Here is a 72,089-nt window from a genome sequence, read left to right on the forward strand (position 1 = left end):
GATATGTTTCAGTATCTTGGCTGTTGTGAATAATCTACAGTGAACATGGGAGTGTAGGAATCTAGAGATTCTGATTTGATTTCCTTTGTATAAATACTCAGAAGTGGAATTGCAGAGTCATATGGTAGTTCTATTTTTAATTTTTTGAGGAACCTCCATAGTGTATTTTATAATGGCTGGAAATTATTCCATAAATTACATTCCCACCAATAGTGAACCAGTGTTCCCTTTTCTCCACATTCTTGCCAACACTTCTTACCTTTTGGCTTTTTTGATGGTAATAAAAATCCTAACAGGTTTGAGTTGATTTCTCACTGTGGTTTTGATTTTTATTTCTCTAATGATTAGTTGTGCTGAGCACATTTTCACGTATCTGTTGGCCATTTGTATGTCATCTTCAGAGAAATGTCTGTTTGATACTTTGCCTATTGTGAAATTGAATTATGATTATTATTTTTTTGCTATTGAATTTTAGGAGTAACTTATATATTTTGAATATTAACCTCTTATCAGATATGTTTGCAACTATTTTCTCTCACTCCATTAGTTGCCTTTTCTTTTATTGATTGTGTCCTTTGCTATGCAGAAGCTTTTTAGTTGGATGTACTCACACTTTATTACTTTTGCTTTTGTTTCTTGTATTTTTGATGTAGCATCCAAAAAATCATTGCCAACACCAACGTCAAGGAGCCTTTCCCCTATGTTTCCTCCTAGAAGATTTATGGTTTCAATCTTATTTTTACATTTTCAATTCATTTTGAGTTTATTTTTGCATGTGATGTGAGATATGAATCCAGGTTCATTCTTTCACATGTGGCTATCCAGTTTTCAGAGCACCATTTATTGGAGAGACTATCCTTTGCCCATTATTTATGCTTGTTACTCTTTTGAAGATCAGTTGACCATATATATCTGGGTGTAATTCAGAGCTCTTTATTCTGTTCTATTGGTCTATGTGTCTGGTTTTGTGTGTGTGTGTGTGTGTGTGTGTGTACCATACTGTTTTGATTACTATAATACATTTTAAGAAGAGTGATGCCTCCGGTTTTGTTTTTCTTTGTCAATATGTTTTGGGCTATTAGGGTTCTTTTTGTTTACCTATGAATTTTAGGAGTGTTTTTTCTATTTCTGTAAAGAATTCCATTGGAATTTTGATAGATATTACTTTATATTTGTAGATTACTTTGGGTAGTATGGATATTTTTACAATATTCTTCCAGTGTTTGAACATGGGATATGTTTACATTTATGTGTATCTTCTTCAAGTTCTTTCAGCAGTGTTTTATACTTTTCAGTATACCTCCTTGGTTAAATTTAACCTCCTTAATTAAATTTATTCCTAAGTATTTTATTGTTTTTGATGCTTTTGTGAATTGGATTGCTTTCTTAATTTCTTTTTCAAATATGTCATTGCTAGTTTACAGAAAAACAACTGATTTTTGTATGTTGATTTTGTATCCTGTAACCTTACTGAATGCATTTACTAGTTCTAACTATATTTTTGGTGGCGTCTTTTGGGTTTTATATACAGTAATATCATACACTTGCAAACAGAGATAATTTTACTTCTTCTTTTCCAGTCTGATGCTTTCTAAACTTTTCTTGACTAATTGCTTTGGTTAAGACCTCCACTACTTTGTTGAATAGAAGTGGTGAGAATGATTGACTTTGTCTTGTACCTGATCTTAGAGGAAAAGCTTTTAGCTATTCACCATTGAGTATGATGTTAGCTATGGTCTTGTGATATATTTCCTTTATTATGTTGAGGTGCGTTCCTTCTATACCTAATTCTTTGAAAGTTTTTAATCTTAAATGGATGTAGAATTTTATCAAATATATTTTCCATCTATTGAGATGATCATATGATTTTTGTTCTTCATTCTGTTAATGTGGTTATCACATTTATTGATTTGTGTGTGTCCTTGTATCCCAGGGATAAATCTTATTTGACTATGCTGTATGATTTTTTTAATGTGCTTGTTAATTTGATTTGCTAGTATTCTGTTGAGGATTCTTTCATCTATGTTCATTAGGGATATTATATTGTAATTTTTTTTTTTTTTTTTTTTTGTAATATAACTCTCTGGTTTTGGTATCAGGGTAATGCTGTCATGACTACATTTAACTATCTTCCAAAAAAGTGAATAGAGAAAAAGTGAAAAAGGACCCCATTAAGAATCAGTAAGCCCAAACAGTATTATAGGAATTTCACAGTAAAAAATGTCCTAGTTTCTCCAGCACATTGATGGTATGAGATACAATAGCAGGAAGAGAAGACTATTACTTTAAAAAAAAAGATACCCAAGAGAAATAAAAATTTTAAAAAATGACATTCTTTGGAACCTGATTTAAATGCACTATGAAAATTATTTTGAGGTATTTGGGGAAATATAACTATTAAGATTTTTTTAAAGATTTTATTAAATGACATTGAGGAATTACTTTAATTTTGGTAGATAGTAATGTATTATGGTCATTACTATATATACAGTAATATATAGGACTTTTATATTATCCATGATGAAGTATCTATGGGTGATACGATGTCTAGGATTTTTTCAAAATAATTGTGATAAAATGTTGTAGATGGATAGATGAATTAGATCAATGAAAAACTGCTTACATTTGAAGTTGAGTGATGAGTAATTAGACATTATATCATTCTCTCTGTGTTTTGTTTCTGAAAATTTCCATATTCACAAATTAAAAACAACATTATAAAAATGTTTCTTTTTATCTTCCTTAGAAATAATCAAACTGTGATAATACAAGTAATCTGAGCACTGAATATTAAAAAGCAATAGTTTTCCCAATTAGGGTTAGTATTTTTAATAGGCTTATTACTCTTGTCAGTTTGCTCACTATTTTTTCTTTATCTTCTCCAATTTTTTTTAAAAGAAGCAATCCTGCTTTAGAATTTTTTTTCTTCATTTTATAAAATCTATTTATTCTGACTAGCCTTTTAACTTTTGTAAATATCCTACCACCAGCTATCTCTTCAGTAATGAAGTTGCCATTCTTAGGTTTCATGAGTCTTTAATAAAACATTAAGTACTAACCTTTCTTTTTGCAGAAAATAAAAGGATTTCTTAGTATTTCTTTGAGAGTCACCTGTAATTTTGCCTCATGAAAAGTCTGTCAGACTTCCCTGCCACTGTGTCTTCTGCCTTCATTTCTAATTATTGACTGGCTCTGGACCACTGATCACAGCTTTCCTTTGCCTTTGCCACAGGTGAGGAACGCGTCCTTTCTGTCTATGCATTCTTGCTTTCTAAAATGTATAGCAGAATTTTAATTACTCGTAGTACTCCTGAGATAAAGTTGTAAAATTTTATAGGATTTAATGGAACCCTTAGGAAGAACAGATCTAAATTAATTACATAACACAGAGTAACTTAAACCTACTACTAGATGTGAATATTGTACAGCCTTCTGGTCCAGACCTGTACTCAGGAACTCTGAGAATGCATTACGTTCTTGTTTCTGACCTCCCTGCGTATAATAGGTCCCAGATATCCTGCATCATCAGAAGTGAGCAGAGCATGCCTAGATATTTCATAGTTCAATTTGCTATAATTTCCAAAGATGCTGACAGTTACCTCTATACACCATTTTGGAGCAAAACATCTATCCCTGGAGCCTGAAACATAGCTGAGGATGGGAAGGCAAATGCAGTATGAGTGACAGTAAGCCCTGGGCCTGACATATACTTTCTAAGTGGTGCTTTTAGAGTCACACATGGATATGATGGTCTTTAAGAGTATGAAAATAAAAATTCAAGTGCCAGCCTTTCAAAACAAGATCATGAAACCTTGAGGGAAGTAAGTCAAAGATGGCATCTACTTTTTTTTCTGCATGTAAGCCCCTTACTTAGCTGTTATCTAGCAAAAGCCCGTCTCACTAGTTCAGATTTTAGAAGTTGGTTAAGTCTAGGTATTATTCCTTCCTAGAATTGGTGATCATCATGTTTTTCAGAGGTGGGTTTGGACTTGAGAGAATTCTTCTGAGCCCATAATATTCACCAGATTGATCTTCCTAAACTCCCCTGGGGAAATCCTGGAGCACAGTGGTCCACTATTAGCTTATTTTTCAAAGTTTTCAAACAAAGTAAGTATCAATAATGCCACGTTATTCTTGTTTAGGCTGAGCTAGGTAAAGCCCAGTCTCTTTGTATATTGACAGGGTCCTCCAAAGCGAGGTGAAGTTTATAATGGCATATTTTTCCTGTATTTGTTCCAGACCTGTAACTGGAGAGGAACAGTAGGTTTGACTTGAAACTCAGGAGTATAACATTTTTAAATAAGTAACTTCAAGGGATTGTGTATGTATTTAAGGTCGTATCTTCCTCCTTGATTTCTCTGAACTCTCTTTGCCCTGAACTCAAGCTCTTCCTTGCCTTCCAGGAGCAACCTTGGCACCTGAGAAGGATGCACTCAGTGCAAAGAGCAGAATTCTCCCAGTCCTGAAGTTTTTTAATTTATTTTTTTTGAGGGATATGAGGCAATCTCTTCCATCCATTTCTACTTCTTTTCCTCACTTCCATCCACACATCCCCAAATACTAGGCATTCCTTTCCATTGTTTTTTGAAGCAAATTTAAGTGTTGCTTGACCTTCTGTAAAGTAGGTTAAGATAAACTTAATGATAAGGATCTTTTCTTTTGGAGAAATTCGTTTCCTATAAGCAACTGCTTATAAAAAATGTATACATCTCTTCATGGAAACATATAGTTTACAGAGAGAGTGCACTGAAGTCATATAGGAAATATCACCACAGAACCCTACACCAACTGAATCATCACAAACAGGACCATCAATAACACAAAATGCAGCAACAACCACAAATATTTTGCTTTGTATCAAAAGTAGCTGTAATAGACATCAGTGAACCTAACACTTAGTACTTCTGACTTCATTCAAATTACTGAATCTTCATTCAAATGACTGTGCTTTTCTCTGAGAACATTGGACTACTACTTGATTTATTTTTTGTGTTCAGTTTTTGTTTTCAGTATTTTCTCTCGATTGTTTAGATTGGATAATTTCAATTGATCTGTCTTCTAGTTCACTGATTATATCCTTTCTCATGTCTCATCTAATATTGAGCTAATCCAGTGAAACTTTTATTTGGGTTATCGTATTTTTCAGTTCTGTAATTTTCCTCTGGCTCTTTTTTATTATGTCTTCTGTTTATTTGCTAACGTCTTCAATTTTTCATTTGTTTTAAGAATATTTGTATTTACTCATTGAGGCATTTTTATGATTAATGCTTAAAATCCTTTTCAGGTAATTATAACATCTGAGTCATCTCAGTGTTACAGTCTGTTGGTTGTCTTTTCTCATTCAAGTTGTGATTGTTCTTCTTGGCAAGGCAAAAGGTTTTCAACTGTGTTATATTATGAGACTCTGTGTCTAACATGGGTCCTAGTTTGCTGTCTTCTCCAGTATAGAATGTGTGGAAAGCAAAAAGAAATCTCAGGGAACCCACTGCTGTATCATCCCTCCAGTCCAATGTCCCTAGGCAGTTCTATTTCTTCTTCCCACCTTTCAGAATCTTTCTATGCTTGTTTGTTGCGTTATGTCAGTGATTTTCAGTTGTAATAGAGAGGAGTATGAAGGAATGGAGTAACCTTACCTTGGCCAGCAGTTTTATTTTAATAAAAGTGTGCATCTCTAATCTATCTTTAAGCTCATCATCATTGGTATAAATTTCCTCTGAATACATTTTAATTGGATATCTATTGCTCCAACAATGTTGCTTATCAATAATTCTAAAACAAAGCTTTAAAACAATAACAGTTTATTATTACTATGAATATACAGTGCAGCTTGGTGGTTCTGATGTTCTAGGCTGACCTTGACTAGGCTTGTGCGTACGTATATGGCCACCTGGTGGATAAGTGAAGAAGCTGGTTGGTCTGTGATGGTTTCAGTTGGGCTGACTCATATCTGCTCCACATGGTCTGTCACAGTGGATATAGCTCTCTAAGATCGTTCTTATGGCAGAGGAACTCTGCCATAAGGAGGATGAGGGTGTAGGTATAGTAGGTTGTTGGCAAAGATGGCCACAGTGACTACTGCCATGCCCCTTTGAAATGTGATTTTGCTGCTCTGCCCATCAAGAGGTGATATCTATTTTCATCTCTCTTTGAATCAATGCGTTTTTGGCTAATAGAATACAGAAGAAGTATAGCACTGTGCCATTTTGGGGACCCAGGCATTAGGAAACTGGACCTCTTACTTTGTGCCTCTAGAATGCTCACTCTTGGATGTTTGAGCTGCCACATAAGACATCCTACTACCCTGCTAGAGAGACTAAATGGGATAGACCTCAGACTACATGAGAAGGAGAACAGCTTAGTTGAGCCCAGTCCTACAGTCATCCTTACCAAGTCAGTAGATAAGTGACTGAAATTATCTTAGACTTTCAACACTAGACCAGCCACTAGCTGAATTCCACTGAATAACCCCAGTTGATGGCAAGTGAAGCAGAAGTATCTCACAGCTGAGTCAAATCTCTCAAATCTCTAAACAAAATTTTATGAGAATAATAAAATCATTTTTGTTGTAAGCCTCTATGTTTGGAGTTATTTTCTATATAATCATAGATAACTAGAAAAATAGTTGTATTTCAAGCTTTCTTCCTTTTAAATATGGATTCAGAGTTATTTCCTTTTATATTCTCTTTAACTGCATCTCACAAATGTTGTATTTTTATTTGTTGTCAGTCCAAAATATATTTTTATTTTGATTTCTTATTTGATATTTAAAATGTATTATTTAATTTCCAAACTGTATTATTTAATTTCTAAAATTTTGAGAATTTTCTGTTTATCTTTCTCTAATTGATTTTTAGTTCAGTTCTACTGTGGTCAGAAAATACTCTGTATGATTTCAAATATTTGAACTTCTTGGACTTGATTTACACAGTAGCATATAGCAAAGTCTGGTAAATGTTTGAGGTGTACTATAAAAGAATATGTATTCTGTTGTCTTTGGGTGCAATAGTCTCTATTATTTAAGTCAAGTCTATGTTATTTAAGTCAAGGATCTTAGTATGTTCAATTCTTGTGTCATATTACTGATTTTTATTTGCTTGTTCTTAAAGTTACTGGCTCGGTATGTTAAAATCTTCAAGTATTTTTGTAAGTGGATCTATTTCTCCTTTTCATCGTGTCAAATTTTCTTAATTTACATCAAAACTATGTTATTTATTGCATGCAAGTTTAGGATAGTATGTTTGTTCCTTTCAAATTGATTACTTAATAATTCTCTTTTTTTGAATCTAATAATAATTATTACCTTAAAATATAATTTGTTATTAACATAGCTTCAAGGGTCTTATTTTTGTAAGCATTCACATTTTATATACATTTTTGTCCATTTATTTTAAAACTTTCTGTATTGTATTTTTCATAGTATCATAAATTTTGTTAAAATTTCTGGATTATACTGTTTATATTTAACAGAACTATAGATACATATCTATTTACATCAATTTTGCTCTTTGATTTCTATTTGTTTCTTATTTATTTTTCTGCTGTCTTTGGATTAGTCATATGTTTATATTAACCATATTTTTACTATTTTATATATGTCAAATTTTATATCTTTTATGGATTTATATACATTTTTTATATTTATATAATACATACAAATAATTATTATTTTAAGGTCCTTGTCTACTAGATCCAAAATATGAGCCATCTGTGACTTTGTTTCTAATGTCTTCTTTTTTCTATTGGTTTTAAGTCATTGGTTTTGTTTTTATCTTGAAGATTATGGAAACTCTAAATAAAAACTTCTTTTAAATAGGGATTTTCTTTTGGCTTGAAGGGTAATAGACTTTAGACTTCTACTCCTCCTGGGATGTCCCATCTGGGAATGGGCACCCGATGGAAATACCTTCCTACAGTGGGCCCATTTGTATGCCTGACAAAGAAATCAGTCCAGCTGTTGAGTAGGTGGGCAGTTGTCCCTCTCTAGGAGTGCCATGATGGGTATCACCACTCTAGGGTGGATTGGAAGGCCTGAATGCAGTACGTTAAGGAAGAAGAAGCTAGAGCTAGTGCACTTAATTCATCTGATATCACCAACCCTGGTCCAGAGATCTGGCCTGTGGCCACACTCTTAGTAACACTAGGCATGGGTATTCTTTTCCTGTCAATCAAACGGCACAGGCAACCATCAAACTGCTGACCAGAAGGATCCTGGGATGCTTTATGTGGCTCACACAAGTTTATGGACATTTGAGCAACCAGACACCTCTTCTTTGGGAACAGAAAAATTATTCTAAACAGAGCTAATTCAGTTGTACTGGGAATATGGGAAGGATATCACTGGAACTATCACCCTAAAAGATAGCAACTGGTTTTGCAGTGATTCATTGTGCCACTCAGGTATTTATTGGATTGACCTGAATGGGACCCAAAGGCTGTGTGGCACAAATCTTTGGCTATAGCTTCCACCTGGGAGGTTAGGCTGCTGCATTCTGGTTTTTTCCTGGGTACAGGGAGAATCTACCCCACAGTAAGAAAAATTGCCAACCTCCCTCTCCACAAGGCCAGATGGCACGTTCTGTTTTCCATTGGTACCATCATTTTGCTGCCCTCTTTGTTACCCCCATTGGCCTGGAGGACATTAGCAAACATAAAAGCCCTGACTAAATTCACCCACCAAGCCTTAAATGATAGCTGGCCAAGCCTGTCTGTACTGAACACTGAAATATCTGTAATGAGAAAGCTGTCCTCCAAAATAGGATGGCCTTGGACATTCTTACCGCTTTGCAAGGAGGCTCCTGAGCCATTATCCAAACAGAATGTTGTGTGTTCATACCAGATAAGTCTGCTAATGGGTCGTCTTTATTAAATCACATCAGGGCACAAATGAACACCTTTGAGTGATCCAACCTCCAGTTTAGGGGAATTAACAAATCGATGATTTGGATCATGGGGCTCTTAATGGAAAAAAAAATTATTACTTATTTTGGGAATTATTGTCTTCATCTGTGTTTTTTCTTGCACAAGCCTCTATTATTGCTGTGACATCTGTTCCAAGGCAGACAGATAGCCACCAAATGAACAACCCCCATGCTAATGAAACCCCTTGCTGACCTCTCCGGCACATTGCAGAAGAGGGGGGCATGTGAGATTGGCAGAGTCGGTCCTGAAGGGTGGAGTGTTGGGGGAGGTCATTGAGAGAACATGACTGATGGTTGACCTGAGAGCTGACCTTGGGCGGTCAGAGAGTCCTCATCCTCCCCTGTCCTTGGAATGTACATTCTACCCACTGTTCCCATGGTGGGAGCCTTTTTCAAGGACACAGCCTTGAGAGAGCAGTGTGTTGTTGAGACCATCGGCATGGTATTCGAGACAGAACCCAGTTGAGGCCTCTATAAGTGTTTACGATTCTGGTGGGCAGATGGGAAGATCTATTCTTTGCCTTGCAGTCACCCAAGACAAGGAATTACCAAGCTCAGAAATTTAAATAGAGTATTTCAAGGAAACACCTGTTGGCTGAGCTAGTCATCTTATTTCTGGTGTTTCTGCATTTGCTCTAAAATTAGAATAGGTGTTTGTGTTGTTCAGTGACCTTTGGTATTTGCAGGTTGTGAAATGAGTATGTATATGTGTTTATAGTGTGTATGTGTCTGTTTCCCTCCTGTGTTCTCTATGTATATCCCACTGGTGTTCATGGTTGTATATATTGGGTTGGCCAATCCTTTTATCAAAAGGATTACAAAAATCCTTTTGAAAAAATTACACCTATACACACTATTTGTAACTATAATTGGAGAATCAGACCAATGATTAGAAACACATTCTTATGATTCAAAATCAAGTTTGAAACTACTAATTTAAGGCCAGGGAAGAAATTATTTCTTTAAAAAAAATTACTTTCTAACAAAATGAGTGTTGGTATAAACTGTTTAGTATTTGTGGCAATAAAGTGAAGTTACTTTTTCATTGTGCACCATGATTTAAAGAGGTTTTATTTTTAAAATCTCATTCTAAGAAATTAAACTTGTCTAGTTAATTGAATTTGTACTGTGACAAACTCTGAAATATTCTATCAGTCTCTAAATTACATCCACCACTTTCTGCTAAGAATGAAGAATTTTTACATTAATCAATATTGTAGTACTCTTTCTACTTTCAGTAAAATCTTTTTATCTTCTCTGATTGATAGGACCCTGCTTAATAAGACATAGATAATCAGGCTATTTAGAATTGACACAGCCTTAACACTAGCAGTAGAAGTGCTTAATATAAAACTTAATTTAACTTAAAAGAGAAGAAAGAAAATAAAAACAATATTTTCCTTAACCTAACTAGAATACATGATTATCCTGGTATTATAAAATTAAAAGTTGTTAAAACATATAAAACACAAATAAATAAAAGGTGATGCTTTAAGCAGGATATCCTTCTACCCTTTACATGGAGTGTGCTCTAAATGGGGCTGGGGAAGTTTTAATAGCCTGACTGTCCATTCACTTTTTGTTTATGAGGTTCATTCTTGAACACAGCCAAAGGCTGTATATCCTGCAGAAATAGTTGATTCATCAATAGTTGATTCATCAACTCCCTGAAATCAGGGAGTTTTTCCTTCCTTTCACAGCACTTTTAGTCAGTATATAAAATAATTCCTGTCCTTAAATGGCAGCTGTAGACATGGTTTCCCTAACTGAATTAGGGCTTAAATAAGATCTGCTTTTAAATACTTGATTTTGTGTGTGTTTTATGTAAAGTTCTTAGATAAGTTTGATTTAAAGAAATAATATTTTTCTATTCAATAATGAGATAATTGATTTGTAAATATTGGGTTACAAACTCTCTTCCAGATTTCTCAGTAATTCTTATTCTCATTCTGATGATATTCAAGTGTCATTATGACGCTAGAACTACAGTTACATAGACGTTTTCAAATAGAGTGAGATAATTGTATTATCTTAGTTGACTCAAGGTAGCCAACGCATAAAACTCAAATTCATCCAGACATAATTTTCTGATCCAAGACCTGCTGCTTTAGTTGTGTGACTTAGGGTCAATATTTTAGTTTATTAGGTTCAGAGTCCTCTTTAAAAACTGGGATTGAGTGTTTCTAATTCTCCTTCCACTTTTAAAATTCTATGTCAATAAATAGTGGTGAAACTGATCACCTTGAAGAATTCTAGGAAGGCTTGATGGTAGAAACTCTCAGAGGTAGAACTTAGAAAGTTAGTATGGACGAGCTATCTAGAATTGGAACTTGTTAAGGGTAGTAACTTACATAAACTGATAAAAATAGTTTTTTAGAAGTAAAAAGCCTGGCTTTAGGAGAGCAAATCTGTTGATCAAGAAGGTAGTGAACAATAAGTAAGTCCATAAATAAACAATAAATAAGGTCATAGTATTGGCTAGTTCAAAAAAAATGTGTGTGTATGTATATATATACATATACATACATATTCATATATATATGTATACATACACACCTTATCCTCATTGAATAGGAGATTTTTTTTTCTTTATGTCTGTGGAACATTTATGTTAACTGGCTTTATAATTAGCCACCAAATGAACCTTAATAAATTTTAAACAGTAGAGATTTTATAAGACATTCTCTGAATAAAATCCAATAAAAATAGGAATAAATAATTTTAAAGTGACCAAAATCTTATTTATTTTGAAATTTAAAAACAATATTTATAGATAATTTTTGTGTTAAAGGGGAAATAAAAAAATTTCAAACAATCTAGAAAGCAACTAAAAGAACATTTCTCATCAAAACCTATGGGACTCAGTGAAAGTTCTACTCTTTGGAAAAGGTGTAGTCTTAAATGCTTTAACTATTAAAGAATAAAAATATAAAACCTTGATCTTAAGAAATGAGAAGACAAAGAAATACAAATACAGTGAAGATAAGTAAATTTGAGAGGAGATTCTAAAAAAAAGAAGGTGGTGAACATCAGTTTCATTAGTTTGTCAGAATAATGACGTATTCTGCCTTAACAGTTGAGACAGTTACAGTGTAAGACAATCATTTACACTGATTTGATAAACATCTTAACTGTATTATTTTTTACAACGTTGGAGCTCAGATGATGTAATTCCATGCCTACTCTGGGTAAATTAAATGAGAACTGGGATAGACTATTTATTGTCTTTTAGGGTCCCATATCATCATTTGAAATATTGTTTCTTTCAAAACCTAAATGTTACCTTGAAATCCCAGAAACCATCCTCTGTCCCACAAGTGTTATTGCTATCCTCACAGCATATTTCCTTCTGACGCCCTTGACTTATTTATTTTTTCTAAAAGAGTAATATAATCTTATTAAATGGTTAGCCACTGGGAATGAAAAGATTTTATTTAATCAAAATTACTTTATCAATGAGAAAGTTAAAGAATTAAAGCCATTTTTTTCTCTCAACATCTAATAGGAATAGCACATATTTATATGTCTTAGAATGTTTTGATGTATAATATTTTTGACATGTTAGATTTTATTATAAGTACTGCCCTATGGTCTAAATATTAACATATTTCATTGATTAATGATGTGATATGTGGAGACTGAAGTCCACATTCTGATCTATTAATTGGCTTGGAGAGTCTTTCTTCATGAGAGAAAATTGTATGTATTTGACAAATAATGTGTATTTGCTAAAATGTTAAAGATATTTTTTTCATGCAGATACTATAGTCCTGAGGTTAGAAAGCTTTTACTGAAAGCTCAGCTGGAGAGTAGAAAACTTCCTCTAACATTTGCCACTCTTCCTACTATATTCTCACTCTTTTAAAACATTTCTTACTTTCTGATATTGTGACATGTCACATCATATATTTCAAATTTCTAAGCCTCAAAACAGCCATGAAAGTTGTTCTGTTTTTGAGAATATAACATACAACTCTTTGCTTCTTTTTAAATTATGTTTTTTTAAACTTTCAACCTTGCCATTTTAAATTAGGATAAACTCCCCAATACTACGTTAAAACTGTACAGAAATGTGTATTTTGCTGATTTCTAAGAAAACATCTGTGTTGGCCACCCACATCAGTAAATGGAACATTACACACACCTCACAGTCCGATTACTCATCTCCTTATTCCTAACCCACAAAGTACACTACCAGGCCTTTTTTTTTTTCCTGTATGGAAATTCTTTACTCAGTTTTCTCTATAGTTTTTTTTTTTTTCATTTAAGTATGAATTCCTAAACACTATCATTTAGTTTGGAATAACTTTGAATTGTGTATAAATGGAAATATAGGGTAAATACTATGTAAAGCCTGTAGTTTTATTCAACTTTTTTTGTGTGTGATTCACCTGTGTTGTTGCCTGTATCTGTAATATGCTTTCATAGTACTTGACTTTGTGAATACAGCACAATTTAGTTATTCATTCATTTCTCATTGGAAGTAACCTACATCCATATTTTGACCACTGCAAAAATGTCTCTTGTTGCATATGTGTTGCTCTTAGATAGGTAGTTCAGTTTTGGTAGTTCAGCAGCTATTAGATTTTCCATCTCAGAACTCCTTTACATTCTTAAAAATTATCGAAAAACCAAAGACCTTCTATTTATGTGGATTATTTCTATTGTTTTTGGTATTGAATTTGATATTGATAGTTACTGTATTAGAAATTAAAATGAGAATATGTATATTTTATTTATTCCTTTAAAAACAATAACACTAAACTAATTATAGGTAAACACAAATAGTATATTATAATGAAAATTTTATATATTTTCTAAAGAAATAAAATACTGAGCAAATGGCATGGTTTTACATTTTTGCAAATCCCATTAATGTCCTGCTCTTATGTCTGATGAAGACAAGTGGATTCTCACATCTGCTTCTACATTTAGTCCGTTGAAATATCATACATTATGGAGATTCTGGAAAACTTTACTGTATATCCCTGAGTACAGAAAGTGGAAAAGAAAATCATGTCTTAGCTTTATGAAAACACTGTTTACCTCAAAGACCTTAAAAAAGGTCTCAGGAACCCCCAGTGATCTCAGGACCATTCTTTGAGATTTGTAGAGGAGTTGTACTCTCATTAACAGTACGTGAGCCTGCCCATTGTTCCACATCCTTTCCAACAGATTTTTTGTTTTATCTGTCTTGTAAATTTTAGACAATCTGGTGCATGTAGAGTGATTATTTTACTGTGGATTTATGTTTCATTTTCCTGATTATAAGTGAAGGTCAGAAGTTTTTTCATATGCTTCTAATTAGGATATGTTCTTTAGAAAGTATTAGTCCAAGTCTATTAGTCATTTTTCTCTAGGACTATGTGTCTTTGCCATATGGATTTGTTGGAGCTGATTGCTTTGAAGCCCTTTGGGGTTTATGGATACATTTAAATTTCCAATTTTAGGTATTTCGTAAGTTTTGAAAAATTCTCAGGCATTATTTTTTTTTCAAATATTGCTTCTGATGCAGCCCTACCTTCATCTAAGATTTCAATTATATATTTAAGTTTTTTTATAACTTAAAAAATATGAGTTTAACACTCTAAATTTCTCTCTAAACATGGCTTTAACTTCATCTTAAATTTCTAATATGTTTCTTATTATCATTCAGTTTCTTGTTCTTATCCTATTTAGTCATTAACTTCATTTATTATAATTTCATTTCTATACTTTTGACTTTTTATTTTGTGTGTTCTGCCTTGTGTCTGCTACCTTATACATATTATTTAGTTTATATTTGATAAATTTACTATCTAGGGTTCTTGTAAGTTTATTCATATTTTTCTTTTTCTTTTTTATCATTCCTGTTGTTATCCACACATTTCTGATTATTTTTATTGTTTGACAGATACTGCATTTGAAAAATTGTCTGTATAAATGTCGAGGCCCGAGATTATATTATTTTCCTTCTGAAATCTGAAAGTAGTTGTGTTTGTTTCTACCAGATGCCTAGGGTCACTGGCAAAGGGACCACAACTCAGTGCCTGACATTGGCCTGTGTGCTTCAGGTTTACCGATATTATAATTTTCATCTCTTTCTTTGTATAGTTTCTAATCTTCGTTTTGAATTATCTACCTTATCTATTCTGCCTTAGACATATTATTTTAGGAGTAGAATAGCCACAGGATCCTGGTCACTCTTCCCTACTTAAAACACCTTTTTCCCTTGGGCTTCACAACACTTCAGTTCCTCCCACATCAGTATCTTCTTGCCATCAGTCTTTTTATTAGTTCATCTCTCTGAGTTTCAACATTGGAGTGACCCTGGACCCAGTCATTGACTCTTCTGTTCTTTATCTATATTCACATCTTTGGCGGTTTAATCCTAACTCTTGGACTGAAAAACTATTTATCCCTGAAGACTTCTCAATGTATACCTTCAACTCTCACTTCTCTCCTGAATTTCAGATGCATGTATCTTGCACGACATCTCCACTCAGATGCTTAATACGCATCTCAAACCTAACCCGTCCAAAAACAAATTTTGATTTATTCACCCTCCTGCCAAAACAAATTTTTCCATTTAATTTTTTTTTCTATGTCATAAATGGAAACTTCACTCCTCCAATCTTTCAATCACCTTTGACTTTTTTTTCTTTCTTTTACACCTTATATCTAGTTCTTCAGGGGATGCCATCTCTAACTCCTTCAAGATATATCCAGGTTATGACTGCTTTCTGGCAATCTTTCCTTTACAAATCTTGTCTAAGTCATCAGCACATGTTTCCCGAATTGCACGTTCAATGTGGTAGAAATGGCTCTGTCATTCCTGGGCCACTCACCTAAGGACTATTATGTAAAAAGCAAACTTTTGTCTACTTTTAGCTATTTTATTTTTGAGGATTTTTTTTCTAATACTTATGCTTAGCGTGTAACCCTACATAATGCAAAAGTATAAATACCTTCTCTTATGAATGTTTAGCAAATTAGCTTTTATGGAAATGATGAGAGGCATATGTTAGAACTTTGCTTCTCAAATTCCAGTGTGTGTAGAATAGCTTGGTGATCTTCTTAAGATACAGATTCCAGATTAGGGCATCTAGATTTCTGCCTGAGATTCCACATTTCTAAAAGCGCCCAGGTGATACTGATACTCCTGGTCCAGATACCACATTTTGAGTGTCAACTTGCTAGAAGAAAATATATCAATTTGCCCATCATTATGGATAGCATTAACAGCTACTTACCTAGTTTCATTATTTTATTTAAAAAAATGAGTTTTAAGAATAGGTTTTTCAGAATTAACCTATTCAAAAGCATATTTGCTTCAAATTTTTGAACACCTCTTACCTCTACATTTATTAATGGACTGACAGATCTAAGCCAGTTGGGGACTTTTTCGGAAGGAGTTTGACAGCTGAAATAAGCCTTTCTTCCACTTACCTGGATGAGGAAGGTAACAGTAGCTGGCTTTGCTCTCTGTAATCAGTGTGCTAGGATACACTCATCAGTTACCCAAAAGGAGAGAGCAACAGACTTTCCTCTTGAGGAGCCATAAGTACAATTAACTATTAGAATTAAGGCCCAATAATAATGAGCCCAGGAAATTTCCTGCTACTGCCACAAAATCTCAACACCTGCTTTGTGGGGCTGGCTAAGTGTGAATCTGGAACATCTAGAAATTTCAATGAGAGAAAACAATTAGTTTAAATGAGGTTTTCAATAAAATCTAAACACCTGGCAGTAGTAAAACTAGTGTTTTTCTGTCTCAAGATAATAAGAAAATTAAGGTTGTCATTGGGAAAAGCAACAGGGAAGAGTTTAATTTGCTGTGAATCTCTTTCCTTTCCCCCTTGTATTTGAGAATTAAATAGTTCTACTACAAGATCACACTCAGTCTTTCTCTGCATTTTTAGAAAGAATTTAAGGGAGAATGAGGCAGTTATGGCATTTACCATTTTGGAGGATACGTCAAAGTTCACATTGCTAGGAAATGTGGAACTCACTTGAGGATCTTCTTTTCTATTCAATACTATCTCTCTCCCACCTCAACTCTTTTTCTCCCTTTGTTAAAAAAAAAAATGAGCGTCATTCTGTATTTCAAGATGATGATGCAATGGATGTTGTCTTAGAGACCATTAGTTCAGGAGGAAATGTTGGCATAAAGATCCTCCTCTAGAAAGTTGATACCTTGGGTCATACATTGAAGAGGAAGTTAAGACATTTGAAAATATATGAGCCTGGTTCTATCTACCCATAGCATCGTTAGTCTAATGGAAGCAACTGTAGACTATATGAGCGATTAATCAAACTTTAAAATGTACAGATCCTTATATCTCCCAGTCTCCTGTTGCATGAGTTATCTATTGCTGCATAACAAATTACTTCAAATTTAGTGGCTTAACTCACAAGTACTTTACCTATGATTCTAGGGGTCAGCAATTTGCACTGGGCTCTGCTGGGTTGTTTTCTATTAGTCTCACCTGGAGTCACTTGTGTGACTGTAATCATCTGGCAGCTCCACTGAGAATGCATAATCTAAGAGGCTTCATTCCCATGTCTAGTAGTTCATGATGGCTGTTTGCTGCATCAGCTACTCTCAGTGAGTTAGGTTGGGTTTCATAGCAGCATTTCAAGATAATAAGGCCCAGTGTGCCATTTACTTTCAAGCTCTTGATTACATTGTCTTTGCTAATGCCCCATTGGCCAAAGTAAGTCACATGACCAGGCACAGATTGACTGTAAGGAGAGGGGCTATGTAAGTGCATGGTGAATCCCTGCGGAGGGGTGATTCATTGGGGGCTGTTGTATTAAAGATTTTTTTGATGTGAACCATTGTTAAAGTCTTTATTGAATTTGTTATAATATGGCTTCTGTTTTATGTTTTGGTTTTCTGGCTGCAAGGCATATGGGATCTTAGCTCCCTGACCAGGGATCGAACCCGCACCCCCCTGCATTGGAAGGTGAAGTCTTAACCACTGGACCACCAGGGAAGTCCTGGGGGGCTATTGTTTTAAAAATCTACCATGCCTCTGTGAATGAAGAGGCCAAATCCAATTTCACTCCAGGATTCATAAAATTAAAGATTAACACAGTATAATTTAACCATAAAGTCATAATTATTCCACCATATTTATTCTTTTGTGACCTTATGTTACCAAACCAAACTTGGGTCTGCTTGCCCACGCACAATAAAGCCGAGCTACTGCCAGTGGGTTGTGGTGAAGGAAAGTACATACAAGGAGTCCAGGGCAGCTAGTGCTCAAAAAAGCCTGAACTCCCCAGTGGTTTCAGGAAAGCATTTTTAAAGGCCAGGTGAGGAACAGGTGTCCTAGGGTATGTGATCAGCTCATGCACAGTTCTCTCATTGGTTGATGGTGAGGTAACAGGGTGGTGTCACAGGGGTTAACATCATCAATCCTTAGGCTCCAGGAAGCCCAGGGACTACGTGCTCAGGGTAATCAAGTAGTTAACGTCTTCCATTGGGTGGGGTTTTAGCATCTTTAAAACAACTCAGGAAATGTGCATCAGATACCGTTATCTGAATACTTCAGAGAGGAGCTAAAGCAGAGGTATGGGGGAGGTGTCTGTCCAAGGAGGGCCCCAGAGGGTCCTACTTGGTTAGGTTACACTTAGTGGAGGGTCCTTCAGAAACCAAGTGTCATTGAAAATATTATTAGAGTTGCCATTAAGAGTCTTACAAATTTCTGTGGTGTGCTCCTTTTCAGAACTGCATGGATAATTTATGAATAATTTAAATGTGTATTATATTATACTTCTTAGTAGCCTAGTTTCTTAATAGTTTGGGTATATTCCATTTGATGTTTTGAAATATGAATATGGCTGTTCTGCCTTGAACCCTGGCTCTTCTCTTTGAAGAATCAAAAACATCTACAAATTTAATTCCAAAATTCTTGAGGAATAATGTTGATTTTAACTATAATGTACTCTTGTCAGTGAGGCTTACTTTGACCCTCTATTTTAAGTTGCTTTCCCCAACTTGATACTTACTGCAATTTAAAACAGATTATATTTTACTTTTTAAAATGTGTTTATGGTCTGTCTCCATCCTCCAGAACATAAGCTCCAAGAAAGCAAAGACATTTCTGTTTCTGACCTGCTTTATTCTAAGAACCAGAATAATAGCTGTCATATTATAGTTGCTCAATAAATATTGATAGTTTTGCTTGAATGAATGAATGTATGCTTGAATTAATAAAAAGTTACCTCAAACAGACAGTTTAAGGGTTTTAAATCAGCATACCACAAAGGCAACATCCTAAAACCGTTAACCACCAAAAGCTTTCAAATATATTGGCAAATGATGTAAAGTTTTATTGATGTGATCTAGTCAAGCATAGGGCCATTTTAATTAAGTTGCCAAGGAAGGGGTCTTTAAGGAGATACATTTAAAATTAGACCAATAGTACAAGAGAAGTCACACTTTCAAGTTTCACTCCAGGCAGAAGTCACAATAAATGGAACTTCCTTTAGTGTGACTGAGAAACATGTAAGTGAGTATATCTTGTCCCAAATGGCATAGATGAGACTAAAGTTTACTAATTCTGTAAATTTTTATGGAGCAACAACTCTGTCAGGAATTGTGCATGGAACAGAAAACAAGGCGTGTCATGCTCTCATAGAATCTAGTGGATATTTTAGTAGGAAAGAGAAGCAGAAACCACGTCATCTGAGGCCTTGGGCACAGTAGGAGGACTGAATTTTATTGTTATGATTAGAGCTTTTTAAGCAGGAGATTGATATAATTTGATTTATCTTTAAAAAAGAAGTCACTCTGATCGATGCATAGAAAATGGAATATAGAGAGGCCAGGTGGAGGCAGAATGAGGCGAATGTACAGTAGGTGTGACTTGGACAGTGCTGGGGGAATGGAGAGGAGTGGTCCCCTTCAGGTGATGAGCTGGTATCCACAGGACTGACTGTGCATTCTTGTGCACTGTGGACAGAGAGTAGGCAGGCATGATTGAGTTTTGTTTCTTATTAACAGCTCTGTGGTCATTTAGCTCCTTTATGCTGTACTATTTTGAGGATACTTCCATTTTGAGGGCACTACAGTTATGAATATCTAATCTTGGAATGTTTTTACTAGTATGTCCCAGAGGTCTAGCAGTAGAATTGGTTAAAAGAGTACATTTACTTTACATGTTGGTGGATGTTATTAAATTGACTTGACAAGAGTTTGAACTCATTTTTGAAATCACATCAGGATTTCATGAGAGAGGACTCTATTGTAGGCATGATAAAATATCTTCTTTAATCCAACAGCTGAAAAACGGTTTGCCATTGTTATTTTGGTCTGCATCTCTTTCATTATGAACCTAAAGCTCCTTTTATCTCTTTCATTATGAACCTAAAGCTCCTTTTATATACTGTTCATTTATGTATTTTTCTGTGTATGTCATGCCTATTGTCCATTTTGTTAGGTTATTGTTCTTTTCTCATAAATGATGCTAACGGCTTTTTTTATATCTTGGAATTAGTTTTTCCAGTTTATTTTTTGTTTGGGGACATTTTGAACTTCTAGTTATCATTGATTTGTTTAAATTTTTTTAAATATTCCATAAAACATTGCCTACTACATATTACAAATATAAAATTAAGTAAAGCCAAAAAAATAAATAAATAAAGGTTAGACTTTTTTCCTAGTACTTATACAGCTTTTCTGTGTATACTGGTATATTTGATATTTATTTTGTTTTAAGGGCTGATTATTGATAAATCTTCTTTCTTCCCTTCCTCCCTTCTCCCTTCCTTCCTTCCTTCCTTCTTTTCTTCCAAATGACCACTAACTTGTCAAAGCATCATTTGTCTCTAACAAGAAAAGCCACTTTCACATATCATAAATTTGCATATGCATTTTGATCTATATCTAGACTAAACTGTTCTATTAGTCTGTTTCTATTCCAATACTAAATAGCTCATTTTACTGTAGTTTAATAATGCATTTAAAAACAAACAGGCCCTACTCTTTACTGTAACTATTTCCTTTAAACATATTTTCTAGTATTTTTTTCACGTTTAGTGTTGTTTTCTTTTAAAATTTAGAATCACGTTATGGAATTCTAAAAAACAAAACAAATTTAAAACTATGGTTTGTTTGTTTTTAATTACAGGTGCGTTAAATTTATATAGGAATTTCAATCAAATTCACAGCTTCACATTATTGAACATTTCTAAGACAAGGTAATTTTTTTCATATTTTTATGCTTGATATAAACTTTTAACAATTTACTCATAGAGAAACCATCTGCATATTTATTGTTAAGTATATTTTTGAGCTTTGTTTTCATTGTAACATGTATATAAGTAACCTACTGAGTTTTGTAGATTAATTTTTAACCAACTGGCATAATAATTTCCCATTATTTCTATCATCTGAATATAACAAGAAATAATAAATCAATTACTATTTCATTAAAAGCTTTTATCGAAATAGGTAGGATTATATAATGATATATACATGTATCCTATAAATGTATTTTATTTAAATATATGTCCACATATGTATAATTAATACTATTGCTGTTAAAGTTTTTAAAGTAATTGGTGCTGAGTTGTATTGATTATATTTGAATGAAACTTTAAAAGAGAATAGATTGATTATATATAATATTATATAAATAATATAAATACATACATATATAAATACACATATATTCATATATTATCACTTTAGTGTCTTTTCAAAAAGTGTTTTAAATAATTGCAACTGGCCTTTATTGAAGGCTATTTCTGTTTTTGTGGAATTTGTCATAGGGCTTAAATTCTTTGGCCTATCAATATATTTAATCATGATTATGAATACAAAACTCCTTTGAATGCTATTTATTGGTATATTGATCTTGCATAGTACAAGTGAAATCTATTTGCTGCGATTTTAAGTAATAGTTCTGCATTTATAGTCAAAGTGGATTGGTGTATAGCTGTCATTATTTTGTATGCCTTTATTGAATTAGGAAATCAGTGTTCTGCTGATTTCATATCTGAGTGCCTTCTTATTTTTATTAAATTCTGGAATTATAGACATAGATTTGGTGTAGTCTGTCTTTTGATTAGCATAATATTCTTCTGTGATTCCTTCTGTAATTAATGCTTTTTGCGAGATGGGTAAATTTTTTGATGAATTAATCATCAACATTTTACATATGAATTATTTGGTTACATTTTCTTTTATATTTCTTTTAGTGTCGTTTTTTGTTAATTGATATTTTCCTAAAAATAAGTCATGTCATGCAAGTTTTCAAATATATTTTTATAAGTGCCGTATTATACTTTTATCATTCTTTGATGATCTCTGTACCAGTCATCATTTATTCAATTTCATATCTAATTTTGTAAAATTTATCTTCAGTTTCTTGAGTTAGTTTTCCATGAATCTATTATTTCCCTTTCGTGTGACTTAATCTTTGATATATTTTTCAGATGTCATGCTATTTAAAAAAAATTGATATTGTGTAATCATTATAATTTCCTTTTCTATCATTTCTTTTTTATTTGATCATTGTATTACAAAACTTTTAGTTGAATGTTAATTATTATCTTTACTCTTTCTTGTTTTGAAATATTTATGACAATTTTTCCTTGTCCTTTTTTAAAAAGTCACCTTCGTTGGTTATGACGTGTAACAATTTGACTATAATTTATTTCTAGATATTTTACCATTGATATTTGTCCGCCACTTTGTCATGAGTTGTTGAAAGATCTTTGTGTGTATTGATGTCACAGAAATAACACAGTAGAGAGTTCCAAAAATTGATCCCTCCACTGGATCATTAGGCTGGCAAAAACTGACAGACTCAACTTTTTCAGAAGTCTGGAACCAAATAAAAAACTTAGATAACCAGGAGGGTGCTTAATGAAGAATGAGACTACTACATTTTGATGAATTAGCCTACCTACCATTTCCCACTCCCCAGGTTAGCACCAGCCATTGCCAGTGTTCCTGGGGAAGCTTGCTGGTTTTGGTGGTGAGAAGGTTTAGGGAGGAAAACAATATAGATCTTGTTCTAAAAATAAAATGTTTTTATGCATTTTGATCAGTGTAGAGGCTGACCTTTGTTTCAGTACCCTCTTGGGTTGCAGAAGCTTTCCTAGCAGCAGATTAGAAAACATGTAAAGACGTGTTCCACCCGAAGCTTCCTGGAGCAAGGGAGACAGTCAGAGCTAGTAGTAGTCAAACTCAAAAGCATGGAAAGGAAGAGGCTGAGGAGGAAATTCTTGGAGGAATAAAGGCTTAGAAGGGCTCCAAGGTATACTAGGGAATCTGGAGTGCCACACACATGCCCAGGGCTGGATACATACTCAGAAAATATCCAAGGGCCTTAGGTTTACACCAATGGCTGATCTTTGTGCTCCATGAAAACTAAAGCAGAGTTGTAGATGACTGGGCTTAGCATTGAAGAAGTGCCCTGCACAAAGCCATTCTGAAAAGACCAGAACAGTATATTTTCTTTGTGGCCACAGGTATTTAAGGAAATCCCTGTCAAACCACTAGCTGACCAGTGAAATAATGGGATACGGACTTCAGTGACCACACATGAAAAGAAATACAGTCTTTGAAAAGATAATTTGGAAAAGTCACTAAATATGTGGACACCTGAAATTCTGAACAATCCACAAGAACAAACTCTGGGGAGGGGGAGATCTGATTTCCAATATTATCACATTATAATATACAAAATATCCAGTTTTCAACAAAAAATTAAAGGCATGCAAGGAAACAGGAAAGTATGATCTATTCATAGGACAAAAAGAAATGGACAGAAACTATCCCTGAGAAAATCTAGATATTGGATTTGATAGTGATTTAAAGCAGCTGTCTTAAATATGCTCACAGAGCAAGTGCTGATCCTAAAAAGTTATACAAAGTTAAATGAATCTTAATTAAGAAACCAGAAGAAAAGAACAAGATCTTAGACTCTATATATGAGTATAGATCCAATATAGAGTCATGTATTATAGGGAGGAGTTATAATTATCTTACATTTTAAGAAACTTCTTTGCCCTAAAAGTAGATAATAAGTAGGCATTTCTTAACATTCCAAGCAATAGAGCAAGTTTTCCTACTCACAGTCTTTTACCAGACTGATCAGCATAGATCACAGAGAAAGTCATAGAACATGTCCTTTCAAGAAGCAGTGAGGATACACCTTTAAGTTCACTTTTCTAACTCCTATGGGAAATCCAGTTTTAGTAAGTTAGGCTTTCCATCACTTTCCTTTTAAAATCCACTGAAAATAACTACAAATATATGCCAAGATAAAAATTTGTGGCCATAGTCATGACTTTCTCATGAACATCAGTCTTGTACACGCTGCAGTCATTCCTCTGGCAAATATAAACGAAAACAGGTTGATATTTGGTGCTACTCACTAAAAGTTAGGTGTTTAAACTTGCTGAGGCTAAAAGTATGTATTAACATAAAAATAAATCACATTTTTGTAGAGTTAATTATTTATATCATAGCTCTTCATCCATTGCTTAAAATAGGGTATCACCTTAGCTGTTATAAAACTAAAATATAAAAATAACAACAACATATATTGTGGTTTTTGTAGCATTATTTGAATTTAAAGAAGTTGTCATGTCCTGACTAGCTAGATATTTCTGTAGTTCCCTAAGTATGTGGATCATGAGGTACCTGCTATAATCAAATCACCGTTGTTGGGAATGATATGCTGAATCAGTGGGGCATTAATAATTAAAGTACTGTTTCTACTTCTTATAAATCACTATAGAGAAAATTGAGTCATACTTTCCATAGGCACACGTGAAAAACGATTATAGTTAGTAAGAACCTGTGCTAAATGTAATTTTGCTGAAATAGAATCTACACCCATTACAGCTAGGAAGCATATCAAATCATTCTGGACACACATACTGCTTTACTTACATTATTTTGAAATGTTTTCAGGATAGAACAAACAAAAAACTACCATTCCATCATTTCCTGGTTGTCATAATTACCTTAAAAAACCAAGATTCATTTGTAATCCTCCTGATTTTTAGGAGAAAATGGAGTTGTGTCACTTGATGAAAATCTGTGCGAAAATGTTCTGTGAAATTTAGTGTTATTCTTGATTTGCAGGCACATAAAACGTTAGCATTATCTAACAGTATGATGTTTCTCATACTCTGAAGTGCCAGGAAAAATTGTTTTATTACAAAATAAAAGATAGATCAACTTAAAAAACTCACCTTTGTATTGCTGAACTGGTTTTTCAATCACTTAACTTGGAGAGAAGACCTAAGAACCTCTGAGTTCGAGGTCATCAGAGTCAAGAATCTAGGCCTACTGAAAATTGAATCAAAGCTAAACACTATGAAAGGAGCAAGGTGAATGTTGTTCTGAGGTATTGATTCAAACAGAAAATGCTATTTGAAGTTTATTTTTATGAGGTGAGAAGATGGGAAAGCTATTGAGGGAACACTGCTGAGAAAAGGTACAAAGAAACACTGACCTTTCTCAGGCCACCCTTCACGTGCCTAGTTTCCCAGGCTCTCCTGGTAGAAAGTCAGGATGTATTCTGGATTATTTTTGAGGGTAGAGTTATGTTTCCACAAATGCTTTTCTGTTCTTCCCATTCTCTTTGTAAGCAATTTTAGTCCCACTGTGATGGATTGCAGGTCTTTCCTACTGTGTTTGCAATTTGCCATATCACAATGACAGAAAACCTCGATGAAGACGAGGTAGATCTGCAAAGATGGTGGCCATAGGAGTCAGAATGTTGTGTGCTTGGTTACCTTCTTGTTTATTAAAGCCACGATTGATAAGACGCCTAAGTCTCAAATGGATTCAGAGGTTAGCAAGAATGAGGACTTGGGACTTCTCAGTCAGTTTCAAGGCAAATAAGCAGTGTCAGGTTATCAGCTGGACAAGGCTACAGTGATTGAATGCATACAGCTCCTGTAGCCAGCACAGAGATGGTCAGGCAGCTTGCTAAGAGTAAGAAGTCATTTAGGTTACAGTAACTCAGAGTCTTGGCCTTGCTGCCTGCTATATAATTAAGCAGATTGAGAAGTAATGCTTTATGCCACGTATTTGCTTACTGTCTCGTTTGATTAACTGCAGGCCTGGCTGTGGGTAGAAATGAGGAGTATGGTGGAAATGTAGAGGAAGGTAAACCAGAAGGCAGCTTCACTTCATATTTATCTCTTGTTGTCCATTATCTGTTTCTATGTACATTATTCTGCTCCTTGATAAAAGCAACATATAACCCATACTTTTAGAGTTTATACTGAAGGTCCTCTAAATATTGATCAACCACAGCATGGTAGTAAATGATGGTATAGGGAAATAAGAACAACAACAAAAATGTATGCTCTTTAGGTGGATAGGTGGAGTAAAATAATTTACTCATGATTGACACTTGAAAGTATTTGGAGCAACTTTAGAATTAATGATAATTAATTAATTAAGCAACTTTAGAATTAATGATATATAGTATTGGATTATAAGTCAAAGAACAAAATAAACATTCATGATTCCATAACTGTATAATAAATAATCAAGTAATATAAATAGGGATAATGCACAGCTCTTTCTAAGAAAAGAAATTATGATAAATGTATAAAAATAAAGGAAGAATAAAGTCACTGTTAAAACTCCACAACAATACTTCCCACAGGCAAGATCTGAAAATGTTTATTAGGTCAGTGAACAAAAATTAAAGAAAAAATGGAATACATGCATCTTCTCAAAGTATCTCCCCTCAACTAAATATGTATTAATTACAAAAAGAATAGTTAGTAACTCTTCAATAGAGAAAACTGACACTGTCTTAACCAAGTTCTCTAAGTTAGCGTTGCCAGAAAGAAGATTTAGCATCATTTAGGCACTGAGAAAAACGCATCAGTTTTGTGGTTTTCTTTCCAATAATGCATAACTTTAATAGTTATAAAAAATACCATCAAGCTCAAATTGAGAGTCGTTCTAAAAAAATGACATCAAAAGTTTCAAGGTCATGAGAATCAAGGAAAGGCTGAGGAACCATTATATATTCCAGGAGGCTAAGGAGACATGGCAAGAAAATGCAACCTGAATTTAGCCAAAATTGTCAGTGGCTCCACCTCAGCCGTGGAAGCCGTTCAGGTCAGTCTCAACTCACTGTCCAGGGTAGTTCTGGGCGATAGAGTTACCTTAGGCTTCCTCCTTACGGCACGCAGTCTGTAAATCTCTAACACATCCTGCAGTACCTAGATAAATATCTCAAATCAGTGTCGAGGTCAATACTAAACCTTAGGGAGAAATCGACCTGACTCTCTAAGTTAGATACTGAAGGTTTAAAAGATTTGTTAACAATTTAACATTTGTGTTCAGGTCCTGGGAAGCCTGGTTGAGTTCAATACTTCAAGTTGACTTCTTGTTGCTTCTTGAAGTCCTATTGATAGGTTCCTAACTAAAAACTGTATAGAGAAAAATAAGTAAATTTGGTTCTAGATTCTCTTGGTCAGATTAATTAGACTGGTCAACGGGGTGGCATATTTCTGTGAAAATTCACCAAAGCCCAAGATAGTGTAGGTAGAAGAAGTGGATAGTGTTGAATGCAAATCCCGACACTCTGGCCACTGCTGTTGGTCTCAGTGTAATACAGTCCTTTTATAGGTCACTCTGACCAAGGAATGACATCTGTTCTTTGATTACCCTTATAATTATGGCAGGGTAACTTGTTTTTACCTGTATGCTAAAAGCTCTGATCCTTCACAATTGTTGACACCCACTATAAACTACTGTTTCTTATGAAGCAAAAGAGAAAGGCGTGTTTACTATAAATGGATATATTAGTAGTCAAGAGCAAATGTTAATAGATAATGCATAATGTCGGGTGAACACTAGATTTTAGAAGAGGGAATGTAAAATTTTCTAGGGATAACCTGAAGCCTGTCCTTAGCTATCACATCTCTACTTAAACAGCTCTCATTTTTGCTAATGATGAGCTTCTAATTATTAAATAAGTTAAACAGTTTCCAATTCCTAGGTTACTGGACGTCTCTGTTACACTGGACATTTCAATCACTCCGTTCTGCTCAAAATTTTCCCTTGGTGTCTACAGCATCTCATCTTCTCATTCTTCTTATACTTTTCTGATTATTTATTCCTTCTCAATAGGGTATCTTATCTTATCTTCTAAAAGATTACTATTTCCCCAGGATTTGCCAATGTGAAAGTTTATCTACTCCTTAGTGATTTAATTTATCGGGTATTTGCTTTTCACTCTTACACTGATATCTCTCTCTTTCCATATGTACCATTCCCTGAGTCCTAACTTCCTGCTGGATAGTTCTTTCAGAAAACTCAATATGTTTAAAACTGAACTCACAATCTCTGCATTTTAACCATATTTTATTATTTTTTTTCTCATTAGCTGGCAGCATCAGCCAATCAGGTGCATGAAAGTTATCTTTAACTCGTATTCTCTTTTATATTCTATATCTTAGCGACTACCTAGTTGCTGAGCTTTCTTAAGTTGTCCCTATTTTCTCCATCTTCATCACTATGGCCCTTGGTGTAGCTTTCATCCGTTGTTTTCTGTACTTGTATTGTGGTACTCAAAGTTAACTTCTCTGTTGCTGCCAGAAGTTTATCTCCTGGTTGATGCCCATAAGATAAAGTGAAAATTAGCTCTGGATTCAAGTACCTCTGCAAACTGTTTCCTGCCTCCTTTTCAATTTTGTTTTCTGCCACTTCTTGTATTGAAGTCTGTGGTCAAGCAATAGTAAACTAGGAATTTCTACTGCAGTCCTACAAACATACAAACGCTCCCTCAACTCCAAGATCATACTTGTGATGTCCCCTGGAATACTCACATGCCTGGAATAATTCCATCTTTACTATGTGTCCAGAAAAGACAATTTTTCCTTTGAGAATTAGGACTAGCTTCACTTTTTCAGAAAACTCCTTTGGTCCTAATAATTCACTGGGTCTATTATTTGGTATTACATTACTTATTTTTGGTACTCTCATAGTATGTTGTGAATTCCTTTTACTAAAACTATACAGTGATTTTTGATCATCTTTGTCTTTCTATGCTTCTAAGTTGGTGACTTCTTTAAGGTGAGGTGAAGTCAGGAAACATGTCTTTTTCATCTTTTTTGTTTTGTTTTGTTTTGTTTGTTTCTGTCAAATACAGTGACTGGTGAAGGCTCATCAATTACGTATAAGATCTGCTCTTCTATGACTGAAAATTGACTAAGCCATTTTGGCTGTTCTGAAGCAGTGTTTATTAAACGATACCAAAGCTGTCTCTGGATTGCCCTTTAGCAGAAGCAGCAGAATTATGTGTTTATAGTTAGCAAACTGGTTCAAGAGCCATATGAAGCTACTTCAAACTCGTTTCCAAATCATTTATTTTAACAGCTAGAGTATTTCTTTAAGCCAGTCCTGCCTTAATTCTTTCCTCCTAAGCGAATGTGGGTTCTGCATTAAGAATAATACAACACAACTCTTATCTCCTGAGCACCAGTTATACAAGGAACAATTTATGTGTTCTTCTTTGCTTTTTTGACTGAACATTACTTAATAATTTGAAACACACCCACTATTGAACACGTACATTGAAAAATACATACATATTAGTAATAAAATATATTTTGCACTTTCAGACATTACTATAACACATATATATATATTATTTCCAATAAGTAACTGATATTTATCACTTCTTCAAAGCCAAACTACAGGATTCTACCTTCTAGAAATGACTATTTCATGACACCTTCTTTCATTTTTAGATGCCAAAAAGTATGTTTCTACATGAGAATGTCTGAAAATGCCATCTAGATTTCAACCAGATTTCTAACCCTATTTGGGGGCAGCACAATTATGGTAACAAATTAAAATGTTACTAATGTTTTAAAAACAAACATTAGCCAAGCATTGTTTTTTCAAAAAGCTCAAGTCAATATAAACATCAACATTTGTTGAATCTCAAAATACTTGTACAGCTTTGCACTAGCCCTTAAAATGGCTCACATTAAGACCAAATTGGGATGATGAAACAAAAAATAGAAAATATGTTAACAACAAAATTTTTTCTGAAAATAATCATAAATTTTAGATTGAGTAGCTTTAAATATCTAATCTAACTAGACTTCTCTTTAGATATGATCTTTAAAATTATTATTTATTTATAAAGGTAATACATACACATCATTTAAAAATTAATAATTATTATTAGGCTAATAAAAATATCAGATCTTTGTTTAATCATTCCTAAATATAAATTCCTGCTGCTTAGATTATATAATTTTTAATATGTTTAATTGTTTTTTGAGAGTTTTCTTCCATATTATATCATTATTTTTTGATATTTCTGTTTTAGAAATTATGTGTTAATTTCTTATTTTGAATGATTATCTCTTGTCTATCATGTCTAGTTCCACACTGAGCTTCTATCCCCAATCCTCCAATTATAATATTATCACCATTTTCATCAAGGAATATTCTGTTTTTTTATTATGATTATATAAATATTATAATCATAGAACACTGTGATAAAGTTACATTTCTTATATGATATTTGTTTTTAAATTGAAGTTAATGATTGCCTCATTTTTTCATTTGACAACAGAATTAAAATTTTCTACCCTACTCTCATTTATCTGATTATCCTTCACGCTCACTACACATCTATTCCCCAGGGATATCCATTTGCTCTAATCTGGTAGTTCCTTTAAAAAAAAAAAAAAAACTTTTATGAAGTATAAACTTTATAGAAATGTGAAAAGACATAAATATATATCTTAATGAATGTTCACATGTTAAACAATCATATGCAATAAGCAACCAGATCAAGAAAAGACACATCTTGAACCCTGAAAGTACCCCCTTGTGCTATTCCCTAGTCACTTTTTCATAGCATAACTTTTATCCTAACTTCTAGCACAATAGATTAGTTTTATGTCTTTTGTACTTTTCATAAACAAAAAGAGTTGAAAAGAGTATATATTATTTTTTGTCTGACTCCATTATCTCAAAATTATTTTTGTCAGATTATATTATATGGAATTATAATATGTACTATTACTACTACACAGTAATCCAATATGTGGCTATATCCCACTGTATTTACCCACTTGACTTTGGACATTTGGGTAGCTCCCAGGTTTTGTTTTCTGTAGTTTTATTATATGTAGTCCTGCTTAGATGTTTAGTGTTAGTGTTCTATTTCTTTTACATCTTGTTACTAATGAGAATTTATCGTTCTGATTCCTATGTTCTAAAAATCCATAATGATGTGATTGGATGTGTGTATGTGTGTTTCATTAATTGTATACAGTACACAGAAAGTTATTTCAATTTCAACATTGATAACTTCAGTACTCAAAAACAATCTGGTGTAATTTACTTAATAGTTTACATCCATTTAATTTCCTCTTTTTCTTTAAATTTATATTATTGATATTGAATCTCTTAAAATAATTTTCTAAATTTCTTATTTCTTTCACTGATAGTTCATTGCTTTTTAATTTTGTCTTATTTCTCAGAAGATTTCCTTAATCTTTTTTTCATCCCTTTTTTTGAATTTGTCTTTTTTGATCTCATATTTTTATTCCAAAAAGCACTTTATAATTCTAATTATTTGACTTTCTTTTTTAAGTAGACTCCTCTGTGTTTTAATAATGCAGTATCTTTTCTTTTTGAAAAAAACTATATATACATATATATATATATTTGAAATTTTACAGTATTTTTTCTTTGTCCTAACATATTTCAGATTGATATTTTTTTTGGCCTTGATATGTCAGGATAGAGACTTTTCACAAATATTTTTTATCCTTTACTTTCATATTCATATTTAATAATGAGGATCTAACATGATGGAATGGTGGTTTATCCATTGCTGTGCACTGAACATACCATTGAGGAATGTTAAAGACCTGTAGCTATTTTTTTCCTTTTTTGGAGATCCATTTTCCCAAAGAACTGTACTTTTCTTTCTTATGATTGTTTGGCTTTGAGCATTCTGTGTGTGTGTGAAGCAGGGGGAGTAGAGGGTTGGAGATCTTGTGGTGTGCATACTTTACCTAAATTTACTGTTGTCAGCATGGATTCCACCATTACTCTATTCTCCTGCTTCCAAATTTTTTTTTTTTGAAATGCACTTATTTCCTTCTATTATCTCTCATTTCATTCTTTTTGACCTTTTGGTTCATGCCTTTTAAAAAATTTATCTTACTGCAATTTTAGTGAAGTTTCAGAAGGAAATGGAGATGGAATAACAAAGTACATTCAATTTACCTTATTTAATTTGAAGGTCTTATGTCACTCCCAATTTCATTAACATCCCTGAAAGTTAAGAAGAGCGAATGTGTGAAAGTTTAGTTATTTAGTCCTATTTTATTTCTTTCATTGGTTTTTTAAATTCCATCATTTAATAATTATTTCTTGACAGTTTCGCAACTGTGCTTAAAAACTGTGCTACGGCAGTTAACCAGAAACATGACCTCTGCCTTCTTGATGGCCCTCAGCCGTCCCCCATGGTGTTCAAACGAGGAGAATATTTCCTGATGGAAGGGATTCTTTGAAGGAGCTAGCATGTTGACAGATGGGCGGGTCAGAAAGAGAGAGTCATGCCCTGAGACTCAAGGAACAGGCAGCAATAGTCTCCTGGGGTGAATTCTAGACACCCTGCACCTACCATGAAGAAAATCTGGCCCAAGGATACGCATGAGTGCTTGGGTTTTTTGTATGCATGAGTGCTTGGGTTTTTTGTATGCATGAGTGCTTGGGTTTTTTGTATGCATGAGTGCTTGGGTTTTTTGTATGCATGAGTGCTTGGGTTTTTTGTATGCATGTGTGTGTGCGTGCATGTATGTGCCTGCGTCGTTGTTTCTTTTTCTCCACCTACTGTATGAAGAGCTTAGTGAAGCTGACTGAGCTCCTTGCTCTTTCTTGGAAACAGTGTCAGATGAGGAGCCCAAGGCGCCTTAGGACCAACTGTGTGGTGTGTACTCATTATTATACCCGTGGTTCTGGGAGAAAGGGCCATTAAAAAGGTCAGCTGGGGAACTTAGGCCTCAGGATATCAAGTGAATGTGTGTGTTGAGAAAAACAAAGAAGAGCATCTTAATGTATAGAAAGATGAATAATCAAATCTTGGATACCATGGTGGTTTTTCTAAGATATTTATTGTTAATTTGGTACCTAAAGGGTGAATCAAAGTAGGCAATGTAAATCTGCGAGCATTTCAAGTGTGGGGAAAGTCATATTCAGAGATCCTGAGGTGCAAAAGAACTCTGAATATTCCAGGAACTAACAAAGCTTAGCATGTTTCTGAGCTATAGAAAGACAGACATTTTTACCAAGAATGTAATGTTAGAATAGGTAGAGAAAGATGATTCGGGGTCTTCTGTTTTGCAATTTATTATAAGAGTAATACATGGGAGAGTTATAATCATATTTACATTTGTAAAAGTTCTCTTTTAGTTCTCCCTGGGAACGAGAAGTAAAGAGAACTTGAACCAAGTGTTAAGTCAGTGGACAGAAGAAAACCCAATCTGTCCTGTTACAGTGTGTGTTTCTATAGCACAAATTAGCTCATCCAAGTAGTTAAATAGAAGAATTGTGTCCGTATAACACAGAGTTTGTGTTTTTTCATATCAAATTTTTTCCTGTATTCATAGAGCCGTAATAGTGGGAATGGAAAAACAGCTTTAAACAAGAAAGAGAAATTCCTCTGTCTACTGCATAAACAGGCACTTTTCAGCTCTAAGAAAGTTAAAATGAGCGCCTGATATTTCTATTTCTGGGAATTTAGAGTAACATGCTTTTTCCTATTCTTTTGAGTAAGTATAACTAAAAGCCCCAGAAATTGTATATAAAATGAACTTAAGAAAACTCTAAAAGGTGGAGAGAAATAGGCAGAGCAACCAGGGGCTCTGGAAACCGAGGAATGATGTTTTGAGGTCCCTGGTTTTTCAGAGACAAGAAAAGTATCAGAGACGGGAATTTTATATTATGATAAAAGAGTCAATCCACCAGGAATAGTAATCCTACCTGTATATGCATCTAACAACAGAACTGCAAAATATATGAAACCAAAACTGATAGACCTGAAAATAGAAATAGACAAATCCAAAATTATGGTTGAAAAATTTAGCACTCAATTCTTAACAGTTTATAGAACAGTGGAACCAAAAACCAGCAAGGATATAGAAGAATTCAACAACTCCATCAACCAACAAAATCTAATCAGCATTGATGGAACATCCCACTGAACAATGGCAGGATCTATCTTCTCTTCAAGTGCCCATTGAGTACGTACTAAGATAGACCCTATCTAGGGCCATAAAATAAGTCTCAACAGTGTAGGAGAAATGAAATCATACAGAGTGCATTCTCAAAAACACAGTGGAATCAAGCTAAAAATCAATAAGAGGAAGATAGGAAAATTTCCAAATACTTGAAACTAAACATTTCTGAATAACCCGTGAGTCAAAGAAGAAGTCTCAAGGGAAATAAAAGAATACATTGAACTGAATGAAAATGAAAATTTCAAGACTTATCATATAGCTTCAAAATACAAGACTGTGGTTTATAGGCAGAGGGATAAACGTATAGATCAAAGTAGAAGAGTAGAGAACACAGACATAAAACCATATAAATATGCCCAGTTGATTTTTTTGATAAAGTTTTAGAAGTAATTCACTGAGAAAATATGGCATTTTCAACAAATAGTGCTGAATCATTTGGATATTCATAGGCAAAAAAGTGAGCTGTGCCCTAACTTTCACACTTTATACGAAAATTAACTCAAAATAGATTATAGACATAAATGTAAAACGTGAAATTCCGAAACTTTTAGGGAAAACAAAAACAGAAGAAAATCTTTAGGACTTAAGACTAGGTAAAGTCTTCTTAGACTTGACACCAAAAGCATGATATATAAAAGCAAAAATTAATAAATTAGATTCCACAGAATTCAAAACTTTTCCTTTGTGAGAGAGGTAAAGAAACAAGGAGATGTTAAGGAGATAAATTACAAGGTGAGAGAAATGTTTCCAAACCACATATTCAACAATGGACAAATATCTAGAATTTATAAAGCACTCTCAAAATTCAATAATAAAAAGCAAACAATCCAATTAGAGTATGAGCAAAAGGCATAAAGTGAAGAAGACGTACAAGTGCCAAATATGCACATGAAAAGATGTTCAATTTAATTATCCAGTAGGGAAATTCAAATTAAAACCTACATACCTATCAGAATGGCTAAAATAAAATATAGTGACAACATCAAATGCTGGTGAGGGTGCAGTAAAACTGAGCCACATATACATCGGCATAATTTAAAATCGTGTAGCAACTCTGCAATATACATTGTCTGTTTCTTTCCAAAAAAATGCAATTACTATACGATCCAGAAATTAAAGTCCTGAGCCTTTATCCCAAAGAAATAAAAACTTATGTTCACACAAAACCCTGTACAAGAATGTCTATAGTAACTTTACTTGCAGTAAGCATAAGTGGAAAGTACCCAAATGTCCTTCAAGGTATGAAGGTTCTGTAATACATCCAGTCCATGGAATATACTTAACACTAAATGGGAAAAAAATTGATACATGCAACAACTTACACAGACACATTCCCAGAAAATCATCCTGCATAAAATAGCCAATCCCAAAAGGTTAACTATTCTATGATTCCATTTACATAACATTTTTGAAATCTTATTATACTATATTAACATACATAAATAGCATGAAATGTTATTATACTATAATTATGTTTTATTTATAAATATAGAAATAGAAAACAGATTACCAATTGCCAGAGTTTAAAGAAGGGGTGTGGGCAGGAGGGAAATGAATGAAATTAGGGATCTTTGTGGTGATAGAAATGCGCTGTGTCTCGAATGTACTAATGCCAATATCGTGATTGTGATGTTGAACTATTATTTTGCAAAGTATTATCATTTGGGGAAACTGGGCAAAGAGTACATGGAATCTCTCTATATTATTTCTTACAACTGCATATTTATGATTATCTTAAAGTAAGAAGTTTAATTTTTTAAAAAATGAGTGGCTGAACCTGATCTCCAGCTTATATTGTACACAGTTCCTGAAAAAGGTTGCACTTCTTTCTGTACCCACCTTAGAGATAGTTCACTAGCTACAAGCTAGTATTTCTACTGTGAATGTATATATGCATGTGCACAAGGACACACACACACAATATTTTTAATATACGAGACAGCCCCCAGTTATTTTAAGCTGTGCCAGCCTGAATTATTTAAGTTATTTCTGAAGTACTATTCATGAATTAATTTATTCATCTGTTTACTTATTCATGTTTTTTTATGTATTAATACTCTGGTAAACAAAATTGCATACGTTTTGAGTGGCCTATCATTAATCCTGTTTTCCCCATAATCTGTGTTTTTATCAGTGCATGATTTTGCAAAAGGTAGAGTTTGTCAAGAATGCCTATGTTGAACTGTATGGAAGTATTTGTAGATATATTTTAAGATCTTTCTGTGATAAAATCAACTAAATGTTCATTGATAGGCAAAAGTTGTAGAAGAGTTCATGATGTCTTTATAGTTCTTCCTTGAGTGCCTGGATCAAGGGTGGGTCTAATTGCTCAGACAGGCATTGCTGGATAAAGCATGTATTTTAGGGATAAATATAAAAAAAAAACTTAAGATTTTTATATATTATGTTAAACTTTGTCCTTAAGCCAAGATAGAATTTTGAGATAAAGATACGTGTTTGGAGATTATTGGCAAATGTGATGATGATGCTGTGAGAATATATACGAGTAAACTTATAATATGTATATTCTATAACCTTATAACATATAATAAGAGTAGGAAGAGTAGAGCAATAATAGAAAGGAGTTGTCAGGTACAGAGCCCCAGTTAAATCCAGCATTCATTTGAGTGGTCAAAAAATATACAAGCCAGGAAGATAAATTATTATGAAAATCATATTTTTAAGTATTTTGAAGATATGGTTCACTTTGTCAAATACTGCTCAGACTCAGTACTATTGAGGACTCAAAAGTTTCTGTTGGATTTAGAATAAAAGAAGCCATTGACAACCCGAGCAGACTCCCTCAGGCTGCGGAGGCAGGATGATCAGAATGTGTTGAGTGATGAGTGGGAGATGAAGAAACACACCCATGAGTTACAATCCTTTTTAAGAAATTTAGTATTGGAACTATTTTTTACTGGATAGATCTGGAAATAAAATCACTTTGCCATGCATCGGTTATGTGAATTTAGGCAATGTTAAGAAACCAAAGAAAACAGAAATCAAACAACAATCTGTAGTATACATTCTTCTATAAACACAAACACAGGACTGGGGCTAGAAATGTTCCTTGGGAGAGAGTATTTTCAAATACCTTGAGAAGTTAGGTAGAAATATTGAAACCTCAAGAGAAGGGTGATTGGCAGACACCCAAATAACTAAAAGATGAGTAACAATTTTGAAAAAGCTTGGAACATGTAGGGGTTAAAGATACACTCAAAACTGCTTTGTGGTTCTTTGGTCATTGGACAAAGGATATTTTAAAAGTAATGTTATCTTTATTCTAATTGAAATTATGTCTGTAATTTTTTGGTACCAATGAAACCTCTTTATTTCTCTAATTTTTAATGAAGTCTATAATATTCAATTATGTTTACTTTGTGTATATGGATGTTGGGTTGTATCCGTGTAAATTAAATGGAGGCTGCATTTCACATCTTTCACATCTGAGTTAATGCGTTGCATATGAATGTACGAGTTGTGGACTTCCATGACGGTCCAGTGGTTAAGACTTCACCTTCCAATGCAGGGGGTGTGGGTTCGATCCCTGGTTGGGGAGCTGAGATCCCACATGCCTCATGGCCAAAAAATCAAAACATAAAACAGAAGCAATATTGTAACAAATTCAATAAAGACTTTAAAAGTGGTCCACATCAAAAAAAAATCTTAAAAATAAAAGTACATATGGAAATTTGCAGAACCCTTAGAGATAAATCCACAAGTTATGGATTTTGGTGTTTACTCCAATTATATATTCATTATAAGAGGAGAGTGTCTCCATATGTCATCTGGCTGATAATTTAACATGTGCATGCATCAGTTCCTTGTAAGTATAATGGTAGGATTGTTCTGAGTAACAAATAATATAAAACATGCAAAATATAAGGCGACTCATAGTTGGGGCAAACACAATTTTATTATTCAGTATTAACCTAACCTGGTATAAGAAAAGGAAAATGTCTCAAAGGAGCATCTCTTCAGCCAGAGCCTCTTCCTTGTAATATCCCCAAATCTCTGACTAAAATGTCTGCACATTGTCCCTAGTTATCACAATTGGAAAACCTTCATACAAGCCTATGACAGTCTGATGTATATTTTATATTACTATATCTGTTAAGAAGTTAAAGGCAACCACCTAGCTTTTCTGAATATTACCTTCTATAGGCTAAACATCTCCAGTGCCTTCAGTCATATGATGGGCTTTACATTTCCTCATCATTACGGTTTATAATCTTTTGGATCCCAAATTTTATGCTCTCTGTATTTTTTTGTACGTGAGCCACATGAGGTGCAAGGCATAGGCTGTCAGTTACATTGGGCAATTCATTTGTGTCTCTCTCTTTATCATTAAACCCACCCTTGCCAAGCTGCTCTGTTCTAAATTCCTTGAATACACTGGGATTTTTCCAATTCCATAGCCTTTGGATATTCTGTACTATAGGTTTGAGATGCGCTTTGTTTCATTTGTCATGAGCTTCTTATTCTGTAAACCTTACCTTCAGTGGCACTGACTCAGAGAAGCATTCCCTGATAGCTAAAACCTGCCAGCCAATGCTATTCTTTTTGCAATTGTTTCTTCGTCTCTTTCTTAATAATTTTGATAACATTAAATTATTCTGTATTGTCCTCTTTTCTTGCTGTTTTTGGTCTTCTTCCTCACAGAAATGCAATTCTTTCGTAAGTGTAGGGGCCATAATTGCATTCAAAATTGTTTTTTGTCTAGTATTTCAATCAGCTGGCACACAGTAGGTGCTCAATTAATATTTGTTGAAAGAATAAATGAATGGAATAATATGAGTGAGGTATTAAATATGTAAATGTTTTAACTAAATATGTTACAAAATTTTTCTTAATTTTTTATCAGTGGATATATATGGTGTGATATATAAGAATAATATTATCTCTTTATAAGATCTCAATATAGGCATGAATAATCTCTGTTATTCTGTTGTCTTATATTCATTTATTCATCTGTTACCTCTGAATCACTCAACAAATGAATATATATATATATATATGTATATACATATATATATATATATAAAACAGTTTTTAAATCTGGAATTAAATTGCTCACCTGGATCAGTATCCAAGCTACTGATTACATGAACTACATATAGTTTCTAAAGAAAATAGGCAACAATATTAGAAATAGGTTTTTGTTTCCTTATTCTTTACCCTTATTAGTAGAACTGAGATAGATTCTACTTGCTGTGTGGGCATGCCTATATTAAAAGTAATGATTTTCATCTTTGCCTTGTAAACCTTATTAAATGGAGTTAATCTATGCAGATTAATTATTGAATGTTTATATATATCACCTGAAGATTTTTGGAAGTCAGTGTTTGAGTTCAGATCTTTGAATTTAGGATGGAAACATCAGTTACATTAGGGTTCCAACTTCCAGAATGCCAGATCTGCCTTTTAGCTCCTAATAGATGGCAAATGTATAGAGTGTAAATGTATTTATATAAGGGAGTTTGTAAGTTTTATCTTCACATATTTCTTATATTGGAAGGAATGCAGGATTCAATAATTTGAGGTAATGCCTGGTTTGTGATGCAATATGCAAATATCAAAATGAAAATAAATAAAACTCCAGTCTGAGATCATATGTATGATGTATGTGGGAAAGGTTAATGATCGGATGTGTGTATGTGCTGATCAGGGAAAACCTGCTAGAGGAAAAATAGTGAGTCACTATTTGAGTAATGTGAAAGCTTAAAATTGGAATTTAGCAAGCTGAGATCAAGGTTACCGGAGACTGATAAACAAGCCAAAGAAATTAAAGTAACACACAGAGGAAATGCAAAAACTAACCTAGTTGTCTCTGTGTTAGTTTGCTGCAACTCTCTCCCCATCTCTGGCAAGGTCTATTTACAGTTCTACAATTTCTTCCGCATTTTTATCACAAAGCAGTCAAACTCAGAGTCCAGATTCTTACACTCTATTATATTCTTTGTGAATTCCGTATTTACCTTCCCTGCTACTAGTCGTTGCTCGTCACTGAGACGATTCTCCTCAATATCAGCATCTCTTCTCTCTTCATATCTCTAAGTGCTACAGTCCCTATTTAATAAAGATAATTTCCTTTCTATGACTGATACATTTTAATTCAGTAATAATAGTGGAATTTTTAAAGCCTTGAGACAGAATAATAACATGAATATATTCACAACTACTTGTGGCAGCAAGAAAGGACTTTTTACATTATCATCCTCAGGAAATTAAAAACTTGGGACTTCATAAGTCATGATAGTTTGCATGTTCTTATAAGGAAATGCATATGATTTAATCAGGGAAGGTATCATATTGTACATAAAATAAGGCAGCAATTAAGAGCAATTTACTAAATGAAAATGCCCTATTTTCTCTTGCCAAATTATATCTGGAATTCTTCTGGTAGTGACATGCCCTCTAATGTCCTCTGGAGCTACTCATGCAGAACTATGGAATCAGAAGATGAAGATAATAAAATTGTAGGTATAGAGAAATATTGTCACAGTAAATGAGATGATTCAGAGTGTCTCAGACACTTAATCCAAGTAACTGACTCTTACAGCTCATTTTCTTTTTGCTTTATATTCCGCTATTTTAATAAGACTAAAGTAATGTTGGTGCAAGGAATCAGTATTACCAGGTTTCATTCCTGATTATTCTACTTTCTAACAGTGTAAACATGAGCAAACCTCCAAATGTCACTTAAATACTGGTATTAGAACAATGCAAGACCAGTATGAGATAAATTGAGAGGATGAACAAAAAGTTATTTGGAAAAAATATACACATCAGTATTATACTTACTGATATCATGAGGGCACAATTTGGCCATACCTCACAATCAGCTTTGCCACAAAAGTAGGGAGATCTTAATTCTCATCTCAGTTCAATTAGCAATTTGGTGTAAAACTTTGCTGTTCACTTCCTGGATTTCTGCCTAGATTTTCAGCTATACATGAAAATAATTTCTGGCCTTACAGAAATGCTGTGAGGGTCAATTTCTGATTTTTAAATCAATATAAGGAAGAAATGATATTAATTTTACAAGATGGCAAGTCATCAAAATATATTTTATCTCAGTACTGGACTGTGTTTTACTAAGTTTGTATTTGGGACTTCTGACTTTCTGGTTTTCATGGTACAATGTTAGTGATACCTGATTCCTCTGTACTGTCAATCCCATTAATGCTCAGAAAAATATGCACATATTTATTCCTGCATTTCTGTTCTCTCAGGGTTTCCGTTCCCTCTCCTAGAAGAATTCTCTTTAGTGTTACTCTAGTATAGGTTCTGATGGTGAAAATCAAAACAAAGTTTTTTTTTTTCCCCTGAAAACATTTGTTTATTCTCAATATTTAATGATACTTTTGCTTAATTTAGAATTTCAGAAAATAGTATTTTTTCTGTATTTCCCTTTTATATTTAATTCATTTATATTTATATTTATAAATTTTTTTGATTGCTTTCTGATTTTTGTCATTTCTGTTGAAAAGTCAGCCATCAGCCTTACTTTTGCTCATTTGAAGACAATACACTTTTTCCCCTCTGTCTGCTTTTATGAGTGTATAAGGTTTTTTTTTTTTATTTATTTAATTAAAATGTGCCATGGTAGAATGTTTTATTGTTGTTGGTTTTGTTTGTTATTGCATTTATGCTGCTTGAGATTCTTTGAGCTTCTGGAATATCTAATATGCTATTGAAACTACCTATTGAGTTTTTTAGTTTTAGGATATCAATTTTATCCTTTTTTCTAGATTCTAAACTCTTGAAATTTTCCATACTTCCATGCATTTTTGTCATACTTTTTTGTTTTCCTGAACTTACTAACATTGCTATTTTTAAGTTCGTGCATTATTCACATCTTTTATATATACTGTTTGTATTTTGGCTGTATAGTCTAAATGGGAGAAAATAGAGTCATGAGATCATAAGAGAGAAACCCAGTCCTGATGATAAAATTTTATACTTTAAATAAAGGTTGCCTGAAGCATTACCATTATGTCTGGGCTCATCAGTTGTATCAGCAAAAATATTTACTATATATTTCCTACATACAAATTCATTTTGGTTGTGATGTTCTGTCAGCAGTGACAGTTGAGTAGCAGAATTTAAGGGAAGTTATTATTTCTAGTCAGAATTTCATCCTTCACGAATGTTCAGCTAGCCTTTGATCACAATAACGACACTCTAGAGGCAGTTACTAAAACAACTCAATTATCTTCATAGGCAACCGATATCTGAAGCCTTTCTATTTAACATAAGAAATATTACCATTTAAATTTTCATTGATGACATTTGTGACTAGTTTATTTGCATAGTGAAGGATAACATGACATCTCATGGATAAAATAAGCAATATCCAAGATATGTGTATTAACTAGTATATTTTAGCATCGCTTCTTACGCTTCCATATACAAAATAAGCCCTGTAGTTTGTACTCTTTAGGGATAGAATCCAAAGCTTGATCCTTAGTCTTGTGTCCAAGTATTGGAGGGATATAGAAAAAATTGGAGGGATATAGTTGTCTGAAAATAAGGTAATGGAATCCTGGCTTGGAATAAGATAGCATCTTATTTGAGCAAACTTATTGGTCAAGAGATATTGGATTACCTGGCAGCACGGAGAGCTGGGAACTGTTTGGTACCTCCTTACTACTGAATGCATGTGTAATAAATGTCTGGGCATAAGTCTTGGAAACAAATTTTGGAGGCCAAATTATTTGGTCCATTAACAAGGACCGTTATTCCGACATTACTTATTTCATGGGCTGGGATTAAATAAGATGAAGTACTTAATACAGTATGGGTGCATATGAAGTGCTCAATAAGATGCTAGCTCTGATCGTTAGAAGATGGATTGCTCATTGTGTTATATTATCTTGTGTGGGAATGTAAGTTGGATGGGCAAAAATCAAGAAGGGAATCAGGATAAGTGAATTCTTACTAAGTATAACATTAAAATTAATTTGATTAATGACCTAACTGGATTCATTTCACAACTTCCAGAGGATAATACCCATAAGAAATCCCTTCAGTTAAATGTCCATTTACCTAGTGTTCTTCAAAATGCAGTTAAAAAAAATAATGGAGAATATTGTTCTCAGGTAAGGTGGGACTTTTTTGGATCCTCCAACGATTTCCACCTCTTGTTGACTATATGCGTGTCTCTTAAATCTGATGGGGAAGTGTGAAGAACTAACTCTGGAGGGAAAATGGCATCTTTAGTCTCTTTTTTCTTATTTTTTTTTTTAGTTCTCCTCTTTCTTAGTCCTCCATAGGTAAATGGAATAACTAACTTGAGGGGTTTGATTCCTGGAAAGTTTCAAGGAGACTTTTGTTAGTAAGAGGAGTCTCTGTATATTAAAAGGGCACGTATTTGATGTGATTCTTGTGATTCTTGTTTTCTTTATACTAACGATACTGGGGAAAGAAAAATACATGGACCATGGTATGCTTCCTTTACCAGGAGTTCTGGTTACTTTGCTCTTTTCTCATGAATGCTGTTACTCACTTGGTTATTGTGTAAAGCTGCCCAGGAGTCTGGAAAGAATAGAGTAAAATCCCAAGTCTGTGTTTGAGTTTAGGAAATAGATCTTTTATCTCCATATTCTCCGACAGAACTTATTAGAGTCCTTAGAACTGAGAAAATAAGTAATTATTCCACAGAAATGCTAACACTAGTAACATTACATTTTACAAATTGTGACGCTTTTGAATATGCATAAGGATATTTTATTTTCACAAATCCTGTAAATTTGTATATATAATATTAATTTAGTTTTCAAAATAACTATTTAAATGAAATGTTGAAATAAATGCTTGAATCTATATATTAACAAAACAAGGGATTTAAAATACAAATCAGGGATTTAAAATAAAATACAAAAATTTTTTCTTTGTATTTTAAATTTAGAAAGGTAGTACAAGTTTTGTTTTTTTAAACAGGCTCATGTGATCTCAGATTCTGTTTGACCATGTCAGTAAGAGGTTTCAACATTGTTTATAAGATAATCGATCATTTATTGGGTATCTACCCCATTGGGGGTATTCTAGCAGTGAGCAATTCTAAAGTTTCACAAATGAAACAAATTTTGTTTGTTTGTTTGTTTTTCTGTAGTAATTTCTTACACATGAAAACCACTAGAACAACCTTCTGTGAGACTTGAAAATTCAGAACAGAAAAGATTCAAGGTTTGAATCTAGAGTCAGAGCTGTGATATTTGACTCTGGCACCACCTCCTGCAGCAAAATGCCCAGTGACTTGGCAGGAAGTGCAGTCAGATGGCTCTCTGGTTTCAACCCTCTCACAAATTCAGCCCAGGCAATTTTTTGTTTTTTTCATGCATCTAGGAGAATTAAAGGAGGTAGACAGTGAGTGAGTGAGAGAATATTTATATATATATATATGATGTGTATCTATATATATTTTTTTCAATTCTACATATCTTATTTTAAATCTGAAAGTCCTGCCTACCCAATAAATGCTGCATATAGAGTGTTATAAGAGATTTGTATGTCTTCCTAAAACTTATTGCATCAATACCCTTCACTTTAGGTAAGTAACTACACATGTAATTGTCCATCAGTGGACCATCTGTTATTTAGTTTATTGAGGTTTAATTAGTTATGTGACTCTGGGTTGCAGGCAGTTATGTTAAAGGTGTTTTAGAGTTTAAAAAATAACTTTGAATAAGCTATTTTTTAAATTATGGTAAGCAACTAATGAGGTGGTTATTATTACTTTCCTTCTTTTGTACTGGAGAAACATGAGACACAGAGATTGATTAATAAAGCCATTGATTAATGAAATTATTCAGCCTGTAAAACATTGAACTTATATTTCAAGTATTCAGGGTTTTGCTCCTGAAAAATCTGCATTCTTTTTAGCACATCTCATGTTACTTCCTTGTTTTGAAATTTAACAGCTTTGATCACTTTAAGAAATTCATTTTGAAATATTAGATGCTGTCAGTCTTTTGAATGAGGAGTGAATCATTAGAATATTTTTCTTACTAATAAATTTTTGTTATATAACCTATATCCCCAATCTAGCTGAAGAATTAAATCTTTACAAACCATAAATGTGCCACATGTGTCTGCTATTTTGCATATTATTCATTTTTATATTTTTAGCAATAAAATTATTATTTTTATAATTTAAGAAAATAAATAATTATAAAGAAATTGGATTTTCTCAAATATAAAAAGTGGAACAGTGACAAAAATTTCCAGAGACAGTGGATTATTATTTTGCCATTCAAAATACTTCTGTTGTTCAACTTCACTTCAAAAGGATGAAACAACTTTTTGTTTCAAGCCAACAAAATTTGGCTTGAAATTTGGCATTGAAAAATGAAACAAGCCAACAAAAATTACATATACTGTAGATATATAGAACAGTTTGAATAGTCTTCACCTACTTTGTAAAATGGTACCTCAATACTTTTAATTGATTAGACAATTTTTGACATTTTAAATACTATAATTATACAGAAATACTTATGTCAGAGTTTATTATACATGTCAATTTATCTTTAATTCACCTACCTTGTGAATTTACACTCTGATTTTAATGATTCATCTTTCAATAAAATATAATTTTATCTTATGTAATTTTTTCCAATAAACTAGGAAAGGGTGTTTGTTCTGGTTTTTGTTTTTATGAAGTCACCTCATCCTTTTAAACGAGTGCTTTGAAATGTTGCCATTAACACTTCCTCTTATAAGTGTTAAAATTATAATGGGCCCACACAAATAAGTGGGAGGTGCTAATGGACATTTTATTTTTCCTGAATGCAGAGTATCTATCAGAAAAGGGATGCGGCATAGCTTTTTAAAAGCTTAGTGGTTTCTCTTCTTATTAACTGAATTTTGCATGAAGAACCAAAAATGTGACTGCAATAGACTTTTATGTTGTGTAAAATAGATATAGAATATAAATGTTATAAAAATTTTAATATAAATTATAGGCTAATTTTTATTGCATATGAGTAAGAATTACTTTTGTCTGGATCTATTATGAAACAACCTATTTCTAACACAGTTGAATGTTTGTGGACCCCAAGACTCATCACATGTTCATGCTATACCAGAGAAAAATCTATGTACCTATTCACTTTCACTGAGAATAACATAAAGAAATAACATGAACAATAATAGCTTTAAATTGTTGTGTGATGCACTATACCATATGTTTCTATCTGGACTTCTCAGAATCCCGATCATCCAAAAGCTTGAACAGCTGCTGCCATTTGCAGATAATTGCTATAAGATGCATTTTGCCCTTCCGTTGTTGATTTCTCCTTCTGTTTCTGTAAGTCCAACTGGATGCTTATCACATCCTCCTTCTAAATGTGTCTGCTTTCCTCCCGAGTTCACTTTGCAAAGTTAATACTTTTATTCAAGAAAAAATTTTCAGGTATGTATCTTTCCAATATATATGAAAACTTATGATAAATATTTCTCCTTCTGCTTACACTGTATTCTCAAGAAATATTTAAATTAGGGCTAACCATTAAAAATGTAACATGCCTTCCCTTTTCTTGACAATAGATTATGATTTTTTCAGTTACAAGGTTTGAGAGCTTGTATGCCAAAGGGTAGAAAATTGTCTTTTTTTTTTTGGTTACTTTTAAAAATTTAAAGAACATTTCTCAATCTGAAATGATTTTGTTTAAATATTTATTTTAGGGAAATGGAAAGAGAGTTTGCAAAAGAATAATGGCAATATTGAATAATTAGTGGTTCTCACAAAGCCTTTTTTTCCTTAAATATTTCTTACCTGTAAGTAACATGTTTTATAATTATATTTTATATAAATTTATATAATCCTCTGGTCATTTTATTGAAAAACGTTTGAATATCAGGTTTTTCCTCTTTAAATTTCTTCTCAATTAACTTGCCATTTCTAGAAATTAAAAGTAATTGGAAAAATGTAGTAAGGTGAAATATAAATTGCTTTTCCAAACCTATAGGACCATTGAATATATTGAACACTGTACCTATGAAAAGAGTGTTGGGGCACCTTCAAGATGGTGAAGGATTAAGACATGGAGATCACCTTCCTCCCCACAAATACATCCAAAAAAATCTGCATGGGGAACAACTCCTACAGAACACCTCCTGAACGCTGGCAGAAGACCTCAGACTTTCCCAAAGGAAAGAAACTCCCCACGTACCTGGGTAGGGCAAAAGGAAAAAGGAAAAACAGAGACAAAAGAATAGGGATGGGACCTGCACCAGTGGGAGGGAGCTGTGACGGAGGAAAGGTTTCCACGCACTAGGAAGCCCCTTTGCGGGCGGAGACTGCGTGTGGCGGAGGGGGAAGCTTCGGAGCGGCGGAGGGGGAAGCTTCGGAGCCACGGAGGAGAGCGCAGCCACAGGGGTGCGGAGGGCAAAGCGGAGAGATTCCCGCACAGAGACTCGGCGCCGAGCAGCACTCACCAGCCCGAGAGGCTTGTCTGCTCCTCCGCCGGGGCGGGCGGGGCTGGGAGCTGAGGCTCGGACTTCAGAAGTCAGATCCCAGGGAGAGGACTGGGGTTGGCTGCGTGAACACAGCCTGAAGGGGTTAGTGTGCCACAGCTAGCCGGGAGGGAGTCCGGGAAAAAGTCTGGAGCTGCCTAAGAGGCAAGAGACCATTGTTTCAGGGTGCGCGAGGAGAGGGGATTCAGAGCGGCGCATAAAGGAGCTCCAGAGATGGGCGCGAGCCGCGGCTCTCAGGATGCACCCCAGAGACGGGCAGGAGACGCTAAGGCTGCTGCTGCCGCCACCAAGAAGCCTGTGTGCGAGCACAGGTCACTCTCCACACCTCTCCTCCTGGGAGCCTGTGCAGCCCGCCACTGCCAGGGTCCTGTGATCCAGGGACAACTTCTCCCGGGATAACACATGGCGCGCCTCAGGCTGTTGCAGTGTCACGCCAGGCTCTGCTGCCTGCAGGCTCACCCTGCATTCCATACCCATCCCTCCCCCCAGCCTGAGTGAAACAGAGCCCCGTAATCAGCTGCTCCTTTAACCCCGTCCTGTCTGGGTGGGGAAAAGATGCCCTCAGGCCACCTACACGCAGAGGCAAGGCCAAATCCAAAGCTGAACCCCAGGAGCTGTGCGAGCAAAGAAGAGAAAGGGAAATCTCTCCATGCAGCCTCAGGAGCAGCGGATTAAATGTCCACAATTGACTTGATGTACCTGCATCTGTGGAATACCTGAATAGACAATGAATCATCCCAAATTGAGGAGGTGGACTCATCAAGAAAAAAAGGGGAAAGACTCAAATCAACAGAATTAGAAATGAAAAAGGGAAGTAACAACTGACAGTGCAGAAACACAAAGAATCACGAGAGATGACTACAAGCTACTATATGCCAGTAAAATAGACAACCTGGAAGAAATAGACACATTCTTAGAAAAGCACAACCTTCCGAGACTGAACCAGGAAGAAATAGAAAGTATAAACAGACCAATCACAAGCAGTGAAATTGAAACTGATTAAAAATCTTCCAACAATCAAAGGCCCAGGACCAGGTGGCTTCCCAGGCGAATTCTATCAAATATTTAGAGAAGAGCTAACACCTATCCTTCTCAAACTCTTCCAAAATATAGCAGAGGGAGGAACACTCCCAAAATCATTCTACAAGGCCACCATCACCCTGATACCAAAACCAGACAAAGATGTCACAACAAAAGAAAACTACAGGCCAATACCACTGATGAACATAGATGCGAAAACCCTCAACAAAACATTAGCAAACAGAATTCAACAGCACAATAAAAGGATCATTCAGGGGTTTATCCCAGGAATGCAAGCATTCTTCAATATACACAAATCAATCACTGTGATACACCATATTAACAAACTGAAGGAGAAAAACCATGTGATCCTCTCAATATATGCAGAAAGACTTTCAACTAAATTCAACACCCACTTATGATAAAAACTCTCCAGAAAGTAGGCATAGAGGGAACTTACCTCAACATAATAAAGGCTATATATGACAAACCCACAGCCAACATCGTTCTCAATGGTGAAAAACTGAAACCATTTCCACTAAGATCAGGAACAAGACAAGGTTGCCCACTCTCACCACTATTATTCAACATAGTTTTGGAAGTTTTAGCCACAGCAATCAGAGATGAAAAGGAAAGAAAAGGAATCCAAATTGGAAAAGAAGAAGTCAAACAGTCACTGTTTGCAGGTGACAAGATACTATACATAGAGAATCCTAAATATGCTACCAGAAAACTACTAGAGCTAATCAGTGAATTTGGTAAAGTCGCAGGATACAAGATTAATGCACAGAAATCTCTTGCATTCCTATACACTAATGAGGAAAAATCTGAAAGAGAAATTAAGGAAACACTCCCATTTATCATTGCACAAAAAGAATAAAATATCTAGGAATAAACCTACCTAAGGAGACAAAAGACCTGTATGCAGAAAACTATGACACTGGTGAAAGAAATTAAAGATGATACAGACAGATGGAAACATATACCATGTTCTTGGATTGGAAGAATCATCATTGTGAAAATGACTATACTACCCAAAGCAATCTACAGATTCAATGCATTTCCTATCAAACTACCAATGGCATTTTTCACAGAACTAGAACAAAAGATTTCACAATTTGTATGGAAACACAAAAGACCCCGAATAGCCAAAGCAATCTTGAAAAAGAAAAATGGAGCTGATGGAATCAGGCTTCCTGACTTTAGACTGTACTACAAAGCTACAGTACTCAAGACAGTATGGTACTTGCACAAAAACAGAAATATAGATCAATGGAACAGGATAGAAAGCCCAGAAATAAACCCACGCACATATGGTCACCTTATCTTTGATAAAGAAGGAAAGAATATAAAATGGAGAAAAGACAACCTCTTCGATAATTGGTGCTGAGAAAACAGGCAAATGTAAAAGAATGATATTAGAACACTCCCTAACACCATATACAAAAATAAACTCAAGAAGGATTAAAGACCTAAATGTAAGGCCAGATACTATAAAACTCTTAGAGGAAAACACAGGCAGAACATTCTATGACATGAATCACAGCAAGATCCTTTTTCACCCACCTCCTAGAGAAATGGAAATAAAAACAAAAATAAACCAGTGGGACCTAATGAACCTTAAAATCTTTTGCACAGCAAAGGAAACCTTAAAGAAAATGAAAAGACAACCCTCAGAATGGGAGAAAATATTTGCAAATGAAGCAACTGACAAAGGATTAATCTCCAAAATATACAAGCAGCTCATGCAGCTCAATATGAAAAAAACAAACAACCCAATCCAAAAATGGGCAGAAGACCTAAATAGACATTTCTCCAAAGAAGATATACAGATTGCCAACAAACACATGAAAGGATGCTCAACATCACTAATCATTAGGGAAATGCAAATCAAAACCACAATAAGGTATCACCTCACACCAGTCAGAATGGCCATCATGAAAAAAATCTACAAATAATAAATGCTGGTGGGTGTGGAGAAAACGGAACCTTCTTGCACTGTTGCTGGGAATGTAAATTGATAAAGCCACTATGTAAAACAATATGGAAGTCCCTCAAAAAGCTAAAAATAGAACTACCATACGACCCAGCAATCCCACTACTGGGCATATACCCTGAGAAAACCATAACTCAAAAAGAGTCACGTACCACCATGTTCATTGCAGCTCTATTTACAATAGCCAGGACATGGAAGCAACCTAAGTGTCCATCGACAGATGAATGAATAAAGAAGATGTGGCACATATATACAATGGAATATTACTCTGCCATAAAAAGAAACGAAATTGAGTTATTTGTAGTGAGGTGGATGGATCTAAAGTCTGTCATACAGAGTGATGTAAGTCAGAAAGAGAAAAACAAATACCATATGCTAACACATATATATGGAATCTAAAAAAAAAAAAAAATGGTCATGAAGAATCTAGGGGCAGGACGGGAATAAAGACACAGACCTACTAGAGAACAGACTTGAGGATACAGGGAGGGGGAAGGGTAAGCTCGGACAAAGTGAGAGAGTGGCGTGTACATTTATACACTACCAAATGTAAAACTGATAGCTAGTGGGAAGCAGCCGCATAGCACAGGGAGATCAGCTCGGTGTTTTGTGACCACCTAGAGGAGTTTGATAGGGAATGTGGGAGAGAGACACAAGAGGGAGGAGATATGGGGATGTATGTATATGTATAGCTGATTCACTTTGTTTTACAGCAGAAAGTAACACACCATTGTAAAGCAGTTATATTCTAAGATGTTAAAAAAAAAAAAGTGTTTATTTTCCTTTAAGCAAAGTCTGCCTGGAGTCCAGGCTCATCCATGGGGTTCCAGTGATTCTTAGGTTATTTGGGCTAGGAAACTACCACTCACAAAAGCCATGACATTGGCAGGGATGAGTGATTTTTTTTTTCTTCTCTTGAAACACCTCCTTTAACATGGAAAGTAGGGTGCTGTCTTCAATGACCTTTTATCAATTATGCTTCTTAAGCATTGCTGGAAAATGTTACATCTGCAGAATTATTTCCATTAAAACTTGGTGATCAATTTTGTTGTAGTGCCCATCTTCCCAAGATAATTTACCTATCTGAAATGGATGAGAGTCTGGAAAAGACAAGAAGAATGTGATCTATTTGAAAAAACAGATTTGCAACTGCTTAGATCATAGGGTCTAGTTAACAAGGTCTGATTTGCCTCACTGTAGTTTATTATCTTTCGTCAAACAATAGCAGGGCGTTTTTTTCTCCTTGACTGACATTTTTTAGTTCGTCTGTGTTTTTCTGAACTTATAAATAACGGTTTACAGTCACACTTTCTAGAGATTATTCTAACAAAGGCTGAAAATTGGAGGAAATTGCAAGCTTTTTTGTCATGTCTATTAGTTGGTGGGTTTCACTCCACCCAAATAATATTTAGCCTCTAAAAGAATGGTAACTAGGGTAGAAGGGAGAGCAAGTATTTTTTCTGATACAAAGATGAGATATTACTCCTAAATAAAATACATATTCCTAGGTTCAGTATTTGTGTTAGGAGGGATATCACAAATGATAGCTATTAGGAAAATTTTATGCAATTAGCTAGATTCAAGAATACTTCTTTACACTTGATGTAGGAAAATCTTGTTAAAATCAGTGAGGAGTTGCCTTTGATTATTTCTAACTCATTAAATATTTAAACAAAGATATTTCCACTTGGACTACAAATAAATAATTCTTTCTGCTATAATGAAATTACATATAAATTGAATTTTTCTCTATTTTTGTTGGATATGTGACATACTTCCTCCAGATGTCTAATAGATAATCAAGCAATTATACCAAAGTTCTGGTTTAACTTTATGAAAATGTGTCTAATATATGTTCATGAGTTATAATTAATACACATATTAATGCAATAATCTTTATATCCAATTCAAATAGATCATGAAATAATTTATGTAAATGTATTAAAATTATCTTGTCCTTATTTTTGAGAAATTCAAATGTGCAAAATTAAATTAGCTCACTTGTAATCTGTGGCTTGTGATTTACTATTATCTTTAGTTCATGTGGCCCTCATATTTTATTACACTTAGTCATATCTTATTAATATAATAGTATTATGTTATGTTACGTTATACTAATTTCCTGACAAAGACAGGCTTAAAATTCCCCTCAGCTTGACTAAACTTTAGAAGGTTTTTCCTGACGTTAGGCCCTTGACCTCCCTTTTCTTGGGGAATTTAGAAAACCAGATTGTAAATTCTTTCCCTGCCTTTTTGTGATGTAAATCTTCTTCAGCCTCTTGAAGTTTTGCAACCCAGAAATGTCTTTCTCAAGGACCTGGTATTGATCCCTTTGAAATGTAATCATCAAGACAGGGCCCCTGTCTTCTAGACTGTGGGAGGGTAGGAGTCTAGGAAGGTAGGGTCCCTTCAGCAAGTACCAATTAGCAAACACAGATGGTCTAATCCCACTGACTAACCTCTCTAACATTCCCAGTACTTTTCCATTATATCAACCCAGTTCTTAAAATATCTCCAGGCCCTTTTTTCAACAGAATTGAGTTCAATTTCTTTTCCTTATCGCAATAGTCTTCACTTCTATTATAATTGTCTTGAATAAGGTGTTCTTTGCCTTTCTAAATTTATCTGGTGCAGTTTTTCTTTGAGAGTCCCAAGCACTAGAATCATTTTTTAAATTTAATTTTTCTATTAATGCTGCCTAATTTTATTTATTTTATTTTTCTTATTAATTTTAATTGATGTGCAATACTATATTAGTTTCATGTATATAACATAGTGATGCAATATGTTTATACATTACAAAATGTTCACCATAATAAGTCTAGTTACCATACAGAGGTATTATATTATGATAAACTATGTTCCCTATGCTGTACATTTTATCCCCAAGACTTCTTTACCTCATAGCTGGAAGTATGGATCTCTTAATCCCTTACACCCAACCTAACCCCCAACCTCACTCCCCTATGGCAAATACCAGGTTCTTCTCCGTATCTGTAAGTCTGTTTCTGTTTTGTTTTGTTTGTTCATTTGTTATATTTTTAGATTCCACATATACGTGAAATCATACAGTATTTGTCTTCCCCTAACTGATTTCACTTAGCATAAAACCCTCTAGGTTCATCCATGTTAAAGCAAATCACAAGTTTTAATTCTTTTCATGGCTAATAGTTTATGGATACATATATATATGTGTATATATATATATATATATATATATATATACACACACATACATACACACACATACATATATAGATATGTGTGTGTGTATGTGTATATATATATATATATATATATATATATATATATATATATATATATATATATATAACATTTTTTATCCATTTATCTTGTCAATGGACACTTACTGTTTCCATATCTTGGCTATTGTAAATAGCGCTGCAATAATATAGCAGTACACATATATTTTTTCAAATTAGTGTTTTTATTTTCTTTGGATAAACAACCAAAAGTGGATTGCTAGATCTTATGGTAGTACTATTTTTAGTTTTTCGAGGAACCTCCATAGTGTTTTCCACAGTGGCTCTATCAATTTACATTGCTACCAACAGTGCACAAGGATTCCCTTTTCTCTGCATCCTCATCAAGACTTGCTGTTTCTTGTCCTTTTCATAAAGGCCATTCTGACAGATGTGAGGTGGTATCTCATTGTAGATTTCGTTTGGATTTCCCTGATGATTAGTAATGTTAGCATCTTTTCATGTGCCTGTTAACCATCTGTATGTCTCTTTTGGAAAAATATCTGTTCAGGTCCTCTGCTCATTTTTAATCAGGTTGTGTGATTTTCTGATATGGAGTATAAGTTTTTTATGTATTTTTTACATCAAACCCTTATCATATATATCATTTTTAAATATTTTCTCACATTCAGTTTAACTTTTTGTTTTGTTGATAGTTTCCTTCACTGTTAAAAAAGTTTTTAGTTTGGTGTAGTCCCATTTGATGATTTTCGCTTTTCTTGCCCTTACCTGAAGAGACAGATTTTAAAAAAAATATTGCTAAGACCAACATTAAAGAGCAGAGTGCTTATGTTTTCTTCTAGAAGCTTTATTGTTTCAGGTGTTACATTTAAGTTTTCAATCCATTTTTAGTTTATTTTTGTATATGGTATAAGGAAAGTGTCTAGTTTCATTCTTTTGCATGTACTTGTCCAATTTTCCCAACACCATCTATTGAAGAGACTGTCTTTTCCCATTGTACATTCTTGCTTCCTTTGTCATAAATTAATTGTTCATATAAGTGTGAGTTTATATCTGGGCTCTGTATTCTGACGCATTGAACTGTGTTTCTGGTTTTGTGACAGTACCATACAGTTTTGACCCCTATATTTTTGTAGTATAGTTTGATATCAGGAAGCATGATACCTCCAGCTTTGCTCTTTTTTCTCAAGATTGCTTTGACTATTTGAGGCCTTTTGAGATTCTATACAAATTTTAGGATTATTTATTGTGCTTCTATAAAAAATGACATTGGTATTTTGATAGGGATCTCATTGAATCTGTAGATTGTTTTGAGTAGTATGGGCATTTTAACAGTATTGATTCTTTCAATTCACAAACGCAGTATAGCTTTCAATTTATTTGTGTGGTCTTCAATTTATTTTATCAATGTTTTATGGTTTTCAGAATACATGTCTTTCAGTTTCTTGGTTACATTTATTTTTAGGTATTTTATTCTTTGATGCAGTTGTAACTGGGATGGCTTTCTTAATTTTTATTTCTGACAGTTTGTTACTAGTGTATAGAAATGCCAAAGATTTCTGTATATTGATTTTGTATCCTACAACTTTACTGAATTCAGTCCTTAGTTCTAATAGCTTTTGGTGGCATCCTTCAGATTTTCTATGTATAGTATTATGTCATCTGAAAATAGTGACAGTTTTACTTCTTTCTTTCCAATATGAATTCCTTTTCTTTTACTTGTGTGACTGCTGTGGCTAGGACTTCTAATACTATGTTGAAAAAAGGTGGTGAAAGTGAACATCCTTGTCTTTTTCCTGATCTGAGAGGAAATGCTTTCAGCTTTTCACCATTGAGTATGATGTTAGCTGTGGGCTTGTCAGATATGGCCTTTATTATGTTGAGATATTTTCCCCTCTATACCCACTTTGTTCAGAGTTTTTGTTGTAAATGGGTATTGAATTTTGTCAAAAGATTTTTCTGCATCTTTTGAGATACTCATATGATTTTTATTCTGCAATTACTTAATGTGGTATATCACATTGAATGATTTGTGGATATTGAATAATACTTGTATCCCTGGGATAAATCCCAATTGAACATGGTGTATTATCCTTATAATGTATAGTTGAATTTGATTTGCTAACATTTGTTGAGGATTTTTGACTCTATGCTCATTAAGGATATTGGCCTGTCATATTCTTTTCTGTTGTAGTGTCTTTGTCTGGTGTTGGTATCAAGGTAATTCTGCACTTATAAATGGTTACCATGAGTTTTACATATAACATCCTAAGTATATAACAGTTTCTTTTTAACTGATAGTAACTTAATTTTATTTTATTTATTTTTAAATTTTTATTTATTTATTTTTTGGCCACACCATGTGGCATACGGGATCTTAGTTCCCCGACCAGGGATCGAATCCATACCCGCTGCAGTGGAAGCACAGAGTCTTAACCACTGGACCACCAGGGAAGTCCCAGTAGTAACTTAATTTTAAATACCTTCTAAAGTGTTATATTTTTATTCTCCTGGCATTTTTTATATTTTTATGACACATTTTAGATTTTTAATGTATCCCTTGACTAATTATTGTGTTTTTAATAACTTTGAATTTTACCTTTCATCTTTGCTTTATAAGATCTTTTTAAAACCTGTTACCTTTATTATTTATTTACTTTTTCCAGTGTGATTTTTATTTTTATATATATTTTTATTCTTAATCAGTGCCTTTTCTTTTTAGCTTGGAGAAGTCCCTTATCATTTCTTTTAAGACCAGTTTATTGGTGATGAACTCCTTTAGCTTCTGCTTATCTGTAAAACTCTTAGTCTCTCTTTAAATTCGGAATGATAACTTTTCCAGGTAGAGAATTCTTAGTTCATTTTTTTTTTCTTGCAGCACTTTAAATATGTCATGCCACTCCCTTTTGGCCTCCTGAAAAATCTGCTGATAGCCTTATGAATATTCCCTAATATATAATGTTTCTTTTCTCTTGCTGATTATAAGATTTTCTATTTACCCTTAATATTTACCATTTTAATTGTATTGTATCTTGGTCTTTATCTCTTTGGTTTCATCCTATTTGGAATTCTATGGGCTTTCTCTACCTGGCTCTCTGTTTCCTTCCTCAGATTAGGTAAGTTTTTGCTATTCTTCAAATAAGTTTTCTGGCCATTTCTCTCTCTCTTCTCCTTCTGGGACCCCTATAATGCAACTCTTATTCCACTTGATGTTGTCCCAGAAGACACTTAATGCATCCTCACTTCCTTTTATTTATTTATTTATTTATTTATTTATTTATTTATTTATTTAAATTTTGCTACTCTGTCTGGATGCTTTCCATTGCTTTGTCTTCCTGCTTGCTGATTCATGTTTCTGTTTCATTCATTCTGCTGTTGAATCCCTCTAATGTATTTTTCAGTTCAATTATAACTTTTGTTTGGTACTTTATTATATATTTTATCTCTTTGTTGAAGTTCTCAGAGTGTTCATCCTTTCTTATCCCAAGATCAATTAACATCTTTATGATCATTACTTTTAATTCTTTGTTAGTTAGGTTGCATATCTTTGTTTCATTAGGTCTTTTTCTGGGGATTTGCCTTGTTCTTTTGTTTGGAACATATTCCTCTGTCTCATTTTGCCTGTCTCTTTGTGTTTGTCTACATGTATTGGTTGAAACTGCTGCCTCCCTCAATCTTAAACGAGCGATCTTGTGTAAGAGCTGCTCCCTGTGGCCCTGAAGTGCAATCTCCCCTGGCCACCAGAGTCAAGCACTTTATGGTTGTTCCTTGTGTGAGCTGGGTGTGCCTGTCACTGTGATAGAGTCACGGCTGCTGCACAGCGAAGACAGGTCTCAGGATGCTTATGTGGCCTGGTTGCAGCTTGGCTGCTGTGTGGCAAGGGCAGGGTTCAAATCACTTGCCTGTCTCAGTTGTGACCTGGTCTCTGTGTGTGGTGGGTGGGACTTGGTGTGCCTACCCAGCCTGGTTACATCTTCTCTCCTGTGCAACGAGGGCAGGCCAGGGCGCTCACACATCTCTGTCGGGCTCAGTCTTTGTGTGAGGTTGGCAGAACTCAGGGCACTCTCCCAGCCTGATTGTGGGTCAATACTGTGTGGAGGGGACAGGGCTCAGGGTGCTCACTGGCCCGTTTGTAGCCCATCTTCTGCACAGGGAAGGTGGGAGTCGGGGCACTTTCCCTTCTCAGCTTTACATGGGGAGCCACCTGATTTATTCTTGATATGCCCCTATTTCTGTGGGTGTGCCAAGACCTGTCAGTGCTCCAGGAGGAGGAACCTCATTTAGTAACTATTTTCAATCTGATTGGATGCCAACCCCTCAGGCAACAGCTTTTGGAGTATACAGGTATATACAGTCCTGTAAAGTCACAATTGTAACTCTTCTGGCCTCTGGAACAGAAGATCTGGAGGTATCCCCTGGGTGACAGTTGCAAAAATAGAGGCTCTCAACAAGCATTTAAGCTCTTTTCTGGGGAGTCTTGTCAAGGAGTAGTGAAGCCAAGGAGTGTGCAAATGTAACGTCTCTAGGCTCTTGTCCCTTGAGATTGACTCCTTAGCCTCTAGATGTGTAGGAAACCTGAGGTCTGTCCCTCAGGGTGAAGCTTCAGGCTAAGGAAATAGGCCTTTTTTGTGGAAAGTCTAGGGTTGTGTTTCAGTCTGCCATCTGTGTGTTGCCCCGGGGGTGGTGATGGCCTGCCAAGAGCTGTCTTTCTGATTGTCACAGTCCTGTGACTCTCAAGAACACCAGCCTCTTGGCCACCAGCGCCCCGCCATCATGCGGTGCCCCTTGTGTGGATGGCTCACACCCGCTCACTTTATCTAAGTAGCTGGAATGTGAAGGGGATGGGTCTGGATCTCCTGCTTCCAGAAGGCAGTGGGAAAGTGACTTGTGTGTGTGCACCTGTGAGCTTCAGCAAGTCAGCCTGAGAGTGCTTTGTGCACACATGCTGGCTTTAGGCTAGGAGTGGGACAACACCACAGCTGCTCCAGCCAGCGGTTAGGGAAGTGTGGCAGCCACCTGCTTCACAGACCTTAACTAGAGACCTGGAGGATGCTGTGACCCTTCACACCCAGCACCGCCTTCAGGGAACGGGGTGGGGCTGGTGCTCAGCCACCGGGGCTCTCTAGCTTCGGCAATGTGGCATCCCCATGTCCGAGGTCACTGTCTGTGCAGGCAGGTTAGGTGGGGAGCACAACAGTGGTGTCTGCCAGTCCCCTGTGTCTGGGGAGCATTCCCACCGCCCACCAGCCCTCCAGCCTATGCTTTTAGATTCACAAATGACTCTCTTATTCACGTTTAGCCTCAGCACTTTTCAAGCTGCTGTTATTTCTCTGGGTCTCAGGGTGAATGAGACTGCATGCAAGCCCTTTAACAGGGTACTCTCCATTTCCTATAGCATGTTGGGACCCTTAAGTGTCAGCATCATTGGTTTCCTTAGTCAGGCATTTTGAGGGTTTATCTCTTCAATGTAGATCCCAGGGGCCAGGGTGCCTGATGTGGGCACCCACCCCTTGTTCCTCCGGGAGAAGACTGGTCTGGTGAGTGCCTTCTCTATTCTGTGTGGCCACGCCAAGGGGGATTGGCAAGAGCATTTCCCTGCCTCTCGTACCAGGGTAGTCCTTTTGATTCCTTTGTGGAACAGGTGCTCAGCTAGTTCTCAGGTTCTTTTCAGAGGAAATTTATCCATATATGTGTAGATTGTCATGTCCATGGGAGGAGTTAAGTCCAGGCTCTTCCAATACCTCTGTCTTGAACCATCTCCCCAAGAACTAGAATCTTACCTGTAACCTACATTCTCTTTCTGCATTACACCCTCCTACCTCCCACATAAAGGCAATCACACTCCCGAATTTCAGGTTTCTCCTTCCCTTGCACTTTATTTTATTTTTATTACATATACATGAATATCTAAACAATATATTGTTATCTTCAAAACTTAAAAAATACTGTGCTGATGATTTTCACTCAATAATACCTTGCAAAAATGAATCAGATTTATGTGTAGCTCTTGTTTATTAATATTCACAGCTGTAATATATTTTCTCACGTGACTATACAACATTGTTATGAACACACTGTACACATTCTTGTGTGTATTTCCTGGTACATATGTGTAAGAGTTTTTGTGAGTATCTTCTTGGAAATGAAGTGTTTTAGGGTATATGAATGACAAAATTTTCAATATTTGTTCAAATAGATTTCCCAGCAGGCTATACTGAACATTAGTTTACAACATGTTTTTTAAAACTTGATAATGTCAGTCTTCTCTCTTGCACGCGCATGCACTCTTTTTTTTTTTTTTTTTTTAACAAGATAATGGGTATGTCATTGAGAGATATGCCACATGTAATGTAAGAAAGTTTCTTTATCAAAGGCATCTTATAAAATTATATTACAACTTGAAAGTAATAAAATGACAAGCCACAATCTGGAAGGAGACAAACAAAAATCCACAAAAAAATATAAACAGAAATTTCAAAGGGGAACATAATGTCAATAAACATAAGCTTTTAACTTTGCTCAAAATCTGTTAAACAAATATGAAAGAAAATATACTGGAGTATAAAAATGCAGTGTAATGACTGTTGAATATAAATTTTCTACCTTTCCACATGGATGACAATCTTATTATAGATAGTAGTTGTATGTATATTATTTGGATCCAATACTTTTCAAAAAAATTATTTTAAAGAAATATTTTATGTGATATTCCCAATTAAAATATCAATAACATAGATGATATTGGTGACTTGGTGAATATATTTCTAAGTGTATCTGCTTACAAAGGACAACTCAACTTTCAACTATATCTGCTGTGCTAGAGTTAAAACAAATGTCATGTACAAATATAGTATCTAAAATTCTTTAGTCTCTAATTACTATAAATATATTATTGTATTGCAAGGAAATAATTATAAATTATCTAACACCACTGAAATGTCTATAATACTCCACTTTATGAAAGACACTGAGGAATTATATAGAAAAACTTTTCAGTGTATTCCTAAGAATATTACTAGCAAAACTTCTTAAAACTTTTATTTAATTTAAAATACAGTTATTAAATTTATTAATGTATTCAAGCAATTTGAAATTATAACACAACAATTTTTAATTTCATAATAGACTAATAAATTTAAAATATTTGAACACAGAAGTAAAAGCATGCATTTACTAACATTGGAGATTTCTGGACAAGCATACAATAAGATAGTTCCAAAGTATAAAATGAAGTCTTGGAGATGGGGAGCATAGCATTAATATGTCTTTTTGTTAAGACTTTGTATTTAGAGGAACTTTAGGTTTAAAACAAAATTGAAAAGGCAGTGCAGAGACTTCCCATGTACTGTCTGCTCCTACATGCATAACCTCCTCATTATCAGCATCACTCACCAGAATGGTAAGATTTTTAACAAGGATGCACCTACATTGACACATCATAATCAACCAAAGTCCATAGTTTACTTTGGGGTTCACTCTTGGTGTTTTATACTCTATGGGTTTGGACAGATATATAATGACGTGCATCCATCATTGTAATATTATACATAGTATTTTCAATGCCATAAAAAGTCTCTGTGCTCTGCCTATTCATCTCCTTCCTTCCCCAACCCTGGCAAGCACTGATATATTTTGTCTCCAGAATTTTATAGGATAATATAATTTCAGGAATAGAGCAAGATCTTAGGTCCTTACCCAGCTTCCAACCCTAAATAGAATGTCATTTTACAATATACGATAGATTATTATATATTTATAACTGGAAAAGCTCTATGTGATAGAATTATCTACCTCTTCAAGAAACCCATCCAATTTTGTGGATAATTCTAATTATTTGCTTTATAGCACACACACACACACACACACACACACAGAGCTATATGTTTAAAGTAGCATTAAATTTTTCTTTCATCAGATAATCCAAATCTCTTCTATCATCATTAAATATAAGTATATACAAATTCTAAATGGAAGTTTTTCCCACTATCCTTGTACCATTTAATAGTATACGTGTTATAGTAAACTTTGAACTTTCCTTATTTTTAAATTTTTTTCTGGACTCTAAGACATCCACTTTCTTGCCAGTTTTATGTGTTAACTTGTTATATTTTCTTATAGTCTTCCCTTTTCTATGTGGAAACAAAGAAATGAAAGTGAGACTTCATGACAGCTAAGGAATTTGGCAAAGTAGGGGAGGATATATGGCCAGGTCAAGAAGGTCTAGTGAATTATTAAGGTAGCTCAAAAGTTGATTTTTCAAGATACAGTTGCTTCTTTTTCATGCAGCCCTGGTATTGTAAACTAAAACTGAACAGGTAACAGACAGAAAAGGCCTTTGACTTCCATCGCTCCTGATTCAAGGACAAAAAAATATATTGGTTAAAGGTATAAACTTAGACATAGTTAAGGTAAGGAGTTTTTTTTCCTCTTTTAAAGGGTGAGTCCACAGATCCCTTAGCTGTTAACAAAAGAAAAGAGATGAGACAAAGGTAATTCCAAAAAGTGGATACATATAAAAATTCACAAGGGAAATTCACACACAAAAGAGAGGTGAAGAAGTAGAAAAAGATCAAGATAAAAACTCACAAAAACTCAGTGCAAGGATAGAACAATATAGAGTAAAATAACTACTTCGGGGCAGTGATACTGAGATACTGTGTAATTTAAGTTGCCATTTTACATAATCCAAAGTATCATTCTTAAGGTGCCCTATGTCCTCACTATATTCATCTCTTAGTATTTCTCTTTGAGTAGTTTAAAACAGTAATTTTTTTTGTCTTTAAGTTTCTTTTGTTCTGAGTATTTACATTCTGTGTCTTTTTAAGCAATTTTTATCTATCAGGAATTAAGCTATGTCTTTGGGATTCAGTATCTCCTATCCAGTATATCTTTTTTTATATTAGTCTATTAGGAAGAGTCTCATACAAGTAAATACCACAGACAACTACTATTTATTTCTGCAAACACTAAAATATTTTAAATATAATTATTATACCATAGATCACATATTTAATACTTAATGTTATTCTCAAGATTTTTTTTCTTTAACCATTTTTTTCTTTATTGAAGTATAGTTAATTTACAGTGTTGTGGTAGTTTCAGGTATACAGCAAAGATTAATTGAACTGTTTATTTAATGCTTTAACCATCATCATGAACCTTCATCACTGCATTTGCAGTGAGCTTTCTCCGGTGACTACTTGCAACATTTTTCATCTCTGATCTCTTTGTTAAGTTGTCATCCTCATGTCTCCTGCCATTACCATTCCTACTTTTAAGAGATATGCCTGAATAAAAAAATCATTAAAAAAAATAAAATTCTATCAGTAAAGAAAAAAAAAAAACGAGATATGCCTGTACACACAGTATTTCCTCTCACTCACAAAGTGAAAGCTGTTGTTAGCTGAGGACTATTTTGAATGGCCAGAGTTCTTTTCATGAAAGAGTGAACTTGTAGAGAGAAAATTATATGGTCAGAAATCAATCTCTGAGTAAGAAAATGTTACTCTTTGTTATTTTTAATTAGTTATCACCTTGGCACATTAGGTGATATTAAAAAATGTTGTGATTTAAATTATTTTCTCTGTATTTCCAAATTCACTAAGGTAAATATTATACAAGTTTCTTCTGATTTGGAAACAGATGTAAGAATTAGCTAAAGGATGTGAGCAGTTTTTTTTATATTTCAGATCAGTCTAAAATGACTCAGAAAGATGATTATGATCTGCTTTAGCACAAAGAATATAATTAGAGCTTGTCAAATCAATCTACTTAAAATCATGTTACAATGCAAGGGGCATTTATGATTCTTAAGCTGAATCTTATGTAATGGTTTAAAATAAATACATCCTTCATCAGTGCCATGGTAATCTGTCAATAGTTTATTACAAGCATATAAATTCATATTCAAACATTAATATCACCAAACAATCACTTAAGATATTTTAGTTTCTTCCCAAGAACTTACTGTCTTTTTTCCTGCCTTCTCACTTTCATTTTTAATCATCTTCTTCTTATTTCTCTCTTTGACTCTTGAATCCCTGTTCTTAACCATCATATCAGAAAGGCCATATTTATTTTGTTTCCTTTCACAGAGACCAGCTCTGGTAGTGTTGGCTACAGAGCTCTCATTTCTGCCGACTTTGCTCAGGATTTCCAGCCTTGGTTTAGTCTTTATACCACTTATCACCATGGCTCCTGACATCATTAAAGATGAGGGTTTGTTTCTCACTGTTTCTTTCCCCCTTTCCTTGTTTTTTCCTTTTGAGAAGAAAAGTGTTAAAGAAAATTTTGCTGTACCATCTTTAATCTAAAATCCTAATTTTCTAGCATATATTATAAATTGTCAAAACAGTATCAGAAACACTTTTCTTCTAGCAATATTGTCCTTAATGGATAAAATCTTATGTAGGTGGTTTTTTCTTTTTAAAGAATAACACTCTAAAACAAAAATTTTAATAGTAAGTAAAAGTTTGTTCATACATATCAAGGGAAGGAAAATATGTCTTGGTAAACAGTTTTTATGTTGTATGTTATATTTTAAAGACAGCTTTAATGGAAATATTTACTAGGCTTTAACTTCATATGGTAAGAGTGGCAGTAGTTTTAGGAGATTCCTGTAACTTAAATTGTATCATTGACATCAATAAAATATAAATATATGTCACATGTCCATTCTAAAACAAAGCACATGTAGAATCCCTGCAAGTATGAAATTCAATCAATAATCATTTTGTGAAGACTAGAGAGGCAGTTATAAAACATTCCATTCTGTTTGTAATTTAAATATGCTTTTGTCTCTGAAACCCTGGACTATCATTTTGTAAATAGTTTCAATAACCCCTTATCTGCCTAAGTACATTAAAGTTGTCCTGGATGTCAAGAATATTAGGGTGACTCCTACAACTTATATTTAGTTTCATGCATATGTATTTATTTTCAAGCTCATTTTCTAGTTCAGTACCAAGTATATAGAATCAGAGCACCACAGTTTGAAAATTAAAGTTTTCTAAAATAATATTGTAACAGAAACAAAATACCAGCTCACATATATATGTATATATATATACACATACATACGTACACACACATTTTTTAACTAGGTATTTTTCTAGACCTTATAAATTGTATGAGATGATGTGTATGCTATTGTCTTAATTTTAAATATGAAGCGCCTGAGTCTGAAAGTTTCAGTAAGGTAGTGGAGGTCGTACAGTGGCTTTTCATCCTCATCTATCTAATCATCAGGCCAACTCTTTTATTACAGTACTATAATGTTTCCCTATTATTCTTTTAGTGGTGTATACTATTTTTATATACATATTCTTAAAGACCTTATAAAATCCTAAATAAAAGCTAAAAAGCTAATCAAATCTAGATTTGGTGGCAAGTTCTCATTAATTGAAAAAGAAAAGTTCAAGATGATCAGAAAGCAAGGCCCTGTATCTGTTATGTGCCTGTATTTTATTGACAGTCTTTGTCAATTTTAATGGGAGGTTCTTACTTTAAATATAAAGTATAAAATACTTTATAATCTATGAATTTATGAAGGAAAAGATTTGTTTAAAAAAACATCAAGAGCTTATCATTTAGAGACAGCCACTGATATAATTCATATGTATTTCCTACCATTTCCCTCTTTTTAAATATGCAAACACAAATAGCTTTTAACTGAGATCACATGTTGAGGTTTATAACCTGAAGATGGTAATTAAATTCAACCATGATAGGTTTTCTCACATTAGTTACAGGAAAAACTATCTTAAACAGCCACATACTGTCCTGCCTTATGGATACATTTTAATTGATTCAACCTTTAGTATGCCATTTATTTTTTTCCCTTTGAAGGTATATATATATGCATGATATATTTGTATGTGTATATATATGCATGAAATAAACAATCTCATTCAAGGATATTTGCATATGTATTAATTCCTCATGATAAACTTTTACAAAATTAAATACTGAGCAAAAGAATATGATTATTTATAAACCTTTTGATATATAAAAATCTCCTTACTGATTGTTAAGACATACGTTTTAATAGTAGTATGGTTGAAAATGTGTTTTTATGTTTACTGGATATTAGTGTTTTTATGATTTGGCTCTCCATAAATTTAGCTCGTTTGTCTTTTGATGTATTTGTCTTTGGAGTAAACACGCTTTTACTTCCACTGCCTTGTTATACGTACTTGCAGTACTAGTGCTCTATTCCTTTTGAGAGAAGGCAAAAGCGAGTTCATGGAGGTAGATGAGAGGAAGTACATATCTCCATCTTTCCAGTATCCCACCAAGGTCCTCTGCTCATTTTTTTCATGATCAAAAATAATGAAAATAATGAAAGTCACCACCAAATGATCGTAACCATCTATACTCAGGTTAACACAGGTTATTTAGACTTCTACCTCAGGTGTGCTGTGACTGCAGTTTAACTGAATGAAAATCACACTGTCAATTAAAAATAGAGTGAAAAGTAGGTCATGACTGAAATGTAGTTTCTTTAGGAGCAAAGGAAATAAGGTATAATTAATAGAATACAAACTGGACAACATGAAAACACAGATAATTTGTCTGTTCTTTTATTCTTCTGTAATTGAAGATACAGCATTTGAGTAATGGTATAAGTAAAATAGATGCATAAAATTATATTCTGATGAAAACAATTAGTAAAATTGTACTTTTAAATTAACTTAATTTTCTTCAAACTCAATGCTAAGAATTCTAGTTTAAAATAGGATCTCCTTCAGGGTTAAGCATGAAATGTTAAGAAAGGTTTATCAGGTATCTCCTGACATGTGAAGAGTAAAGAGAAAGAAATAATTCTCTAGGATTCTTCAATTCAGAAATATAAGTCTGTTTGAGTAAGAGAAGATGAGCCCTGCATTCAGACCGAGTGCCAATCACCACCAGGAAACAAGCGAGCAGAACAAGTCACCCTTGGGAATATTGTTTGCATGATTATAATTCTGTAGGCAAAGCTGTAGTTGAGGTACATCCTGAGTACTACAGTTTCTCATGTGCTTTATCAATTTAAAGAATTAGAGAATTTGAAAATGATATTAAGGACATAGTCTACATGAGAATGCTGAAACCTAACAGATGATAGAATTCTGAAAATGAGACATGGTTTTAGAGCTGTTTGTAAAAACACGCATGGAAGCAAGCTCCAAGAATTAGAATTTGATAAGCCCATAAATGTATTAAAAGTAATTCATGAGGAGGAAAAATGGAGACTTCAATTGGATAGAAGCAGAAGGGAAAAGAAGAAAGATTTGAATTATTTGGTTTAAGTGGAATAAAATACAGTATTTTAGAAGTATGCCAATGACATGATTTTTTACCCTCACATCTTTGCACAAAAATGTTTACAATAACTTACAAGGGTTAAGAGAACACGTGGGTATGGTAGATCAGCAGTATCTTTTGCGGAATGATTTTCTGTCAAAAATTTGTCATCATATTCCCTTGAAATGTGGAAAAAGAAAACAATGCATCCCCTTTTCTAATATGTGAAGTTAAGAGGTATTCATAGCTCAGAGTAAACAACAAAGTGCTTTATTTTCTTGTCCTGGAAAACGATTTCAAAACTTGCTTCTTATTTTAACTAATTAAAAAGTTGCATGTGGCTTGCTATTATCCTTGTGCCAGCCTCCCTCCCCTCTGAGCCCACCTCTCTACCATCCATTCCAACCTCTCACCTTCTAAGAAGACACTTTGCTCAGGAGCCACTGAGAGGTCAAGGCCTTTTACTTTAATGATGGAAATAATGAGCAAAGGCACAAAAAAATAGCAATCAAGGAGGCTAAATGGATTTACTGCACTGTGAAATGTTGAAAATATTTCTAGAGGAAAACAGAAGACTCCAAAAAGCAGACAGGAGAGTGTTAGTTTTTATTTTATTTTTGTTTTTAATTTTAACATTTTGTATTTGGGGGGAATGAAGAAAGTCAGGAGAAGAATTTTTTCTCTAAAATGGAATTTTTAAAATTTTGATAAATATTGTCCAAAAACCACAGGTTGAGACTCACTGTTCTATACTCTATACAAGTATTAATGTACTAGAATTCTAATTAACTAAGATTCTTACCACAATGCTGCTTTATGTTTACCATTATTATCCTCATGTGTGGATGAAAAAGCTAAACCCCAGAGTGGTTCATTAACTTGCCAAAATTCACACAGTTAGTAAAGGGCATGAAAAGGCATTTCAATTCTAGATTCTGTGCTTACAAATAGTACATTAGACTACCCATATATGGATAATTGTTAAATGAATCTAGTTATATTGGCAAAAAAGTAAGTACTTTTGAAACAAGATCCCTAAAACTATTAATACAATAAAGCATGTATTTTTTACATACTTCCTTTAAAAATTAAATGAAAATCTTAAAAAAAATGTAGTTTTTAAACAAATATTTAGACTAAGCAAATATTAAGGAGTTATTTAGATTGCTAAATATTTAAGCAAATATTTAGATATCTAAACTTTTAGATATTAAAAGTGCTGAAAGGTCACGTACAATTTCAGAAATTTAAGAATGGACACGGAAATTAACAAAAATAAAAAATTAGCATAAAATTAGATATTTACATTAATATATGCCCAATTCTAATTTTCAATTCTGAAGCTAGTAAAACCTACATCTTAAAATTGAAGTTTACAGATTAATAATGGGATGTTAGTAAAACAATGTATTTTTATGTTAAAAATACTATTACTAACATTTACTAACATTATTAACATTTTCCAGAAATTTAAATTTTATATACATGCAAATTTCCAGTAAAAGGAAACAACCTCATAAGAATTTAGAGAAATAAAAATCTAAATAAGAATGGATTAAATTTTCTTCACTGAAAATTGGCAATAACTGAAAAATAGAGAAGAACCGGTCTTGGAAAGTGTCTGATGAAATTAAAACTTTCAAACTCTTTTATAGGAAATGCAAATAGTTACAAACATTTTGGAAACTAATTCTTTTCATCTGTTTCTTTTTTAATATAAATATTGCTGGTAATAATTTCATTGTGGGAATACTGACACAAGCTTAAATATTTCTAAATAATACCCTTGTCAGTATAATACAGAAAATCATCACTATTTGAAGAATGGTAGTGTCTTAGAGTTAAGTCATCAGAATTATCTCTATCCTGAAAGAAAATAGTTTTCCTTCTCTCTTACACACTGTTATATTTAGGCCATTGTAATTACCAGTGCTCCTATTAGCATGGTACAGTGGTAAGGGGAATATCTATTCTTCTGTACAATGTAATCCTCACAATGTCCTAAGTTTAACAAAGAGACACTTAAGAGCAATTCTGTCACTCACTACCTATTTATGCTCGAGCTCTATTTTCCACATTTCTTTTTTTTAAAGATTCAAGCAACAAACTTTTTTTTAAAAAATTTATCTATTTATTTATTTTTGGCTGTGTTGGGTCTTCGTTTCTGTGCGAGGGTTTTCTCTAGTTGCGGCAAGCGGGGGCCACTCTTCATCGCGGTGTGCGTGGGCCTCTCACTATCGTGGCCTCTCTTGTTGCGGAGCACAGGCTCCAGACGCGCAGGCTCAGTAGTTGTGGCTCACGGGCCCAGCTGCTCCGCGGCATGTGGGATCTTCCCAGACCAGGGCTCGAACCGTGTCCCCTGCATTGGCAGGCAGATCCTCAACAACTGCACCACCAGGGAAGCCCCAATTTTCCACATTTTTGTCACATATTTCTCATAGGTAAAATACACATGAAGACAGTGAAAATCAATAAGCTCATGATACGAATGCACATTTTAAACTGTAAACCATTCCACATATTGCAGGTGCACTTTTATGAATTTCTGCTTAAAAAAAATTAAACAAATAAGTGTCAAAGAGGATAAACCATTTTTTTAATGCTGTTAATAATGTCACATCTGCAGTCTCTTCTATGCAAGAACTTAAAAACATGTTTATGTTGGGCATCCTCCGCTTTCAGATGGAGAGTTTATTTATACTGTGCCTAGTTCTCCACTTCCACCCTGTAACAATGTTCAATACTCCTACTTTTGTTAGGTTCATTTTGGAAGAGTTAAAAACAAGAATGTTCCTGAATTAAGTGTTTCTGAAAGACCATTATGAGATTAATTGATACCAAAAGGATGACTGTTGTTTTGGCAAAATTTATTTTTATGCTATGTGTGAGAGATCTAAAAGGCTAAGTAGCTTCTTATCGCTTTACTAGTGGCAGAGTTTTAAACACATGTAAATCATCATAGGTTATTTAAAAATCTTGGTTACAATAAACATGTAAGATTAAGTCAGTGAATATGAAGGTTGCAGAGAGAGACAAGCTATCCTAATGTAGAGCTCAGGTTGGAACAATGCCATTTCATAAGCACATGACCCTGACCATTTATCCTGAAGAACCTTTGTGAGAGTTTAGTATGCCTCGATCATCTGTATTGGCCCTTTATAGATTTGTGTTTGCAAAGTTACATAGAGAGAGGCTGAATCATTTTTAGACACTAACCTCCCATTAGAATAGCCCCCTGATCCCACTGGGTGGATAGCCAAACCTTAGACAATTTTCTGCACAATCTGGTCAACTATCTCTTCTATAACATGCAATTATCAACCTAGCAGGATAGGATGTGATTAATCTTTGTCTTAGTGCTGACTTCTTAACCACCTGTTTCAGAATCTGTAGTTCATTAACTTGGTCTCACCAGCCCTGCCTTCCTGAATAATTCACAGGTGATCTCTACCTGTTGTGTACCAAGAATCTGAAGCTTTAATAAGCTTCTCTGGTGATATTCAGGCACATTAAAGTTTGAGAAACACTTCTTCAGCTTGTATTTCTGGATAAGACATACTCTTGGGCTTCCCTGGTGGTGCAGTGGTTGAGAATCTGCCTGCCAATGCAGGGGACATGGGTTCGAGCCCTGGTCTGGGAAGATCCCACATGCTGCGGAGCAACTAGGCCCATGAGCCACAGTTGCTGAGCCTGCACGTCTGGAGCCTGTGCTCCGCAACAAGAGAGGCCGCGAATAGTGAGAGGCCCGCGCACCGCGATGAAGAGTGGTCCCAACTTGCCGCAACTAGAGAAAGCCCTCGCACAGAAATGAAGACCCAACACAGCCATAAATAAATAAATAAAAATAAAAATAAAAAAGACATACTCTTTCAATGTTTCAACCTTCAAAAAGTAAAAAAATACCTCCATGAAGTTATGTATTAAGTATAATATGCTATTATCAATCATTATTTAAGCTCTTATTTTCTCTAGCAGAATCAAGGACAAAGTAAATATTTGAAGTCATCACAACCATCTTCTTAGATAGATGTTTAGAATGTTTGAAACCAAAACAAGAAAGGTCACAAACTATCTAACTCATATCACCTTGTCAGACACTTCCTTTTGGATTAATGCTTTTTGGAAGGTTTAAATTCATTAATGTTAACAGTTAATTATAACTTTTTTTTTAACTTAAGAGGATTCAGGATTAAGCAGACACTGAATTAAATTATACTATTTAATTTAAAAAAATAAACAAAACAAATAAACAAAAAACCCCTCAGACTTGTACCAGGGTACCTTGTCTCTGTCTTTCCCACTACAATTCTTACCTCATTTTGTTCAAATATTTATGTAATTCATAGATAATGTTTTTAAAGTCCATTTTTCTGTCCTTAAAAATATTTTCACCTATCCATAGAGAAGGTGTACAATGACCTTGGGTAGAAGGTGTACAATGACCTGGGGTGTAGAAGACCCCAGAGACTACATCTCTTATGGGGGGGGGGAGTTGTACAATGTTTTATAGATAAGTATAAATGCAGATTTTGGCCTGTGTATTTCATAGCTGTAAAATTGGAAGTGGGATCCTGCTCATACACAGTGTATGCATAAGGCACACAGGATGATTAAATGCCCATTAGCTGTGTGATCAGTTTTCATGCCTGACATCTGTGTCCTACCTAGCATCAAATTTGAAAAATTTGAGCCTTGCCTTCATCAGTTTTGAAAATACTACAACATAGTTAAAATGCTAGGAAAGAGAACATATATTAATAATTCCCATCATTACTCAAATTTATCATGATTGCTTTTTGCTGTTTTCCCATATGTTCTGCATGTGTGCATGCACACACACTGTTGAAGCGATCTTCATTGTTTTGAGATACTTCACTTTCTGATAGTCATACCGTTGGTTAA

Source organism: Eschrichtius robustus, chromosome 3 (assembly GCF_028021215.1).
Source record: "Eschrichtius robustus isolate mEscRob2 chromosome 3, mEscRob2.pri, whole genome shotgun sequence".
NCBI classification, from domain to species: domain Eukaryota; kingdom Metazoa; phylum Chordata; class Mammalia; order Artiodactyla; family Eschrichtiidae; genus Eschrichtius; species Eschrichtius robustus.